Source organism: Spea bombifrons, chromosome 2 (genome assembly GCF_027358695.1).
Source record: "Spea bombifrons isolate aSpeBom1 chromosome 2, aSpeBom1.2.pri, whole genome shotgun sequence".
In the NCBI taxonomy this organism is placed as follows: Eukaryota; Metazoa; Chordata; class Amphibia; order Anura; family Pelobatidae; genus Spea; species Spea bombifrons.
In genome coordinates this window covers 57,251,556-57,323,644 of record NC_071088.1, presented here as the reverse complement: position 1 = coordinate 57,323,644, position 72,089 = coordinate 57,251,556, and the positions used below count along the sequence as shown (strand labels likewise).

At 40.3% G+C, this 72,089-nt stretch overlaps 1 protein-coding gene across 3 annotated transcripts; it reads right to left on the bottom strand.

Annotated features, from left to right (window-relative positions):
- Positions 1-16,206: 16,206 nt before the first annotated feature.
- On the bottom strand, positions 16,207-66,652 carry SLC6A17 (solute carrier family 6 member 17). 3 transcript variants are annotated; one of them, XM_053454293.1, is made up of 12 exons: positions 66,555-66,652; positions 55,168-55,550; positions 48,754-48,911; positions 47,693-47,819; positions 40,495-40,676; positions 37,187-37,297; positions 36,590-36,831; positions 34,571-34,763; positions 26,799-26,991; positions 23,685-23,844; positions 17,897-18,059; positions 16,207-16,823 (listed from the first exon to the last, which is right to left on the bottom strand). In XM_053454293.1, exons 2-12 carry the CDS (start codon positions 55,448-55,450, stop codon positions 16,455-16,457), a joined length of 2,181 nt encoding a protein of 726 aa, XP_053310268.1. In that variant the 5' UTR covers positions 55,451-55,550; positions 66,555-66,652; the 3' UTR covers positions 16,207-16,454. The 3 variants fall into 3 exon arrangements, with proteins under 3 accessions (XP_053310268.1, XP_053310267.1, XP_053310269.1); XM_053454292.1 differs by lacking the exon at positions 66,555-66,652 and adding an exon at positions 66,479-66,554; XM_053454294.1 differs by lacking the exon at positions 66,555-66,652 and adding an exon at positions 66,519-66,554.
- Between the last annotated feature and the right edge of the window lie 5,437 nt (positions 66,653-72,089).

The following is a 72,089-nucleotide window of genomic DNA, read 5'->3' as shown; positions in this document are numbered from 1 at the left end:
AGCACCCTTTTAGTTTGGTTCTTGTGATGGACCCTGTAGAGACGGATGGTCTCTGTCATCAAAAGTTCCATCGATCTCCTATGGTCCCCCCGGTATACTCAGGACTTCCAGTAACCAAGTAGTTACACTCTACGATAACTTGTCCCCAAATCACAGACACAGTCTTAGGCCTGAACAAGAATCTCCTTTATTGAACACCAAACACCAACTTTATACATGAGACCATCTTGATAAGAACAGGGTGAACAATACATAAATACATTAGCTTAAACACTTTAACTGGCACCAATCAGGAGAGGGCTAGAACAGGGAGCAACCAATAACAGTGCAGGGGGTGTGGTCAGGGGCGGCCCACGTCCCTTTAACATAGGGACGAATCAAAAGGGGAGCTACCCTCCCTACCATATATGGATATTCGGGGGGGTGTCTGTAGTGGCCAATAGGAAAGGGGCCTACCTAGCAGACCTCCTACAACCTTGCCACAGATGCTCCTGTGACAGTTCTATTTTAACATTTATTTTTAAAGATAAAATAGACATTAGTGGAATAGTAAAACAGTATTTTATCTAATGAACAGGAATACATGTATTTTAACATTTTTGGTAGCTATTATGCAGTTAGTTCTGCTTGTGACAGGATATGTTATATACAAACAGAAAATTGGAAAACCAATAGCCATTTTAAGGTCCCCCCTCAATTCATAATGCACTGCGGGCCGCTGGGTGCATTATGCACCCAGCGGCCATTATGCACCCAGCGGCCGTATGCGATGGCCGCCAAGTGATGGGAGCAGCGTGAGGGGTGAAAGCTCCGCCCCCTCGCACTCACCTTTCACCCCTCACGCTGCTCCCATCACTATGCGGCCATCAAATTGTTGGAAATCGAATCTAAACGGCCGCTGGGTCCTGATGCTGCCGGCCGGCGCTACTTTAATACTTTATTTATTTTTAATATGGCAAGCCGATCCGGCATATTAAATAAATAAAAAAAAGGATTAAAGTAGCTCCGGCCGGTGGCTTCAGCACCCAGTGGCCGTTTAGATAAGTTTTCCAGCAGTCTGATGGCCGCATAGTGATGGGAGCAGCGTGAGGGGTGAAAGGTGAGTGCGAGGGGGTGGAGCCACTTCACTTGACTTGCCCCCCAGGCCTTAGGCTGCCAGCCCTCCCCTGACTGGGGGGGACCTGGATCCTAACCTACTGCTTGCCCGCAGCAGGACTAAATGAAAAAGAGAAAAAAAAATACCTTCCCAATTATTTAAAAATCATATTGGTATTTCCAACCCATTTTTTTCACACCTTGTAATCCTGCCTTGTTTTCAGTTTGGGCCATCTTTGAAGCTGGCCAATTTAATTTACCCTTAACCAAACCTTATATTTTTGAAAACTAGGGTATATTAAATGCTAGTATTACCAGCCTTTCCAAAAGCTTGTGATAATAATGTTTTTTGATGTTTTTATTTTCATTTATTTCTTAAACTTTTTTTATTTGGTTTCATTTATTTTACTAAGTAATACAAGGAAACATGGTGAAAATGAAAGAAAAACAACTAGGAAATACATATTTAAATTCCACATAATGCAAGGAAAAAACTCCTAAATATAATACCCATTCAGAATTGAGGCTTACATATATCTAAATAAAAACTCTCTCTGACTAGATTTGTGTATTAATTCAATATGCTGACAGAAGAATGCCTTGACACCCTCTTTATGTGTCAGAAAATGTTTGCCCGCTGGGGACAGTGTATGTGCATGACATATAGTGTTCAATTGTTATAGTTTACACTTATAGCTAGCGACCTTTGATATAAGTTCCTCTGAGGAAGCCATGTTGGCGAAACGGGTCGAGGAATTTTTGATCATTTATACTTAAGGAACTTTGTACACACCATTTTTTATATTGGAACTTTCCTGAGAGTTTTTACATATTTAGTTATTACAAAAGATTTATTTATGTATTTATTCTGGGTATAAATTATCCCTGAGAAAAGAAAAACATAAAAAAAAATATATATAGGGCTATGTCCCACAATACATTTTGTTTTTATTAAACTCCTAGGTAATATGGACCCGTTATTATAAGGAGCTCGACCATTAACATTTTACCTGCATCACTGTAACACTCCCATATAATGGGAAGTGTCCCCTCCTAAACATCGGTGAAGTCACCTGGGGACCTTGAGAAGCCAGACCAGAAAACGGAGGATATCCCTAAAAGGAAAACCCTGGATACACACTGGACGGTGCCAGAGCCGGCCTTAGGTGTTCCGGCGCCCTGTGCGAACTACTCCTCTTGCGCCCCCCCTCACTACCCCCCCTCTGCCCCTTCAAACTACCCCCCCTGTGCCTTCAAACTACCCCCCCTGCCCCTTCAAACTACCCCCCTATGCCCCTTCAAACTACTCCCCTCTGCCCCTTCAAACTACCCCCCTTCAAACTACCCCCCTCTGCCCCTTCAAACTACTCCCCCCTCTGCCCCTTCAAACTACCCCCCTCTGCCCCTTCAAACTACCCACCCTCTGCCCCTTCAAACTACCCACCCTCTGCCCCTTCAAACTACCCCCCCCCTCTGCCCCTTCAAACTACCCCCCTCTGCCCCTTCAAACTACCCCCCTCTGCCTCTTCCTTCAAACTATCCCCCTGCTCTCCCTACTTCTCCTTATCCTAACTTACCTTGAGGAGTCCTGCCGGCATTTCATGTTGAGCGCCGGCACCGCGACGGAGTCACGGAGAGTAAGGGGCGTCGAGCGGTTGCTGAGAACTTCACGAGCAACCGCTCGGCGCCCCTGCCCGGGACATAAATGAAAACGTTGGTTTTTTTTGTTGTTGGTTTTTTTAACTTTATTTAACATCCTCCATGTTAAATAAAGTTAAAAAAAACTTTATTTAACATGGAGGTTGTTAAATAAAGTTAAAAAAACCAACAACAACAAAAAACAACAATGTTTTCATTTAGGTGCAGAGGGGGCGGCGGAGACGGAGGACCCCGCGGCGGCGGAGGACCCCGTGGCGGCAGCAGCGGCGGCGGGGGAGGACCCGGCGGCGGCGCCCCCTGGAGTGTGGCGCCCTGTGCGGTCGCACAGGTCGCACACCCCAAAGGCCGGCCCTGGACGGTGCTAACCCCTGGAGACAGATCTGAGTGGCAAACGTTCATAGTATGCCTGCCTAAGTGTAAGTGCAATAACCCTTTTCTGATTATTATCTTCTAGGGAATACCATCCCATGTTTTTTTTGTGTTTTCTCCTTATGTGATTCACACGTAGACCCCAAGGAGACTTTTGAAGGCTTGAATACCACATATATATTGTGAGTGCAATAATTGGAATTTAAATAGGCATTTTTGGTTTTGTTCTTTCTACACTATCACCATTATTTTTTGTGTATTTTTTATTTTTATGATCGGTCCATACGAGCGCCCCTAGGTCTAATTTGTTTTGATAGAAATTCACAAGGAATTTGTAGGTTTAAGGCCAAAATGACTAGGAGATAATGCATTACTTAAGGTTTTAGCTCTCCTACTTAAAAATCTTACACTCTTTTCTGCCAAAGGATTCAATATAGGATCTGAAAACAGGATAGGTAAACATGTATGTACAATATTACAAATCTGTGAGAAATCTTGAATATATGTAGTGACAAAAGATACTGGATATGAAGCCAGACACTTGACATGTGACTTTTGTGAACCCATATTTTATAAAAGAGAATTCCTATCCATTTTATTAACTAAGTGCTTGATGGTTGCCTTATGGTCATACCTGGGAACTTCTGGGCTCCGGCTACCCGGAGCCTACCCTTGCGGGAAGCAGCCGGGATTGCCTACTGACGTTGGTTGGTGGCCTTGGTGACGTTGGTGGTTGGCCCCGCTGACATCATGGGATAAATGAAAATCTAAGGTTCAACTAATCAGAATTTTAAAACATTAACAAACTCAGAAATTAAATCATTTTGTCCCTGCCAAATACGTATAAGATCATCAATATAGCGATAATACAGAAAAATATAAGAACCGAAGATGTTTGTATCTCCAAAAATGTGGGAGGCTTCCCACCAACCTAAATATAGGTTGGTGTATGAGGGAGCAAATTTAGCCCCCCATAGCTTATCCACATTTTTTGAGATAGAACATATCCTCTGTCATGGAGAGCCTGTATTGTGTAAGGGTTTGGCATTGGAAGGGTAAACAAAGCCAGATGTGTTTTACAGCCTACAGCTGACCCTCTTAAGCCACACAAACTGACCCACACCTTCTACATACCAGAGCTCTGCCATACATTAATGAGGGTTCAGCCTCAGTGACCATTAGTGATATGGAATTTAGGATGATGGTGTTCTATGCTGGGTTTGGGTCATCTTGAGGACACGATGGGATATTTTCTGCCAGTTTAAACAGATGTATGTTAAAAGTACATGTTTGATAGTAAGTGCTAGTCCTTTGTGACAATGGAGGGGCGGAACATCTCACTGGGGGATAAAATTCGTCTTTTTAAGAGAACCTCTCCTGGAATTTTCTATGGCCAATTATAAAACACTGTATGAGCAAGTATGCATGATTAAGGGAATGAGTATATGAATGAGTGAATTAATGTTTGTGAATGAGTGTGTGTGTGATAGCATGGCATAGGGAGCCTGTAATCTTGTGCCCAGGTTCTAGCATGTACTGGCTGCCTGGGCGTGATAGGAGCGGATAGCTGTTAGCAATTATATATATATATATATATATATATAGATGTCCAATTTTGGTGTGTTAATTATACTTTTATTAAAAGTAAGTAACACACCAAAATTGGACAGAAGAATTCAATAACAATATTAATATATATATATATATATATATATATATATATATATATATATATAATTGTTAACAGCAATCACACTCCTATCATACCCAGGCAACCAGTACATGCTAGAACCTGGGCATGATAGGAGTGTGATTGCTGTTAGACTCAGCATTAAAGATATAGATGCAAAACTCTAAATTACAGGTAAGATCACAGGCCAGCCCTGGGTTCCACATTGCCCACATAGAACCAGATCAGCACCCAGATTACACAGATAGGACTTGCCATCTTCGTCCCCAAACGGCCTAGCCTGAGCCATCTTTGTCTCCAAACAAAGCTTTGCCTTTGCCTAAATCACTTATACATCTATGATACATACAAACACCTCTACAATCCATCACTCACTCTCATTCACACAATCATTAATTCTCCCATTCATTCAGAAATTCATCCACACAATTAATTCACACAATTCATCCACACATTTATTCATTCATTCTCTTACTCATCCACACATTTCATCCACACATAAATTCATTCTCTCACTCATTCACACACGTCATTTACGTCATTTATCAATCAACGCGTTCTGGCAAATTATTCAAGCAATTCATCCAGACATTAATTCATTATCTCACTAATTCACAACACACAATTCATCCACATGATTCATTCATTCTCTCGCTCATTCACACAATTCATCCATACATTAATTCATTCTCTCGCTAATTCACAGCACACGATCATCCATACGTTAATTAATTTATTTCACATAATTTAGCCACACATTTATTAATTAATTATCTTACTCATTCATATTTTCCCACCCTTCTCCAGAGGGTCTTCACTCCCTTACCTCGCCAGTCAACTGCAGCTTTCGTTGTGCCGCTCCCACGCCTTCTGCGTTCCTGCGTCCCCTGGCCAAGAAAATGGAGGTTGCACACACACTGTGCCTGTGGCAGCTGCCCCTTTCGCCACACATTAAAGACGGCCTTGATGATGGATGATCGGCCGCACAGCTCGCACACCCCAAAGGCTCGCCCTGAGAGCTTCCAGCCGAAAAGCCTCTCTCTTTTGAACCACCATCATACCCCCTTCTCTGATTTTGTAATAACTGTCCTGATTATTTGAAAGGGAACATAAGGTCTTTCTTTATTTGTTAAACTAGGTTTAAACATCATGATTAACCAATTAATTATTGCTTACATCTTGGGATACTGCATAATTGGTATTAAATATAGAAAAATCTTGATATAATTCATGATTTACAGTAGACATTAAAGACATGTTTTTTAACTGAGAAAAGTTTCACAATTTTTTTTAAATCCACAACAGTCTTAAATAAATCAAATTGCACTGCAGGTGAAAAGCCCACTACTTGAGTAATAGAATCTCAGATTCTGATAGATGATAATGTGATACGTTAATAACATTAAACTGAGTAACCCTGAAGTCTTGCTTTTGCGTTCCAATTGATGGCTTCGTTTTTTAAACCACCTTTTAATCGTTTGTTGGCCAAAACAGTAGGAGCCTCTGCTGAATCTCCCAAGATGCGGTCACTTTCTACATTCAGATGTGCCTCTCCCGAAAGGAGGTTAGTAGTGATTAGTAAGCAGGGCTCCAGTAAGTTGCAGTATCTGTATTCAGCCTGCAGGGGAGAGCTCAGAGTTCTCAGGAGGGTCTGAAAAGACCCTCTTGGGAACTTGTTTATTTTTTAATGGGTGCCACCATCTTGTGAGAAACAAAATCTTTTGCATATAGTCCTGGAGATCCTTTCCTGAAAGTATATTAACTGACTTCTTACTAAGAAGGGCTTCTTAAATGGCATTGTTTCCAGGATGAAAATAAACTGTAATAACTAAAGGATTTTAAAAGAAGCAACTTGGATAAAATTGGAAGAGGACATAAAAATGCTAGAACAAACAGCCAGATCCTACAGTGAGGACACAAGTGAGCATATATGATATAGACATAAGGGTAACTTAAATATTAAAACAGACAGAATGTAAAGTAAAGCTTGATGTTTGACAAAAAGTAAAAAAATGGGCTGAACATTTCTTACTTTTTATTTATGGTATGTAGACAGCCCAAAAGAGCTTGAGTAAAAAAAAATGTTATGTAGTATAGAGGTGGCTGCTCCTTTGTTGACCAGCAGCAGGCCTGCTCGGCTTAATGCTCAATGATAAATGAACCGGCATTGTCTGAATTCCTGATTGTACTTGAATAATCAGATACACAATCATGCATGCACACATTGAAATATGTGTCCTCTCTCTTGCCATACTCCCTTCCACAGCCATTTTTTATTTTAGATGGATATAAGTGAAGCACGAATGCATATACAGTGCCAGTGCAAGGATTTTTTCCACCCTAGGCAAAACCTTGTTTTAATGTCCCTTAGCCCCACCCCTTTGTGCCCTGCCCAAGGGGGCGGAGCCACACGAGCACATACAATAACCTTCTGAGACACGTATACACCCAGACAAAGACACATATTCACACACCGACATATCAACATACACACATATGTGCACACCCAGACAGACAGACACACAAACATACTCAGATAGACACCCCTGATGCCGATCACGGCGTTACCGAATGCCTCGACATCGAGGCATTACAGCAACGCCATTTCAGCGAAGAAAGTTTAATGACGGTTCAGGATCGTCAAAGGTCGTTAAGTGACCATTTTTGCGTGACAGTCCTGAACCGGCAAAGGTCATTAAGGGGATAATATTATACCCTGCAGCCAAAATACATAAATATTAGCCCCTGCTGCCAATATATATAAATATTAGCCCCTGCAGCCAATATATATATTAATATTAGCCCCTGCAGCCGATATATATTAATATTAGACTCTGCTGCCGATATATATTAATATTAGACTCTGCTGCCGATATATATTAATATTAGCCCCTGCTGACAATATATATTAATATTAGCCCTTGCAGCCAATATATATAAATATTATACCCTGCTGCCAATATATATTAATATTAGCCCCTGCTGCCAATATATATATATATATATATATATATATATATATATATATATATTAACCCCTGCTGCCAATATATATATATATATATATATATTTGCCCCTGTTGCCAATATATTTTATAATGAAAAAACTGGACCCTACCCAAGCATTTCCTTGGGCCCCGCTCCACTCTCCCTAGCATGCAATCACTCCCTCGGCAGTCTTCCCTCCTTCTGACTGCACAGTGACTTTGAGAGGCGCTCTCTCCCATAATCATCCCCAGAGTCCCTTTGTCCCCTCATTCACTAAACCATACCTCTCTTTTACTTACCCTGTAGTTCAGGTATAGATCAAATTAACAACACATGGAAACAGCACATGCAACTGAATAAGACATACAAACCCTGTATTTGCAGGTATACATAAATAATGTATGGAAACAAAGCATTGCAGGTATAGATCAATAGAACACACAAACGCAGCATTGCAGGTATAGATCAACTGGAAATCACATGTAAACTCAGCACTGAAGGTATAGATCAAATAAACAACACATGGAAACAGCACTCCAGGTATTGATCAACTGAATAAGACATACAAATCCTGTATTTGCAGGTAAACATAAATAATTTAGGGAAACACAGCATAGCAGATATAGATCCACAGAATAACACAAAAACCCATTTTTGCAGGTATAGATTGGAATTCACATAAAAACTCAGCATTAAAGGTATAGATAAAACCCCCTACAGGCATAGATCACAGGTTGCACACCCCAAAGTCAGCCTTGGCGTACACATTGCCCACATAGAACCTGAGCAGCACCCAAATTACACACATATAGGACGTGCCACTGTTGTCCCCAAACAGCCGAGCATATGCCATCTTTGTCCCATAAACACGCTACCTGTGCCATCTTTTTCCCATAAACACCCTGCATGTGGCATCTTGGTCCCCAATACTTAAACACACTGCTTATACCATCTTTGTGTGAATCACAGGTGTATAATTGATTTGTCAAAAAGGCAAACACTTTTAGCCACTCACTAATTCACTTTCATTTACACAATTAATTCACATAATCATTTATTCTTTCACACAAATTATTTACACATATTCATTAATGCATTCTCACAAATTCATTAATTTTCTCACACAATGTATCCACATTAATCCATTCATTCTCTCTCTCATTGTGACTCTTTATTTCAATATTTTCTCACCCTCCTTTCTCACTATTTACCCCCTCCCTCCTTTCTCCCTATCTACCGCTTCTCACTGCATCCTGCCCTATTTATCCCTTATCACTCCCTTTTGCCCTATCTACCCCTTCTCACTCCCTTCTCCCTATCTACTCCTTTCTCCCTCCCTTCCACCTATCTACTCCCTATCTACCGCCTCTCCCCCGTCTCACTCCCTTCTCCCTATCTACCCCTCCTCACTATCTACCCTCTCTCCCCCCGTCTTACTATCTACCCTCCCCCTTTGAAGTTCACTCACCTTGTAGAATATGGCATTATATTCTGGCGCTCAGCATGAAATTCTGACACCGCGACCAAGACAGAGGCCTCGCGGAGGAGAGTAAGAGGTGCCGAATGGTTCAAAAGTTATTCTTGAGCGACCGATCGCCGCCTCTCTCTCTCCTCTGCGTCTATCATGGTTGCACACAAAAAAAGATGCCGTTTCAATTGGGGGGGCACAGCATGATGTAAGGGGGGGCATAGGAAAAGCTCTGAAAAGGAACAGAATCCTGGACACAATGTTTCTTTTGACTGCATATGTGACCCAGCCAGGATATATGGAATTTGATTCTTGAAAGCTTTGATAAGAGGGTTGTAATTAGCTGCATATATTTTATAGTAATCAGAGGTTTGACAAGTCCCCAAATATTAGTTTGAGTGAGGGGAAAATGTTGGCGCTTTCATTGACATTCTCTCCCTGATTAAAGGATCACCGCAAGTGTCACTATTTCGCCGATAGTTATGCCTGCAGAGATGCAGAGGAAGAAAGAAGATACCTGATTGAGAAGAAGAGATGAATACAAAGAAGATGTGCATAAAAATGTGGAATTAGTCTGCATAGTAGGGAAACAGAGAGCATAAGAGAATGAACAAGAATGCGAAAGTGAGTGAGAGAGTGAGTAAGAGTGAATGTGGGCACTGGGCAAAGAATTTTGTTCCTGAATTAAAAATTCCTCCGAATTTTCAGTTGAACTGAATGGGCAATCTGATTATACACAAAGGGTAAAAATATGTGGAGTATGGTTAATGACTATAGGATATCATCAGCGAACAGCCAACTCATACTCTGAGTCTCCAAGCCCGAGACCCCAGATGTCTGCATGGATTCTATTGGATGCTACAAGGGGCTTCAGACATCCCTAATAGATGCCATTTGAGATGGGGAAGGTATTTGATTATTGGTCCTCAAGAGCAATGGTGGCAGAGGGACTCTGATATAGTTATTGTATACTCGCTAGGAAGGATCCCAGAATAACATATACAGACAGCACATGCCACAAGGAGCCGTGTGAAAAAGAAAGTACGCCCTCTTTGAATTCTATGGTTTTACATATCAGAACATCAATATAATGCGAAGAATAGCACATGACATATTTCATTGTGTCGCGATTTATTCAACACAAAAAGGCCAAAATGGAGAAACCATGTGTGAAAAACGAAATACTATAGCTTCTAGAACACCTTTAGCAGCTATAAGTGAAGTAATCATTAGTCTCTCACATCGTTGTGGAGGAATTTTGGCCACTCTTCTTCTGTTTGTTCTGGCCTAACATCTCCCCTTTGATCTTGTCTGTCCAAAGGACATTCTTTTAGAAGTCTTGTGGTTTGTTCAGATGCAACTTTGCAAACCTAAACCGTGCTGCTATGTTCTTTTTTGAGAGAATAGGCTTTCTCATGGCAACCCTTTAATATAATACTTGTTCAGTCTTTTTCTAATTGTACTGTCATGGACTTTAACATGCAACATGCTAACTTAGGCCTATGGAGTCTAAGATGTAACGCTTGTGTGTTTCTGCAGTTTCTCTGGACATTGCATGGTCTGACCTTGGGGTGAATTTGCTGGGATGTCCACTCCTGGGAAGACTGACAGCTCTTGAATGTTTTCCACTTTTAAATAATCTTTCTCACTGTAGAATGACTTTAAATTGTCTGGAAATGACTGTATAACCCTTCCTAGATTATGAGCTGCAACAATTGCTTCTCTCAAATCATTTTTGGTGTCTGTCCTCTTTGGCATAGTGTTAACACATACCTGATGCTACAGACCAGCAAACTGATAAAACATTGGCTTTTATAGAGGTAGTCACACTTGCTGATGATCGATTGTTCAAGGGCATTTGATTAGCAGCTGCTGTCTGTATCTTATTTCCTAGGGAAGCAGTAAGGATGTATTTAGTTTTTCACACATGGCTTCTCCATTTTGGCTTTATGGTTGTTGAATAAATCATGACAGTGTTATATGTCATAATAGAAAAAGGCTCCAGGCACTCAAGGGTTCCATCAGGCAGATTTATTGAAGGAGACGGACAACAACGTTTCGACCTCACGATGATGTCTTTATCAAGTTGGGTTGGGTGTTATATGTCATGTGTTGTTGTTCATCTGAGCTGAACAGATGATTATTATGTCCTGATATGTAAAACTATAGAATTCAAACAAGTTGTACTTTTTTCACACGACTGTATATCGCCAGTTGTCCAGGTTGAAGGCTTTTTCAGCAACCAAGGCCACTAGAATGGATGATATACTTACATTTTTGGCTGCTTCATGATATGACTGTTGTCCAGAGCGTCTCTGTTGTGAACCCCACCTGATCTGGATGGATGAGTGTTTCCCTCACGTTATTTAAACACAGTCATCCACATATTTTAATAGAAATGTAAGAAATCATGTGTCTTGTTCTGCATCTCACAGCAGTGAATGGGTTAATGTGTGTTCTGGGTTGTTGTGCCCCTGCATGTCATTGGGTGCAGTAAAGTATTATCATACAGATTTATTTGTAATGCCCTGTAGTTTTAAAGATAGAGAGATTATATTGCATCAAATTCCATATTCAAATGAAATTATTATTTTTTTAAACTTAGAAAATGAATAAGGTAGAAATGAAAAAATGTCCGAATTGATTTTGGTCACCATGTATGTCCAATATGCAGTATTGATTATTGCTCACAAGTGAAAATATTAGGCACATTCAGTGATAACAATCAACATACAGTATAAACACATTTTAGATGAGATTCTAGAGGATTTTATACAACACTAAATTACTCATTTTATTCAAGAAACAGGAATGATACACACACCACTGCTAGAGTTATATTACAAATGTTCTTTGACCATGGTATGTATTCTATCTCTTCTATTGAACATAGAAATGAAATTATAACTGTTTCTGCTAGCATGCAGTCCGTTAGTGACTAGAGAGAGAGAAGGCAATAAAACAAAACAGTAAAACATATTTTTATTCATATATTTTTAATGTTTTGTAAATGAATGGTTCCAAGTGGGGGATATCCTGGATGCAATTATTACTTAATGTATTTGAGTACTGTTCAATTAGTTATACACCATTGTTTTCTAAACTACAACAAAGCACAGAGTGGAGAGAAATCTTAAGATGACAGAAATTGTCACACAAAATAAGCAAGATATTGTAACTGAGGGCAGATAAAAACAAATTGCCACATCATTAAATGATACTGCAGCATTTAAGACGACTGTGTAGCATGCCTCACCGGCATTTAGATTTTACACAAAGCCATGTTAATAATTTTGCAGGAGATCACAAATTTATTGTATTTTCCCTTTAGGTGACACACAACCAAACCACTACAATCCTCAGTTACTGAACTGACAAATGTTACTTTCTCCTATTGGGTAACTTGACTGTTCACAGTCATGATGGCTATACTATTACACATAGATGTAATATATATACATAACAATAAAACAGAATATCGTAGGGAATAATATATATATATATATATATATATATATATATGTGTGTGTGTGTGTGTGTGTGTTAATGGTGCTTTTTTAACTTTTCTACAGTAAAGTATATTTTAGATACACACTAACAAAAAGAAAATTCTTCTTGTGCTTATTGTTCACTTCAGGGCATTCTATTAGCCTAATTATGAAGCACAATTTGTGACATTATTGCTAAAATGCTTCTTAGTTCTAACTGCTTTATCTAGGGATGTTAGATTAATAGTTGTGTTATTGCTGTCTCATTCATTATGTTGCATGACTAATCCTTTCATGAGACTGGACAATGCACTTGTGCTTTGAGCCAGGGATAGTAGAGCATGTCTAGTTGTCAGTGTGCTTTTCAGCTTGTGAAAACATCTCACCCAGTTTCCTTTTGTGCTTTTCATGTGCTGTTGTATGTATTATTTTAAGCCTTTTATTGGGCAGATTTAATATGGGTTGAAATCCCCTTGGAGACAGATGAGTCTGTGTGCTGAAAAAATGAGAAGTCTAATTAGCCCATTAGATTGCTTGGCTTTGGTCCAGGCCATCAATTTCATGTGTCTGAATTCTATCAGGTAACACAGATGTGGTTAAACCCTCTTGAAGCAGGCTTTTGCCTTGCTATGAGCACATTAATTCTCCTGTTCCCACTGAGAAATATACACCAAATGACTTAGAAAATTGGTGGATGGTCACACAGATTAACCTAACCTTAACACACAGTGTTAACTAACCCTAACAGAAACTGCATATGTAATAGAAAGTGATGAGCAGAGCTAATTCCGCAAATCAACAATTAGCACTTCAGCTCCTAAACGCTGGATTGTACAGTCACTTCTCACTAGAAAGTTATATTTTACAGTATACATTGCAAAATTATATTTACAAAATAACAAGAAGCATAGTTAACTTATTACTGGAAGGACATCATTTACACAGACATATACAATTAAATATACATTATCCACAACAGTATAACAATATATAGGTATACATACAGTATATTATCTCTAGCATTAGACCTTTTTTAAGGTGTCAATGTTTTAAACTGAATTATGAAAATAACCTCTCACGATTTAGTTTTGGGTACTAATTCCAGTAGATGAGGACTTGAGTATCAGCCTTTAATGCAAAAAGTTGCAGTGGAACATGCCACAGTTTCTGCAATGGCAAAGAAAAGCAGAATATTCCTATAAAAAAGCAACAAATGATTCCAAAGTACTTCCTAGTGACTGGCAGACTGATAAGAAGCAAAAAAGCAAAAGTAAACTGCAAATCCTGATATCAAACATAAGAATCTTACCTTCAACAGTATATATATGCCTTTATGGGTAACAAACATAACATATTAACCCTGAGTTGTAATATATATTTCCACTAAAGTGCATGGCTTATTTAAAATATATAATAATGATAAGCATCAAAGGTTAGTATTGTTTAAGTTGGATATAAATGTATTGACTTGTGTGACTAGTGTGATACACCTTTAGTGCTTTGCATGTCCATATATTAGATTTATCTAAATAACACTTGGTGGCATGTGGGCAAGCCATAAATATGCTTGTGCTACCCCTACCAACCTTAAGTCTCAGTAGATTATAGAAGGCCTAAAACAGTAACAAGATGGCATGCATCTGAATTTTCTCCATTAACTCCAAAAGATATGTGATGGTTTTAGGGAAGGTGACAATACAGTATAGCTTGCTAGCTAGGCTTCAGTAAGATACAGAGCTATAGGTTCAAGGTAGGGGTGCTTGTGCTTCAGAATTAAACAAACAATTGCTTGATCAGCAATGGAATTGTCATTACATACACAATGCCTAGGGTTGAGGTTAGTGTGGATTACATAGGAAAGGATGAGCTTTATTGGCCTCTTTGCATAAATTGGTTTCCCTCCCAATCCCATCTCCCTTTTTCTTTGTTTCAAATCAAGCCATGGCAGGGAGTGCTCGAGTGCTGGCATTAGTGTAGAATTTAGTTTTTTGATGTATGTATAATTCGGATGGCACTAGCCCTAGTAGCTAAGTGCAGGACTCACTGTGGATTTGGTGTGCGGCAAGCCGTGTGTCCACCATACACAGAATATTACACCAGTGCTACTCCTGTGTCAGTACACCCAAGGACCCCAGGAAATCATCAATATCACCTTTGTGACCAATGACACAAATGAGTTACCAAAACCAGTGCTCTGTTCTCTGCTTTTCTCGTTCTCACTGTGACAGTAAGAAACAGACACACTAAGTAAAAGTGATATCCCTGGATACCAGGACCTAGGTATATATATATTTATATTTCTACCAGAAGCTAAAGGTTTATTTTTTATATATGTCATTTTTAATATATATTGGATAGTTACTGTGTTGGGAATATATACCAGAATTGATGTTTTTTAATCCCTTTTTTAAAAATAAAAATCATCAAAAATAATGTATTACAAAAAAAAGCCCTACTTGTCCAAAAAAAATATAACTTGTGTTGGTACATTAAATGATTTTAAGTTATTTCTTTCTCCATATGTTTATGTGCCCCCTTTTGGTGAGGTACACTAAATGAGAAATAATGGGAAATAACGGTTAAAGAAAGACATTACCAAGTATGAAACGTGCTGTAGTTCTATAGCATTAAAAAGGCCCTGGTCCTTAAGGGGTTAGGCAAAAAAATTTGATAAGTTGCTTGATATATTTTATTACAGATGTGGCATTTGTCACATGTATAGAGAATAGAGATAAAAACATATGGGATAGAGAGATATTCTGAAGAGATGTGCTTTTACATAATATGTGCACCTGTAACCTACATTACAATAGAACATATTGTAAGTTCGTGCTGCAATTAACCCATAATGAAATAATGTGTCACGATTGTTCTCTTTCTTCTCTAGACCCCAAATGAGTCAAAACTGCTTTAAAGATTAAAAAACAAAGCTTCTAAAATGAATATACTCTTAAGTACACCTGATGGATCACAAAGTAAATGTGAATTCCTATGTTTATGATGTTAGAAGTAGCCTTGCCATGATGAATAATAACAGGAAAATAATTAAAAGTTGAATTAATGTGTCATGTCTCTCCAAGAATTCTTATAGTCTATTAGAACCTTCCCACGTTCTGTGTTCAGAGCAAGATTTTTGGGCATGCCTTTATTAAAATATATATACTACTATATATATATATATATATATATATATATATATATATATATAGTAATATATATATACTATATATTACTAATCTGAAATGAATCAACACTGTAAAACTAAATGAAAATGTCTTAATTACCCTGTATGATGAATGCCTAAAACTTGTAAGGACAGTGGTTTACAAAACATATATTTTTCTGTGTATTAAAGCTTAATATAATATGAAATCCATTTGTAATAATGACATAGATACTTAGTGAATGTAAATTTACAATAAACATTATAAATACAAGCATCTTAACCAAAGTCCACAAGTATTCAGAATTCTACAAATTGACTCAGCACAGGCTGCCATTTCTGTAGAGCTCAGGAAAGCACTCATTGTCCAGAACAATGGGTTTGTTGTCAGAAACAAAATCCTAACATTATGGAAACAATTATTTTAGATTTATAATCAGACTTTTCATGAAAATGTTTTCATGAAGCTTAATTTTTACAAATAAATAATCTAAATTGCAATTGACAATGTTGTGAGATGACAATAGGGAAAAATCACAGTTCCGACTCAGGGGTTGTTGCAAGGATGTAGCCACTTCCGTAGCGTCCATTAGCTGCTCCTCCTAAATCCAAAGGAGAGGCGTTTTCAGGGCCCAGGTATGTGCGATGAGTAGGCATTGGGGATGGGGTCTCACTGGGCACTTTACTTAAAATAAAGCGGGTTTCATCATTATCCTCCAAGTTGGAAATATCTTTCATCATGCGACCTTTTTTGTAGGAAACAGATAGTCTATTTGAGCCATCTGGTATCAGTTGAAATTGCCACAGAAGGAAGATAATAGGGAATGGAAGCAGGGCTAGAATTATAAGGCAAATGAGTAGTGAAAGTGCCCAGGGTGGATATAACAAATACTGCTCTGTGGCCTGAAAAAGAAAAAGGAATATATTCCTGATGACAAGGGTAAACTTGGGAAATAACTTTTAATTTGAATTGTAGATTAAACCTAAACACATCAGCTGTTGTTTTGTTAAGAAAAGGTCTAGTCTGAAAACTGCACATAAAAAAATGAAAATAACATTTAAAAGAAAACAACTTCCCTTATCCTACAAATCCTTTTTGGTATTTTTCGCTTTTGGCTTGTTTCTTATTTTCTTATTTTGGCTAAGTTTCTTATTACAGATGTGAATGCATTTGAAGCTGGATAGACAAACTGCAAAAGTTTTCTTAAAAACTGTGAATTAAGACAGCCTTGGCCCATAAGATGAGAGGGACCTAGATGAGGGCTTGTATATTGGTTCAAGATGTAAAAATGCAAATTGAATACAGTATCCCCATTGATATTGATAAAGAGGGCTACATTGGTTACAAAATGTACTAAAACATATCCATGCTGTTTGATGGTATTTATTAAGGTTATGATATAGAAACATTTGATAATAGTTTAATAATCATATTCTCCTCTAACCAGGAGGTCGACTACACTCATTTTTCTCCTTATGTGTCTACCAAATAAGTGGCTGCTTTTAATTTTACTTATTGTCTTATGTGATATTCTATAAATATTTAAAAGAAAACTCCTACTGTTGTTTTATTAAAGTATCAGATTCAAAATAAGTAGTAAACATATTGGGCTGTTTTGAAGTGGTTTGCGTTGTTAATCCAGCTGGACATTCTGACTAATGAAACTCAATCCAGGAACAGACTCCCTAGCATTGCCACAAAGAATTAACTTGGTGTAGCGATTGTGCAGGGAAAGTTATCCAAAATCACATGACCGACAATAATAGTAGCCTCTTGGTCCGCAGATAAAGGAAACTTATTGGAACAAAATTGGAACAAAATGAGATAAACAGGTTTTTGTCAATGCTTACCTATAATATTGTAGCACTATATTTCATGCTCATGTCAAAAATATTTATTCCCCTAGGACTTCTCTATTAATATATAATAACACAATACATACATTTCAGACCCTGTCTAGGAAGATCACACTCACCAGTTCCCTAATCCATGCACTGTAACCTGGAGGACTGATCCCAAGTTGGATAACACTAGCAGTCAGCAGAAGAGCCATGAAGATAGGTGAAATATATTTCCATGTATAAAAGTAGTAGGCATAGGGGCGGAATCCTAGCATATCTGTGAGTTCCTGCATAAACCTGCATAGGTAGAAAAAATCTGCTCTGTACATGGAACAAACATGACATCAACAAGCAGTGATTCTAGAACAAAATTGCTAAATGTTCATCCCACCATAGCAACGGATGGAATGGTTCAGTAAGTAGGATCATGACATTGGTGATAGGACAGATCTTATGATAAGGTACTCAGAGTTTTAAGAAGGGTAGGAGTCACTTTACGCATGACAGGTCCAGTAATATTAACAACAGAAATACATCTGGCTCATCTAAACTAATACAAGGAAAAACATATCTAAAACCAAAAGACCTGCTAACTCAGCCCGCAAGGTTGCCATAGATCAAGTGGGATGAGACTTAAGTCTGACAGGAGGAAGAGAACCTTCAAACACATATGTCTCCTGAATAGTCTGTATTATACATCTGCTAAAGGACCTCTGTCAATCCTAAATCCTTTCCCACAAAAGAAACAGGTTGGTAACTCTGCAGAACTCTCCTCACATCTAAGGAATGCAACTCAGACTCTTTCACATTCTTAAATGTTGGGCAAAAAGATGACAAAAATTATGTATTGATTCATATGAAAGATAGAGAGTTTCTTGGGAATAAATTCTGGTAGTAAGTGAAGTATCACGCCATCTTCCAAGAAAAGGTGGACAAGAGGACAGGGCTTGTTGTTCATAGATGTGATTGCTACCAGAAACACTAAATTCAATGGTGAGAGGGTAAAGGGAGGTCTTAGTGCCATCATTAGGAGTTTTGGACTGAGATCGTAATCTGGAGAGTGTCATTAAAAAAGGGTCCAGACCCAGAGATGAGGCGCCAAATCAAAGTCCCAAAAGATATTCAGTACAGCAACATGAGCTCTAATAGTGGCTAGAGACAATGCTTTTGAGAAGCCTGAGCAGAGGAAAATGAGATAAATTCCTAAGAAAGTACCATTATTAGAAGATCTTCCAAATGGTGGATATATTAGACGTTCCAAAAGGATGTTTATTACTCTATAAAAAATCTGCATTTGAGTACAAGAGTGCACTCAATCTCTAGGCCCTCAGCTGAAGTAGTGTTGAAGATGGGTGAAGCACAGGACCTTGAGAAAGCAGGTCTAGATGGTCCGGAAGATGGAGGAGTGGATTTAAGGACATCAACAAAAGATCTGTATACCATATTCTCCTCTGCAAATTTGGGGCAACCAGGGTGACATCTTCCCTGTCTGTCCTTATCTTCCTGATTACTCTGGACAGAAGTGGAAACAGATGGAATATGTATCCTAGACTGCCTGGTCAATTTTGGGTAAAAGCATTAAATGCCAGGGGACCTCCTTCAGAAGAAAAAGGGCTTCTGTATTTCTGCTTGTTATAAAAGCCATCAAGTCTATGTATGGTAGGCTAAAACAAATTATAGTTCAAATTTGAAGGCTTCATCCCCCAAGTGAATAGGATACCTGCTTAAATAGTCCGCTTGAAGATTCAGAGAACACTGAATGCGGACTGCTGCCAGAAGAGATTGTCTTCTGCCCAGACAAAAATGCATGCTGCTAGGTGCACTTGAGCAAAAGAAAAAACCTGCCTGTTCAGATAACCACCACAGTATTGTTGTCTGACTGAAGCAGCACCTATTTTTTTAAATAGGTCACTAACAGGCCTGTAAGGGTTTCCAAACGGCCAACACATAAATAACTGATGTGGAGAGAAGCTTACAAAGTTGACCAGGTTATCTGAATGGAGAGACTTCCTAGGCATTCTCCCCAGCTGTGTAGACTCGTGTCTCTTGAAATCACCATCTAGAGAGGGGCCTTCCAGAACAGATCTCTAGAAACATGACTTATCTTTACCCATCACTAAAGAGAAACTCTGATGTGGCTTGGGAGATAAACCATTCAGGTGAAAGAAGACCTGGAACAGTCACCTAATCTGGGTAGAAAAGTCTATGAAGGACAAGGAGTCTGGCCAAGGCCCAATAAACGGTGTATCTTTTCTAATGGAAGAAAATCTGTAAAGTGGCATCCACCATTGTCTCCAAATATATTAGTCTCTGAGAAGGAAATAGGTGTGACTTTTGAAAGTTCACACTTTCAACAGTCACAGCAGCGTTGTTGAAGAACTTGAATTGAACTGTTAACCTGCAAATGTAGAGTGGTGGGAGACAGGGTTGCCAGAAACAAGTTATCCAGATGGATGACTACCTTAACTCCCAGAACACTTGGAATCTTAGAACGTTGAATGGAATCTCACAAATCTCTGGGGGGGGGGGGAGTCGAGAGAACTCGCTAACATAGCCCGGTTAAATTCAACGTTCTTGTAATGATCTTCCGTGCTGGACTAAAAAGGAGAACCCTCCCCTACACAGGATGCCTAGTAATAGGACACAGAGGGTGCTGGTTGAACCCTTTTTGCTTTATTTTTAAGAAAGGGACCTTTGTGCACACAAGGCTTCTCCCTGTAGGATCTGGAACATCTACATATTTCCTGGTCTTTAGAAGGATGAAAGGAGCTAGACTTCAATCCAGGGGAACTTTTACACTGAGGTAGCCAGTATTTCTCTCCCAACAGGAACAGAATTCTGCATAGCTTATTCTTAGACACTGAGCCTGCAACCCAAGACTTGAGCCTATAAGGCTCTCTGTGTCACCAAGCAATTCCCTTTCCTCTTCAGAAGATAATGCCTCAAGTGATACTTTTGGGTTCAGAAGAAGAGCCAAGATCCATTCTTTCCTGCTTAGAAACTGAAAGGCCAAAGGAAGATGGCACAACTGATGTTGACGGAGGAAGGTGAGGCTTGAAGTTCAGACCAGAACCAGAATTGCCTACATTCTCTCTCTGGGTCTCGAACACGTGGCACAAATTTTGTATTTGGAATCACTTAGGAGCTTCTTGCAAGAAGAGATGCTACTTGTTTGGACCTAGAGGAGACCTTCCTAGGAGCTTCCTTTCTCAGTCTGTTTTTAAGTTATGGTAGTGATAAAACACAACTGCCAGCAACTGGCATCTGTCCATTTAATTATGGTACCTTTGGCCTAGCAAACATGCTCTGCATTTGAAAGACCATACGAGGCAAAATTAAATTTAAGGGCAAGCACGTCTGATGTAACAAGCCTGCATGCATTTGCCCAGAAGACCAGAGCCTACCTCCCCTTCCTACCGAAGGAAAAAAAGTAGCCAGCCCAATGACCCTCCTTAGGTGTAGTGGAAGCAGCCAGGGACCTGAGTAAATCCTTCACCTACGAAACATACCATGGGAGGGGAAATGCCTAAAGCAATGAATGAGAGAAGTTAATATAAATGGAGGTGTATAAAAGTATAGAAAAAATTCTTGCCTCTTTTTTTCTCTATTTTTGGACTGTTTGAATTTTTTGTAGTATATGGTATAAGTATATTTAATTTGTATAAGTATATTTAATTTTTTTTAATTTTTATTTTTTTGTATACTTTTATAAGTTTGTGCACCTCAGTTTATATTAATTATTGAGACTGTTGCATTTAATATTAAGTATTTTTCTGCTTTAGTTGAGTGCCTCTCTATACTTTTGTAGGGCCCCCCTTCTGACTGACTGGCTTTACTTCCCCAATTACTAGAGCATGCAGGGAGCAGGGAAATCGGTTCTCCCATGAACTTAACAACACAAAGAAGTGGTTAAGAGATACAGCTCGTACCTAGAGTAGGGCAGGAAAACAATGAAGGGGCAATTGGGAAGGGGATGTTGTTATTGGTTTTCATGCCCTATCTGAGGGAGGAACCACATCTCATATTAAATGCTGCAGGTAGGTTGTTACAGAGCTTCTAGCTCTGTGGACTTAGGCAACCACAGTTGCTTTTCTCTCTTCATGTAATCTCAGACAGACTCAATGATTTTAAGATCAAGGCTCTGTGGGGGGCATACGATCACTTCCCAGACTTCTTGTTCACTTTTATGCTTAAGATAGTTCTTAATGACTTTGGCTGTATGTTGTTGTTGCCATGCAGCAGAATAAAGTTGGGGCCAAACAGATGCCTCCCTGATGGTATTGCATGATGGATAATTATCTGCATGTGCTTCTCAGCGTCCAAGAGAAATGCAGCTCCAACCTTGCAAGGAACCTCCACCATGCTTCACTGGTTCCTGCACATACTCATTCTTGTACTGTTCTCAAGCTCTTCAGCAAAGAGACTTCCTTCTGCTACAGACAAATATTTAAAGTTTTGACTCATTAATCCAAAGCACCTGCTGACATTTTTGTACACCCCAGTACCTGTGATGCTGGCTTCTGCTGTCAGGAGGGAATCCAGGCTGTCAAACAAAAGCCTGATCTCCCGCGCAGCGGCAGGGATGTTTCCCTGCCGCTGCAAGAAGGGCAGGACGTAGCGGTACATAGAGGATTCTTTGAATGCATTTTTTGGACGTACCGTTACGTCCATAGGGGACTGAATGGGTTAAAGAAAGCTACAATAAAATATGTTTTACTTTTATTCTGTTGGTGTTTGGAGTTTCTTGTTCACTCTCATTCTAGAAACATAGGTAAATGAACACACACTCAAACATACAGTTACATACTTATGTTAACACACACACATTTACACATATACACTCATGGTAATACACACATACATGGTGCAGAAAAATGGCAGCGGGTGCTTTGGAATGATGATACAAAATTTGAAACATTTTGCTGTAGGAGAAGGCAGTAAGTTCACAGAAGGACTGGAAAGCGGTACAAGAATTAATGTTTGTAGGCTACAATGAAACATGTTGGAGGTTCCTTGCAACTTTGGGGCTCCATTCTTGCAAATTAAGTAGGAGATTTTGTCAGTGGTCTTCTCAATGCTGAGAAGTACAGGCAGATATTTATTCATCAAGCCATACCATCAGGCAGGGATGTGATTGGCCCCAAATGTATTATGTAGCATCACAACAACCCCAGACATACAGGCAAAATCATTAAGAACTATATTCAGTGTAAAAAAGAACAAGAAGTCCTGGAAGACTGCAAAACTGTGTGCAAGTGTATCTAGAAGAACTGATGCTGTTTTGGTCACACCAAATATTGACTTGATTTAGGTTTTTCTACTGTCAATGATAAAAATAAACTATTAAAATGCCTATTTTGTAGTACTCTTACAGCACATCATTTTTTCACACCTGCCTAAACTTTTACACAATACTGTAAATGTAATATAAGTGTTCAGGACCTCAGATCCCTTCTTGAGATTGAATCTGAAAAAGAAACCTTTGAGGTCCAAAGACGTTACACATTTTTCTGTGTTGGCCCCATAACAAAGTACTAGATTCCACTATAGACTTCATCTTCTTTTGGACCAATACAGTCATATCTTGTTAATGTATAGTTCACAGTTCTGGTTTTTTAAATCATTGTGGAGGATCATAGAGGTTCAACATTCTACTACTGTTGTATAAGATGTATATAGCAATCTATTTTAAAAAGTAACACAATATCCATGGCCAATGTTCCCTCTAAAGTAAACAAGATATAAAACTTAACAGTGACAAGTTAAACTATGCCTTCTATTGATACAGTATATGTTATACATGTAAATGCTGTTCTAGGCTTAAAGGTAAATTGTTAAAGTGCCTCCCACCTTCAACAAAATATGAGTTAGAAAAGTCAAGGTTTAAGGTGACTGACAGACATGGTGTAGTTTGATTCTTACTTCTTTGTGCCATAAACCCAAGCTACTGCAATGTTTTCCAGGATGACGACAATGGTGAGTGGTAGTGTGGCAGAGTAATCATCAAACATGTTGACGAAATAATTTCCCGAACGCTGAACAAAGATCAAGCCCAGCAGGAAGGCAAGGATGCAACAGCTGACTACAATTATTAGCAGAAAGAAAAATTATATGGTGAAATTATGTGTGGTGCACAAGTGTAACAGTACACACATGCAAATTATCCAGGCAACGTGCAGCAGACCGAGACAAAAAACAAATCTCATCCCAAATCATTTTTGAAAATTTGTACATAACATATAACATAGCTGTAGAGTGTAAGAGTTTGAATGTTTTACTTATGTGCTAAGCCGTAAATCTGCATTCCACAGATTTGTAGGAAGGCTGTATTAAAGGAAACTACTTATGTCACACTTACCCAACCTACAATATCTTTTTTTATTATTAGTTTTAGAGAGTGTGCAAAAGCAAAGTGTTGTGAAGGAATTGGTTTCATTCATCCAACTCTCATGAAAATGATGGTTACATTTCAACCCATTTTCTTGCTGGCTTAGATGTAATGTGCTAAGCCATTTAAGTCACAAACAAGTTTGAAAGTCTGTGTACTTTGTGGCCATGTAGGTGATTAAATCACAATAGCCAACTCTGCAGATGGCTAGTAAACTACAATCAATTCTTACAATATTTTATTAGCCTAATATCAGGAAAAGGTTTATGTACAGCTACTAGTATTTTTATAAGCATTTATGTTTTGAACTCTCATCTTATATATAAAAAATTCACACAAAAACACTTGAATAGATAACAGTTCTTGACCGTACCTCCAAAAAAGTGGAAAAGAAAAGAATAAATGTGAAGGGAGAGTGAATGGAATTAACAGAGGGTTGGAACTGAGGGGGAGTGAAATGTAATAGAGAAAAAAGAAAACATGGCTCGTCCCATAGGGTGTGTTGACAGCGACATAACAAAAAATACCACTGCCCCACTGGAAGAGGATGGGGCCCCAAGCTCCTCCTACACACACATACACAGTAATTGACTTAGACACCGACACACAGTGACATACTCTCTCTCACACACATAGTAACATACACACAGTCATATACTTGCACACACACTAACAAACACACACACTAACATACTCTCTATCACACACATACATACATAGTAACATACACACAGTAAGACACACACGCATACTCACACACAGACTTGCACACAATAACATAATTACAAATGCTCACACATACACACATGGTAACTATCATGAAACTAGGGCTGCAGAAGACTATTTACCCTGTTTGTAGTTGTAGTTGTTTCTTCAATTTCCAGGAGTATAATCATGCCCTGATGTTAAAAACCCAGTGGATCATCATTTCCTGTGCCCTGCGCCTGCCCGGCCTGCTAGGACCCCCGGCGATGCCTGCCGACAATTGAGACTGTGTCCCTACGGATGCCCGTTGTCCCACCACGTCGCTTTCTTGGGTTTATTCTGTGTTTGTGGTGGGCAATAATCGGAGGTGGTTACGGAGAGGGAGCTTGTTTGGGAACCCCAGTTTTATCACTAATCTTTAGGATTGGGGTTTACCCAGCCGCGGCTATGGAATGTGCAGAGTATTCCCAGGGAATGTTCCCGACGCTGTCGCTTAGGGTCCCAATGTCAGATCACGTCGCTCTTTGGAACATAACATCCTCAGACCCTAAGATTTCTATTGACTCTTTGTCCTGTGGGTATTGTTGGCCATAGAAATACATGGGGGCGCCGGGCTGTCTGGGCAGGGTATTGTTTTATTGATGTGATGCTCCTCACACAATATCATATTTACACACATACAGTAAGATATTTTAACACACACAGTTACAACATTTCACACACATACACAGAGACAGTAACATAATTACAGACACATGCTCACACACACAAACACAATACCAGATTTACACACACACAATAAGCTATTTTAACACACATACACACAATAACATATTAACAAACACAGTTACAAAATTACACACACATACTCACACACAGAGTGACATACTTACTGGGGAGGGGGAAATCCACTGGCTGGCAGCTCTTCCACTCCCTTGTGGTCCTCACACACTGCATGTGAGCACCGGGAAATTATGTAATATCGGATAGTGCTGGGACTGAGGGAGCAAAGCCCGCAAGTTTGGCTTGGGGTAAGGGGCTTGGCTGTGCTGGCATTGTGGGCCTCCACTGGACAGGGAGGGCCCGCAATGAGTTCTGTGGGGACTTCCATTTTATCGGTGTGTGTGTTGAGCGTAAAATAGGTCGAACTGAGCTTCATATTGTTACCAACTACATTTTGGTAGTTTTCATACATGTGAGAACTTTGAATCTCTGTCTAGATAAGGATCATGTAAAGCATTGACTCTTCAATAAAGATTGCATTCAAAATGTTTGCATTGGTCAATAAAAGCTGCCATGACAGAAGTTATATATAATAAAAAGTTATTCTGTTACAGTGTTTGCTACAGAACATAGATGTTCATGGCATTCCATTTTCCAATGCTTTAAACTAAATATTTGTGGTTTAAATTACCATTATACGTTGTGTCTGATTTGAAAATTTCTCATTTTTTGAGGTTCATTTGAACCCAAAGCTTAATTGCTAATCTGGATTTAAGCAATAGCGACTCCATTCAGGATTGGTACTCCCAATACCAAGCTACTTGAGAGTCCCTGTTGCCTAACTATTTATTTGTTGGGAGGTGAGAATGAAGAGACAAAATTGAAAAAGAGATGGTTCAGAAATGTGCTGCCTTAGAAAGGGAAAAAATGGTGGAATGTGAAGATGGACACAGGAATGTGGGGAGTAAAAGAGTAATTGTTCAGCATCAACAACTTCAATTATATATCTATCCACAGATTTGATTTCATAATATGTGCATTAATTGACTAAAAATGTGATTGGAAGCCCTATGAATGTTCTGTAGCCCACATGAACAAGTGAATACTTGGGCATATCATCAATATGGCACGGTTCTGCTTTGGAAATAATTTGTAGTAATTTAAATTTCTAATTAATGAAGCCAAGAATACCTATTTTAGGGTTTTTTAGAGCAACTTACCTGTCAAAACTTCTTTTCGTACTTTAAATGTGTCTACAATGGGTGTTATTATACCGGACATTGTGCCAATCATGCTTCCTAGACCAAGGTTAATCAACATGAAGAAAAACATAACAGACCAGAAGGGAGAAGCTGGAAAATGGGTCATGGCTTCGGTGAATGCAATAAAAGCCAATCCTGTTCCTTGCACTGCCTGTAGAAACAGCAGGAAAAAAAGAAAAGAATATTGTATATTATATCCAATCAATTAATAGTAAATATAAAAACGTTTTTTATTTTTATCATTTTTTTTTAAAAAAAGGCTAAAATTATAACAACTAAAAAGGCTACATCTCCTATAACCTTTATCATGATTCCGGTTGAGGGAGATGAGAGCTGTAGTGCATGGGGAGCTCATGAGGAAGATTTCTGTTTCCTGTGACTGCTTTATAGCGGTATCATAAAATAAAAGAGAAAGTCCCATGGCAAAAAAATTACAATGCAATGTTATATACAGTATTGTACTTTAATACAATTAGTTTAATTCAATTTTGATCCAATAAAACTTAGTTCATTTGCAGACCTGGAAGCTGTAATTATTGTCATTTCATTACTCAAATACCACTGGGGTATCTAGTTTTTAAAAATATATGGTTGTATTAAGCACACTGAATTGGCCAAGCTCAAAGATGTACCAGATAGAGCATAGGCACAGGATCACCAAATGTCAAAGATCAACTTTAAAAAATGCTATTGCCCCAAATGTGGCCCATTTGCCCCCAGACAGCCAGGCAAACCCATGCATGGGCGGTATAACTGTACTCAAAAGATGGTGCTGAACACATATTGGGGTGTTGTGTGACATTGACATATACCAGGACCTGTAAATTCATACTATGAAAGAAGAAAATTACAGCTATTTACAGCTAAACACGAGCACCGCAGAAATGTTAAAACAGCCATTGTCATGAAGGGTACAAAAAATAAAATCAGCCATGTCATGAAGATGTTAATCAATGTGTCAGTGCTTGGGTGTCAAGGTCCAAAGTAGAGACCCAGACGAAGCTACTCAACTGAGTACCCGCTAACTGCGGAAAAATTTTAGCACTTGCTCAAAATAATAAACTTTATTTTTTTATTTTATTTTTTTTAATACTTTTTTTTATATTTTTTTACACATTTTGCTGGTACTGGATGGTTTATCTAGTGACATCACTGCATAATTATTTTTAAAATGTTTTATATATTTTTGTTTCCATTTTTTTTTTTTTTATTATTTTTTGAATATTTTACTAATCACATTGTGATTAGAAAGCTGGGCTCCATTGACTTGCATGGTTGAATGCAGTACCTGTATTCAACCTGCAAGTGGAGCCAGAGTATTCTAGAGGGTCTGGAGACCATCTAGTGAACTCTTTCATCTTTATTGTTTTTTTTTCCCGGGCCGCCGCCATCTTGCTGATGGATCACCGGGAGCTGCGGCTGTGACCGCTCTGACGCCCCGGGGAGGGGCCAGACATGCCTCGACATCGAGGCATTACAGTAACACCGTTTAAGCGAAGAAAGTGATCGTTGATCACTTTCTAAGCTTATTTAATTTTTTGACGGTTCAGGACCGTCAAAGGTCATTAAGTGACCGTTTTTCCGTGACGGTCCTGAACCGGCAAAGGTCGTTAAGGGGTTAATCTAGTATTCTATTTATTAGCCTGTTTATTTGCTGTAAACTCTCCAGCTGTTTCTCACTTTTATTTGAAAAATGATCTACAAAAAGCTAATCAAAGATATGCTAACTAGATTCTAATATTTGTCCTGAGTTTAGAAATACCCAATGTTTTTGGGGGTTCTGCAAGTTATAGGGCAATAAGTACAAGTAGCATTTTGCTATTTCAAAACAATTTTTTTCAAATCTGGTAATCTTGTCTTCATATCCTATTTGGATTCAGTTTACCCAATCAAAGCATAGATTCTTTGAAAACTAGACACCCCAGAGTATTTGAGATGCTGGTATTTTAACGTTTTCCTTGCACTAATTCTATTACCAGACTTTGTCAAAGTTATATATTATGCAGGGTTTTTTTCCACACAAATTGTACTTCATCATAAATTTAAAGCTCATGGTATATGTCATTTCAAAACAAGAACCCAATATGTGTGTAGCAACATCTCCTGTGTACAGTGATATCACCCATACACAAATTTGTCAGGTCATTTTGGGCTAAAAGGTTAGATTTGGGATATGTGCAATTCAGTTTTTTAACTTGGAATTTTGACATGCTATCCTTCTGCCCCATGTCCTATTTTGGATGTCTTTAAAGCTGCTGTAAGTTAAAGTTGAGTCCAGAAGATGTTAGGGTGTCACGTCTCGTCCGGAGCACGCCACCAGGGTGCCCGAGGCGTCGCGCTCCCGTCCGAAGCGTGGCGCCTGAGTACCAGCTGCATCGCGGTCCCGTCCGGAGCGCGTCGCCCAAGTACCCGCGGCGTTGCGGTCTTGTCCGGGGCGTGTCACCCGAGTACTCGCGGCGTCGCGCTCCCGTCCGTCACCCGAGTAACTGCGTACCATCCGTCCACGTCGGGCAGAGTCTTAGCAGTGCCACTGCGTCCTCATACACGGCGGTTCACAAGAACGAACCGCCGCTAAGTGAAGGACGTATACAACGTGTGACAAACCCTGTAGCATGAGGGCCATACATGTCACATTTAGGGGTGCTAAGCACAGTCCTCTAGGGCAATCAGAGTCGGGAACACCAGCTTGTAAGAAAACAGCGCTTTATTTTAACTGCTCAAACCCCAAAACCAAATCATAAAAACAAAACCTAGCTCCCAATTGGAGCCCTCTCTACCTAAACTATGCTGGTCCAGACTGACCAGCCTAATCACCCACTAACTTGACCTCCCAGACAGACCCAGCTACGCCAGGCTCTGGAAAACCTCCCCAGACAGCACACAAAATGTCCAGGCAGGTATTGCCTCACTTGGCTCAGGGATGGTCTTCTTGTTCAGGGCCTCTCTTTGCCCTAGGAGGGCAGGGAACTTCCTCTTCCCCCAACAGCCTCCCTCAGTATCAAGCTCCAGGGGTTTTTAATGCCCACCACCTGTGCCTGATGCCGGCCCTATAGGAATCCCGGACCGGATCCTGCAGATTTCTTGCCTCCTGGAAAACCCGGCATGGAATTTAGACAGAATGGGGAAACGGAGCATTGGCCCACCCTGCTCAACAATTGCTCCAACCCAGGGACCCATATGTATAATCTGCATAGCAGCTGTACCCAGATGCCATGCTAATCATCTCCCTGGGGTTCACAGTGTCACAAACGCTACACGCCACACCCCCTTCCTCTCCCACACCCCCATGGAGGAGACAAAACGTCTATTGGACGTCGTCAAGGTTGGGGGCGGGATCTAGAAGGGCGGCTGATTTAAAATACTTGTTCAGTGCTCAGTTGTTCTAATGACTGCGCTGTATACTTACCTGCTTAACAGTGTTCTCTGCTGGATTTCTGTTGCCGACCATTGCATGTATTTTGACCTCGGTGACCTCTCTGCTCCTGACCCGGATTGCCTGACCATTCTCTGTCTGATACCCGGTACCGACCCTTGCTTGTATTTTGACCTCTTGACCTCTCTGCTCCTGACCCGGATTGACTGACCATTCTCTGCCTTTTCCCCGGACAATACTATCTGTTGCACTGTGCTGTCTACTCCGCTCCTACCCAGGAGTCGTCCATACCTTTTGATAACACTAAAGAGACTGATACCTCATTCCCTGCATCCTGGTTTCCTCCCCTGTTCAAACGTAATATAACAACTGGGCCCTTATAGAAACTGCAGGGTTAGCTGAAGCTGTGACTGCCCTTGCCCAGCAGATGGTGACATTCACTCAGTCCTTACATGAAGTCCAAACAGGACAGAATCAACTGCAACAACAGATAGTACAAATGCAAGGTGCTCTCAATGTTCCCGGTGAACCTCCTCCGTTACCCCCTGGGATGCCAGAGCCACCGGTACTACAAAGAGCGACTGCACCAGAACCGCAGGTGCCCTTGCCAGAACGATACACCGGAGACCGCATGAAATACAAGACTTTCATAACCTCGTGTCAGATCTTGTTCGGCCTCAAATCGAGAAACTATACCACAGATTATATCAAGATCCACACGGTTATCTCGATATTGTCTGAGGAACCACAACTCTGGGCCCATCACCTGCTCTGCAGCAACAGCCCTGTACTGGAAACGTGGACTGGAAATGTGGACTTCCTTCCGACAGGCCATGGATGCCCTATACGATGAACCTTTCAGGACCACTTCCGCTACAAGTGCCTTAAGGGCCCTTTGTCAAGGCAAAAGACCGTTAGAAGACTACATAGCAGAATTCCGGTGTGTCTCCCTAGAGACAACATGGAATGAATCAGCACTGCATGACCAGTTACGGTTGGGTCTGTCGGATTCTATACGTGATGAACGACTGTCAATTCCTGCCACCCACGGTGTTTCTCCACCTTCACCCCATCATGTGTCTCTCTCCATTTCATTGCAGTGGAAGGGGGATTCCGTCGCTCTCTCAACGATGATTGACTCTGGAGCCAGCAGTAACATACTCGACACCAGCTTCACCCGTCCAGAAGAAGACGACACCTTCACTCTCAAGGACTATATCGACGAGAACCTAGCCAAAGGCTTCATCAGACATTCCACATCCCCTGCTGGAGCAGGGATATTCTTCATTCCCAAGAAGGACGGCAGGTTACGTCCTTGCGTTGACTACAGGGAGCTGAATAATGTGATGATAAAAAATTGATACCCTCTACCGTTGATCCCAGAACTCATGGAACGTGTTGGCACCGCCTCTTTCTTCACCAAAATAGACCTGAGAGAAGCGTACAATCTGGTGAGGATAAAAGAGGGACATGAATGGAGGACAGCTTTCAGATCCTGATACGGACATTTTGAGTACCTAGTCATGAATGATGTGTTCCGAGACATGTTGGATCAGTTCGTTGTTGTTTATCTGGACGACATACCGATTTACTCTCCGTCGCTGTTAGAACACAGAGACAACGAACTATACGCTAAACCCAAGAAGTGCGCGTTTGAAACACAGTCAGTAGAGTTTTTGGGCTTCATATTAACCCCTACACGGGTGGAGATGGATCCAAAAAAGGTCAACGCCATCCTTCAGTGGCCTTCCCCGATGGACAGGAAGGGTGTTCAGAGGTTCGTCGGTTTTGCAAACTTTTATCGGAAGTTCATCTGGAACTTCTCCAAAGTCAATCAACCGATCACCGCTCTGACTTTCGTCAAACGAAAGTTCTGCTGGACCGAGGATGCTCAAAGAGCTTTTTTTTCCCTGAAGGAGCGGTTCACGTCAGCCCCATATTGATCCATCCGGTACATCAAAGACCTTACACGCTGGAGGTTGATGACTCAGACACCACTGTCGGTGCTGTTTTCTCGCAAAGGGCTGATGCCGGAGACTCGCAAGGTGGTCCTTGTTCTTCACCAGGTTTCAACTCCACATTACCTACAGACCAGGTGCACAGAACACCAAAGCGGACTCGCTATCCTGAATGTGCGACGTACCCTTGTCTCGTCATCAAGACGAGGAGACTGTGTTACGACCCGGGCATTTCTTGGCTTGTACCCGCTCTTTCGGCAGATGAGACAGCCACTCTTTTTATTCACAATATTTTTCATTTACATGGATTACCGGAGACCATCGTGACCGATAGGGGGACTCAGTTTACTTCGCCAGTGTGGAAGGCCTTTTGTGATATCCTACACATCCACCACTATATGTCCACGTCATTCCATCCACAAAGCAACGGCCAAACCGAGCATACCAATCAGATGCTGGAACAATACCCCCGTTGCTTCACCACCCATCTCCAGGATGACTGGTATCAATTGCTAACTATCGCCGAATTTGCATACAACAATCATATCCACTCCTCCACGCGTCTGTCCCCCTTCTTTTCCACATATGGATTGCATCCATCCATGCTCCCTGGTTCCCCGATCCCCAGTGTCGTTCCTTCAATGACAGAACGGATAACGAATATAATCGAGACGCACAAGATGTTACGCAACACCCTCACCAGGGCACAAGAATGATACAAAGCACAAGCAGACAGATGTTGTTCCGCTGCCCCCATCTACAAACCAGGCGACAAGGTTTGGCTGTCAACCATCCATGTCAAGATGTGCTGTCCCACAAAGAAGATGGGACCCCGATACATAGGCCCGTACTTCGTGATACGTACACCTTCATCCGTGACAGTCGAATTGCAATTGCCTGCAACGACGAAGATCCATCTAATCTTTCATGTCTCGTTACTGAAACCCTGGCACGATAACCCTTTCCCGGGACGACCTCTTGATCCTCCTGCTCCAGTTACCATAGACAATACGGAGGAATATGAAACAGCACGTATAATGTATTCCAGACGATACCAGGGACGCCTTCAATACCTTATTTGGTGGAAGGGATATGACATTAGCGACAATTCATTGGAAGACGCCCCGGGATCTACATGTAGAGGACCCGATACGTGCTTTTCACTCCGGCCATCCCAGTAAACCAGGCCCCTTGAGGAGCCGGAGGCCCCTCCTCAGGGGGGAGCCTGTCATGGTCCCATCCGGAGCGCGACGCCAGGGTGCCCGCAGCGTCGCGCTCCCGTCCGGAACGCGTTGCCCAAGTACCCGTAATGTTGTGGTCCCGTCCGGGGCGCGTCGCCCGAGTACTTGCGGCATTGCGCTCCCGTTCGTCATCCGAGTAACCGCCGATAAGTGAAGGACATATACAACGCTGCACGCCACGCCACCCTTCCTCTCCCAGACCCCCATGGAGGAGACAAAATGTCTATTGGACATCGTCACAGTTGGGGACGGGATCTAGAAGGGCGGCTGATTTAAAAAGTGAGCACCGATACTTGTTCACGACTAACGACTGCGCTGTATACTTCCTGCTTAACAGGATTTCTGTTGTCGACCATTGCATGTATTTTGACCTCGTGACCTCTCTGCTCCTGACCCGGATTGCCTGACCATTCTCTGCCTGATACCCGGTACCGACCCAAGCTTGCATTTTGACCTCGTTGACCTCTCTGCTCCTGACCCGGATTGCCTGACCATTCTCTTCCTGATACCTGGACAATACTATCTGTTGCACTGTGCTGTCTACTCCGTTCCTACCCAGGAGTCGTCCATACCTTTTGAGCACACTAAAGAGACTGATACCTCATTCCCTGCATCCTGGTTTCCTCACCTGTTCAAACATAATATAGGGACATCCCTTTTGGTAACACCCCCTGAATGTCATTCCCCAATCAAAAAATGTCCCCAAATTTTGTCTGATTCAAACAGCCGGTTAACAAAGTTTGTTGCCCTAATACAAACACGTCAAAAACAAAACAGAAATTATATCAGAATCAATTCTGCTTGCCGTGCACAAGTCTAATACTAATACACTCTCATTCTCCTCCCCACTCTTCCTCTCACAGATCTGCCCCTCTCACAGTTCTCACAACTCTTCACAACTCTTTGGCTCATTACACTCTCTGTCTCAATTTAGGGAATAAGTGGTTCTCTACCTCTGTACTAGGGTATACTATGCTTACTCTTAGCCAAGAGGATAACTCCTCAAAATGTACCTTTTGTTTTGGGCTGTGGCTAGTGGACAGGGGTTTACTAGTTATTTTTGTGAGTTAATGAAAGATTTTTCTTAAAAATGGGAAGACAAAGAAAAAAAAGATTGTACCTTCCTTCAACCGATGTGTTATGGTATATCATAGTTACCTTGTTAAGTTCATCCTCTAATAAGCAGGCTTCAAGATGCAAGTTTTGGAAATTATCTTCTTTAACAGTTTTGATGACTTGATACATTTCCGCATAGTCAGCTGTTGTCAGGTGAGAAAAATTTACATGCGATGGAATAAGATCATAGCTTAAAATGTGAGAGTTGAGATAGCCAAGAATTTTTTCTGCATTACTGGAAGATAATATAAAACAAGTGTTAAAATCTGAAAAAAGGACCCAAATAAGTAATCCTTTAGAGAGAACAAATACAAAGTTGTATATATCAAATATAATTTGGTCTTACATGAAAGAGTGTGTTATAAAATTTACAGGACATGATAATATATTATTTCACAAAATATATTTAAAGTTATTTTTTTTGTTTTAAGCAGGGTTGTGTAGGAAGTTTACATTTTTTGGCTACTACAGAAAGAGGCCAAGTTTAGAAAGGCCAGTTTTAAACAAATATGGATATTTTAAGGAAAATTCATTCATAGCCAGGTCATTCATTCATTGCTGGAGTGGCATTGTGTTGAGTGGCAAGAAATTCACAGAACCAAGTGCTATTTTAAGCCAAATAATGTGCTCTACTGGCACTTTTTTTACTTTCAGATTTCAACAAGGTGCCAGGAATCATCCAGGATATAGTATACATAGTATAAAGATCTGTATCTGGCATCTCTCCCCTGAATGGATACTATAGTATGCTGTGAATTTTTTATGTAGCCATTTCGGCAGGTACACTGTATGATCAAAAGTATGTGCTCACCAGACTATCACACCTATATGAGGTTGTTGGACATCCAATTCCAAAACTTTGGGCAATAATATGTAGTTCAACCCTTTGTAGCTATAACAGCCTCCACAAGATTTTGGAGTATGTCTATGGGAATTTATACCCATTCAGCTGATAGAGCATGTGTGATGTTGGATGTAAAGGCCTGGCTCACAATCAGCATTCCAATTCACCCTGAAGGTGCTCAACTGGGTTATTGTCATTTGTGTTCCTCCTCATCAAACTCATCAAACCATGTTTTTATAGGCCTTGCTTTGTGCACAGAGTCACAGGAAAGCTGGAACTGAACATGCCATATGATTGGGAAATTAGGTGTTTGCCTTATTCTTCAATAATATTTAACATTTAATGTCAGCCATGTACTTTCCAGTAACTGGGATCAGTACGTATTTTTTTATTATTTTTTAAATACTTTTTTTAGAAGCACCATATTGGTAAGTCTACTGCTATTAGTCCCTGAGGACAAAATATGTTTGCAAGAGCCCCATGGTTGATGAATGTCCTCATTCCATTATCAGTTTATCATTTTCACTCATATGCTATATGACCAAAAGTATGTGGACACTTGACCATCACACCTATCCGAGTTTGCTGGGTATGCAATTCCAAAACCATGGGCATTAACACTAAAGAATGAATGGGAAAGGGCAGCTGCTCTTCATCGGTTGATGCCAGACGAGCCCCCTGCCGGCGACCAATAGAGTCGCTCTTACGGACCTTTAAATCCTGGCGCCAAAGCCAGGTTTCCTGCTTAGTGATTCCTCACCCTTATAAAGCCAAAAATGAGCATCGGGTTAGAGTGTTAGGGATTTATTTTTCTCACATTATTCGTTTTTGTTTTTGGTCAGAGTGTTAGGGATCTATTTTTCTCACACCATTAGCTTTTATCCCTTGTGGATTCTTGTATTAACCCCTGCTATACTACAGAATACTTAAAATAGGCTAGTGGCAGCGACCTGAATGGGGGGGCTGGAAAATGAGCTAGAAGATATTTAAGGATTTTGTCTTAACTAATAGGCTAGCCTAGTGTATATACGAACACGAAGCAACGAAGATTCTTTGCCTTATTCGTCTTGGTCTTTGTGTACATTTATTTGTTTGTTTGTTTCACAAATGAAAATGCAACAGTCCTGTTAAGTTTTTATGTTCTCCCGTATATGAATGCAGAAGTCTAATATATACCCACAAAATGTATTGTTGAGCACCTGCCTATGTGTACTTACTGAACCACACATTTTTCATTCATCACATTGGCTTTGAACCCAAGCACAGCAAACACAACAAGGGTCGCCAAGACGGACGTGAAGAAGTTGATAAAAGAGACCAGAGCTGCATCAAATTGGCAGTTATTGTCTTGCTTGTTGTAGCTGGAAAATGCAATGACCCCACCAAATCCTAGTCCAAGAGCAAAAAACACTTGTGTGGCTGCCTCTCTCCAAACCTGAGGGTCTAGCATCTTCTCAACCTGAAGTATGAAATGGGGTAAGAAGCAAAAAACTAATAAATAACCCTCTGCATTCTTATTATTATTATAAAATACATTGTTAATAAACTATCCAAAAATATATATATTTTTAAAATTAATATTAAAACCATTATCATTCGCTCCCCTTTACATCCTCTATAAACAGTGAGCTGATAATTACTTAAAAAATGAGCAAGATACATTTTGCCTTTTCTACAAGGGATTTATTCTTAGCAGTCCATTAAATACACCTGAAAAAAAATAGTATTAAGGCTCTGTGTGGGATGTAGTGTCAACCACGATAATGTTGTGTGCTAATATCAGCCAAATACTTAAAATAAAAATAACACTTTACCTTTGGGGTCAACATGTGAAGAATGCCATCAACAGACCCCCGTAACAACAACACACGGACCAGAAAACAAATCAGGACTACGTATGGAAAGAGAGAGCTGAAGTACATTACCTAAAGAAATAACAAATAGTGAGTAAGTAGGAAGGCAACGTATTAAAACACCAGGGTAAGGAAGCAGAGTGATTGCCATAGCTGGGACCTCTGGTTTTGACCTAGACCATGCCTATCCCCCCCATTAAGACTGTCTGGGGCTAGTCCCACCCCATGTGGCACTAGCCCTGCCCCACATATGACTAGTCCCACCTACAATGGTGACTAGCCATGTCCCCTGTGAAGACACTCTCCCAGAAGAGGGAGAGCTCTAGCTAGCCATTTTTAGGAAGTTACCAGGTATCAGAATGGGTTTCATAGCTAGGGGCTCTAGTAGCCTAAAGAAGAAGGTAGTTTTGCCATTATGCATTTCTTTGGATGTATCTCAAATTGAGTATTATGTACAGTACCAGAGTCCCCTTCTCCAGAAGAAATTAGTGTTCAGAAAAAGACTATTAATATGGTGAATACCAATTTTATAATTATGATTATAAGATTATTAAACGACCCCCCAAAATCTGAATATTACCGTATTTGCTCGATTATAAGACGACCCTGATTATAAGACGACCCCCCAAAATCTAAATATTAATTTAGGAAAAAAACAAAAAGCCTGAATATAAGACTACCCTATAGGAAAAAAAGTTTTACTGGTAAATATTAATTCATGTAAACAATTTTTTCATATTTAATAAAAGCTATGATTGAGAAAAAAATATATTTTTTTATTTCCTTTTATTTGCCAACCTGCCCCCCCCAGTTATGCACATGAGTTGCCACTCTGCCCCCAGAAATGCCTTAATCCCCCTTTATTTGCCACTCTGCCCCATGATGTGCCTTTTAACCCTCTATATGCCACTCTGCCTCCAGAAATGTCTTATGCCCTCCTATATGCCACTCTGCCCCATGATATGCCTTTTAACCCCCTATATGCCAGAGTGGCATATAGGGGGTTAAAAGGCATTTCTGGAGGTATATATATATATATAACTGCTAACAGCAATCAAACTCCTATCAAGCCAAGGCAGCCAGTACATGCTGGAACCTGGGGATGATAGGAGTTTGAGTACAGCCTCCCTATGCCATGCTACCACCCCCCCTTATACATCCATGCTATCACACACACACTCATTCACAAACATTTAAATACTCATTCATTCCATTAATCACACATACACACACGCTCAAACCCCCCACCCCCTTACCTGAACTGCAGATCTCCCACTCGCAGACTTCTGCAGGGGCCCGGCTTTGCGAGCAACTTCTCTGGCCCCGCCCCCAGAGGAAGGAGGGGGAGGCAGAATTATGTGACACTCTGCTAGCTTCCTGCTGCTAATAGAAGAGACGCTGCTCGGGACCAAAGCACCGGTAAGCAGCCTGGCCCCAGCAGACAGTTTTTTGAGGTCTAATTAGAAGACGACCTCGATTATAAGACGAGGGGTATTTTTCAGAGCATTTGCTCTGAAAAAAACCTCGTCTTATAATCGAGCAAATACGGTAATCTATGAAAAAAAGAAAAAGCCTGAATGTAAAACGACCCTATAGGAAAAAAGTTTACCAAGAAAATGTTAATTCATGTAAACTATGTTAACAATTTTTTTTTAATAAAAGCTATGATTGAGAAAAATATTTTGTTTTTATTATATTTTTTTTTCAACCTGTCCCCCCCAATTATGCACATCTGCCTCCAGAATTGCCTTATGCCCCCCATTTAACACTCCCCCCCTCCCTCCTCCAAACTTACCGGAGCTTCTGAGTCCCCGGTGCGTAGTCCGGGCAGCGTGTAGAGCTCTACTCGATTTGCGTACACAACTTCCGCTGCAGCTGGGAGGAGGTGCAGTAAGCAGTGGGGGTTGTCTGCGTCCATCGCGCAGACCTTCCCTGGTTGTCAGAGATCACGGGGAACTCTGATTTCTGACAGCTATCATTTATTAATATATAGCATTCTAGAAGAGGTGGTAGAGGTTAATATAGTGAGGAAATTTAAACATGCACGAGATGGGCAAGGTCAAGGACCAAAGTCTGAGGTTTGCACAGGAGATAAAGATTGGCAGACTAGGTGAATGTTTCTTATCTGCTTTCAAATTACCGCATTTGCTCGATTATAAGACGAGGTTTTTTTTCAGAACAAATGCTCTGAAAAATACCCCTCATCTTATAATCGGGGTTGTCTTATAATCAGACCTCAAATGAGGTCTGACTATGGGACTAAGATCCAGATCCCTCGCAGCGTTGCAGGGAACCTGGATCCTCCTGTCTTATGCACCCCATTTAACACCCCCCCAAACTTAGCGGTGCTTCTGACTCCCTGGTGTGTAGTCAGGGTAGCGGGTAGACATCTACGCGATTCGCGTAGGCAACGTCCGCTGCAGCCAGAAGGAGGTGCGATCTGTTAAATGGGGGGCATAAGGCATTTCTGTAGGCAGAGTACTCTATGATATGCCTTTTAACCCCCGTAATGCCACTCTGCCTCCAGATATGCGTTTTAACCCTCTTGATGCAACTCTGGCTCCAGAAATGCCTTTTTACCTTCTATACGCCATTCTGCCCCCTGAAATGCCTTATACCTCCCTATTTGCCACTCTGCCCCATAATATGCCTTTTAACCCCCTAAATGCCAGAGTGGCATATAGGGGTATAAGGCATTTCTGGACGCAGAGTGGCACATAGGTGGTCAAAAGGCATATCATGGGGCATAGTGGCATATAGAGGGTTAAAAGGCATATAATGGGGCACAGTGGCATATAGGGGGTATAAGGCATTTCTGGGGCAGAGTGGCAAGCCTAGGGGCAGATGTGCATAACTGGGAGGCAGGTTGTAAAATAAGATAAAAACAAAAAAATATGTTTCTCAATCATAATTTTTTTATCTTTTATTAAAAAAAAACAGTTTACATAGTTTACATGAATTAACATTTACTAGTAAAACGTTTTCCCTATAGGGTCATCTTATATTCAGGCTTTTTCTTTTTTTCCTAAATTAATATTCAGATTTTGGGAGGTCGTATTATAATCGAGCAAATACGGTACATATTTTTGTTTCTGTGTTTGATTATGAATCCTTCAAAACCAACTTACCCCTGTCACAGACAAATATGCTGACATGAAATGTTTCACCATTTAACAAAGCATAAGTAACTTAGACATAAACCATTCTCATGGTTATACAAACTGAGAATGGTTAATACATTTACTTTAAAAATATAAGCTCCCTCTTACTTTGCCAGATGATTGGATGCCTTTGATCATGGCCATTCCAACAATGCTCCACGCACACAGTAGACACAGTGTCATTTTCCAGTTAAGATTGCCTCCTTCTGAAATATTATCTGAGATATCTAGAGCTTCCCTATACCAGAAATATGTTGTGGCTGAGCTTTTATCACATTCTGGTTCCACCCCTAAAACAAAAAAAATACAATACATTTTGAACAATTAAAATATTATTTTCTTAGTCAATATAAATCAATAGATTGGGTTCTATGTACAGTGGGGCAAAAAAGTATTTAGTCAGCCACCAATTGTGCAAGTTCTCCCACTTAAAAAGATGAGAGAGGTCTGTAATTTTCACCATAGGTACACTTCAACTATGAGAGACAGAATGGGGGGAAAGAATACAGGAAATCACATTGTAGTATTTCTAATGAATTCATTGGTAAATTCCTTGGTAAAATAAGTATTTGGTCACCTACAAACAAGCAAGATATCTGTCTCTCACAGACCTGTAACATCTTCTTTAAGAGTCTCCTCTGTCCTCCACTCGTTACCTGTATTAATGGCACCTGTTTGAACTTGTTATCAGTATAAAAGACACCTGTCCACAACCTCAAACAGTCACACGCCAAACCCCACTATGGCCAAGACCAAAGAGCTGTCGAAGGACACTACAAAATTGTAGACCTGCACCAGGCTGGGAACACTGAATCTGCAATAGGCAAGCAGCTTGGTGTGAAGAAATCAACTGTGGGAGTAATTACTCGAAAATGGAAGACATACAGGACCACTGATAATCTCCCTCAATCTGGGGCTCCACGCAAGATCTCACCCCGTGGTGTCAAAATGATCACAGGAACGGTGAGAAAAAAATCCCAGAACCACACGGGGGGACCTAGTGAATGACCTGCAGGGAGCTGGGACCAAAGTAACAAAGGCTGCCTTCAGTAACACACTACGACTCCAGGGACTCAAATCATGCAGTGCCAGACGTGTCCCCCTGCTAAAGCCAGTACATGTCCCGTCTGAAGTTTGCTAGAGAGCATTTGGATGATCCAGAAGAGGATTGGGCAAATGTCATATGGTCAGATGAAACCAAGGTAGAACTTTTTGGTAGAAACTCAACTCGTCGTGTTTGGAGGAGAAAGAATGCTGAGTTGCATTTAAAGAGCACCATACCTACGGTGAAGCATGGGGGTGGAAACATCATGCTTTGGGGCTGTTTTTCGGCAAAGGGACAAGGACGACTGATCCCTGTAAAGGAAAGAATGAATGGGGCCATGTATCGTGAGATTTTGAGTGAAAACCTTCTTCCATCAGCAAGGGCATTGAAGATGAAACGTGGCTGGGTCTTTCAGCATGACAATGATCCCAAGCACACCGCCCGGGCAACGAAGTTGTGGCTTTGTAAGAAGCATTTCAAGGTCCTGGAGTGGCCTAGCCAGTCTCCAGATCTCAACCCCATAGAAAACTTTTAGAGGGAGTTGAAAGTCCGTGTTGCCCAGTGACAGCCCCAAAACATCACTGCCCTAGAGGAGATCTGCATGGAGGAATGGTCCAAAATACCAGCGACAGTGTGTGAAAACCTTGTGAAGACCTACAGAAAACGTTTGACCTCTATCATTGCCAACAAAGGGTATATAACAAAAGTATTGATTTGAACTTTTGTTATTGACCAAATACTTATTTTCCACCATAATTTGCAAATACATTCTTTAAAAATCAGACAATGTGATTTATGGACTTTGTTGTCTCATTCTGTCTCTCATAGTTGAAGTGTACCTATGGTGAAAATTAAAGGCCTCTCTCATCTTTGTAAGTGGGAGAACTTGCACAATTGGTGGCTGACTAAATACTTTTTTGCCCCACTGTATATTATAATTATTGTTATCATTAATTATGCATTCTATTCCATTCCCTTTTTAGCTAATACTTATACCTGTATATGCACAGTGTCCACAGTCAGGACCAGCACTGACCAACAGATACTCCAAACCAAGTTTTAATTTATATGCTGAACATAAAACTGACCAGTATTCTCGAGGGGTTAGGTAATTTTATAGTCAATACACATTTATATATCATTAAACTCTGTTTCTTTTACCCCCAGCCAAGTGCTTGTGTAGAAATTAAATGAGCTATCATTCTGCTGTTTGTGGGGAATGTAGAAGGTATCATAACACTTTTAAATACAGTAAGGACAAGTGTTTTGCCATGTGAAAAGTACAATTAATGAAGCTGTCATTCTGATTAAATGAACAATTCCATATACATGTGTCATACACCTCATGGATACACTGTAAAATTTTTAGTTTTAAGTGTCAACTCTCCGTAATGTGGAAACCATAGTAAAGTATGTTATGGGTACTTCAATATGCATTCTTTAAAAAAAGGGAAAAATAAAGTACCTACCTTAGGGAGAAGCTACAGAGCTGCAGCCACCTTTTCAATAACTCTTGCTTTTGATTGTCTGCTTATGCAACTGATCAGTGGCAGAAAAGTGCTTGTATAGAAATCATAGGTTTTTAGACAGGATGTCAAATATCAAAAAGGCAATGTTTAAGGAGTGCTTGCCTACTACTGATTTTTTTTTACCCTGAAGAGTTAATATTTTTTAACCTTAAGGGTCAATTTTGACCCTTAAGAATCATTTTTAATTCATTATATTTTATTACTTTTAAAGCATATTACTTGGAGGTTATTAGGGGATTTACGTTGTCATAACATTTGTAACTTGGGGTTACCTCGCAAGAAATGTTAGTGTTAAGGTTACTGAGTAGGGAATTTTAACTGGGTTTCTGTAGTTGCATTGGGAGTCATAGTTTTGTGTAATACAAAATGCCTATATTCTAGGGATGGTAAGGGTTAAAAAGGCATCTTGAATAAATACCGAAAGTATTTTCTCTGGGTCATATCCTGCCAGACCCATCATAGAACCAGTGGAGCATACAAGCAGGGTATCTTCAAATGATTCCAGATATCCTGTCCTAGGTGCCATAAAATCTTTCAAGGGACCAGGCACTGGGGTTACACAGGGGACGTAGCATCAGCATAACATTCAGAATTATGATTTAAGAAATATGGTTAAGTTTCCATAGTAGAATCATGACATAAAGATGTTCTGTATGCTGAGAATGTGCCCTCCAGAATAATAGGAAATATGGCAGGAGGGGTCCAGGAAATAACACCTCACAAACAGGTAGATGGGGAATGTTTGACACCTGTACGTTTATAATAACATGGGGGACATGATCAACCAAGAGTCATTAATGCACAAGTTACCAAATACGCCAAATATGGCATTTTAAAGTATGAAGCTAGAGTATGCTTGACCTAATTAAACTTAAGAGTATCTTAAAGTGCCTGTCTGGGCTACATATTTTCCTCCCACAGGGACATAGAAATATGATTCCTATGAACGGGAATCTGAGGGAAACTGAATTTCCTTGAATTATTTTTCTATATGGGACTTCAACATCACGCAGCTTATTTTCTGTCTTTTATCAGTGTTCATTTTAATACTGTTTTGTATTCTCTTTTTAGTTTGTCTGTGACCATTTTATTCAGATTTAATATAAATTAATCAGTTCTGTCTTTGCACTCTAATATCGAATTTGAAGCTTTCAGAGCTATCACGTTACTGTTTCTAATTTGGATAGTATAACTTTTTTGATCAAATTGAATTTTTATATAATTTGAGTAGTTCAAAACCCAATTAACCATAACTGCCCCTAAATTAACCCTAAAGACCCCATCAACCATAACTGCCCCTAAATGATCCCTAAACACCCCATCAACCATACCTGCCTCTAAATTAACCCTAAAGACCCCATCAACCATAACTGCCCCTAAATTAATCCTAAAGACCCAATTAACCATAACTGCCCCTAAATTAACCCTAAAGACCCCATCAACCATAACTGCCCCTAAATTATCCCTAAACACCCCATTAACATTACCTGTCCCCTAAATTAACCCTAAAGACCACATTAACCTTAACTGCCCCTAAATTAACCCTAACGACCTCATCAATCATAACTGCCCCTGAATTAACCCTAACAACCCCGTTAATCATAGCTGCCCCTAAATTAACCCTAAACACCCCATCAACCATAGCTGCCCCTAAATTAACCCTAAACACCCCATCAACCATAACTGCCCCTAAATTAACCCTAAACACCACATTAACCATAACTCCCAACTACTTCATCTTCCCGGTACACCATTTGAAGGGGAAGACATTTAAGATTTCCGATTTGGAGTAATCTTGAGGCTTGACAGCTCACCAGAGGAGCGGAATTCCTCAAGAATGTTGGGCAGTGAGATCTCGGGACGATCCACGAGAAAGTGTAGATTGTCCGCGTAATCAGCCACCTTATGATGTCCCTCTCCGTCTTGAAACCCCAGGATGTCATGTTTCAATCGAATAGCCTCCAAAAAGTGTTCCAGGTAGAGCCGTGTGCGGGACGGCTTTTTTAATCCCGCTCCCGCTGATTTTTTGCCCACTCCCGCAATGTGGGTGTTCCACTCCTGCCCCCTCCCGCCACATTTTTGCCCAATCACGTCCATCTCCTTACCTGAACTGCAGAGTTCCCGCGCAGTCCCGCAAGGCTGCCTTCTCGCTGCTCCCTCACAGCGTCTCTTCTCTTGTTCCAGGGACAGCACAAATAAAAAAGGGGAAAGAGGGCAACCCTGCCTAGTGCCAACTGCCCCTAAATAAACCCACCACCTCCCCTAACTTTCAGCAGCCCAAATATTAATTTTATACTTACCGTTAGATAAGTTGCTGAGCAGAGTGGACACTATAATGAAAGGGGCTGGGCCAATCGTCAGTGTGACTGTAAGGAGGGACTGGGAGACTGGGAATCTGTCACAAGCTTTAAATAGCGGTATTCTTGCAGCCAGACTAACCGGAGGCTTACTCCTTCACTGAAACAGCAGCTAAGACCCCATCTGTATAAAATATAGTTTCTGAGTGCTTCTGAGACGTTGACATTTGCTGTTTTGGCCATTTCCACTGATACGCTTGTGCCAAAGCCACACCCCTGTGCCTGAATCAATGCATTAGTTTTAACCCCTTCATGTCTGGTGACATACCATGTACCTCATGCCCAAGTGGGCTCATTGGTTCTGTAAAAAAAAATGTTCCCACGGATCTGATCATTATGGTTTAGGCCACTGATTATTGTATTGACTTACATGTGATCTGATTTTAACCTAAGAAATGTACTGAAATACTGTGTTTGGCTAGAATGGGTTTGTTAAAAATGAAAAACATTAAATTTTACTGCAATTTTCAGGACTGATCGGCACTAAAATGGTTAAATAAAAAGTGTTAACATGTCCCTAGTAAAATACTTTGGGATGTCAACTTTCAAAAAAAATATATATATATATTTTTTTTTTTTGGCCACATTTAAAAAAAAATCTTGTTTAAAAACAGCGATGTGCTACATCCTGTAAGTGCCAAAATAAATGTAAATGCCAGGCATATGAAGTGTTTCCAAAAACAGGACGAATACCTAAATACATTTTGGAGGTTTTTTTTCCCAATTTGGACTGGTTAAATATATAGTTTTATTCTTGGTGAAACTGAAAATTTTGCCTTTTGTTCCTAATTTTCACCACAGGTTTTTTCACACTAAGGCTAGGTTTCCACTTGGGTTTTTGTCCTGCGTTTTTTTCTTGATGAAAAACGCCAGGAAAAACGCCAAGAAAACTGCCACTACATTTACCTGCGTTTTGGCGTTTTTTCTGGAGTTTTTTCTGGCGTTTTAGCCTTTCTGTGGAAATTGCTTTTTTTGACCTTAGGCAGTTTTTCCAGCCTTTACAAGTTAGAAGTTTCACCCAGCTAAAAGGGATTAGGATAAATGGCAAGTATCTGCCCTCTCCTGATGTCATTTACTTGGTAGACCCTTTTGTCTCTTTTCTGTGGTTTGTAAGGCATGCTTTATTCCGAATGTCTGCTCCTCTGGGAAGATTGGCCCCAAATGATGGTGCAAATTGTTCCAAATGGTGTAAAATTCAATATGAACCAGTCCAGGACTTTGTTTTGTGTGAAACTGTTTGTTTTCAGCCTATTTCTCGTAGGACACACAGATACTGGGTCCATCCTCTGCATTGTAACTGTGGAAAAAACGCCATAAAAAACGCCAAGGCAATAAACCCACATGGCTTTTTCATGGCGTTTTTTCTCTCCCATAGACTTCTATTGGAGAAAAAAAGCCAAGATTTCTTGCAAAAAACGCCAGAGTGTCAACATGCTGCGATTTTGAAAAACTGCCACAGAGCCCAAAAAAGCAGAAAAACGCCAAAGAGGACTGAAAAAACGCCAGACAGAAAAACGCCAAGTGGAAATGGCATTTTGCGATTTCCTATTGAATTACAGCTAACATCTGGCTGCAGCCGTTTTTCACAAAAAAACGCCAGGTGGCGCTATTGGCGTTTTTATAGGCGTTTTTAGCAAAAAAACCCAAATGGAAACCAAGCCAAATGATGCTTTCTATATAATTATTATTTCAAACGAAAATACTATATATTTTGTGGGGTATACTAAATGAGTAAGTGGGCAATTTAATAAAGCACATAGCAAAAATAAACTGCTCTGGTCATTTTGTGCAAACATTGTAAAAATGCCATGCATCATGTCTTAGCTCACTGTATTAGCCTCTACCACTTCTGCTGGGAGGCTGTTCTATTTATTTACAGCCCTCTCAGTAAAGTAAAACTTCTTTAACCCCTTCAGGACCAGTTTGTTTTTACAATGTTTGCGCAATGTTCTGTTCACAATGTTCTGCTGGGAGGCTGTTCCATTTATTTATAGCCCTCTCAGTAAAGTAAAACCTCTGTAACCCCTTCAGGACCAGGTTTTTTTTTACAATGTTTGCACAAAATGACCAGAGCTGTTTTTTTTTATAGAATAGTTTTTTTTTATAGACACTATCCTGAATCTAAGACGAGACCAAAGAGTGATTAAGGGCTGCCTCTTTATATGATGAAAAATGGGATAAACATGCCATAAAATTCTATGTTTCTATTAATCACAATTACAAAATGTGACCACCCACCTGCTGTTTATCAAGGTATGATTGAATGCTGCCATTTTATAACATATTTACATACTGCCATTTATTTTGAAGCCACTAAATTAAATTTTAGTGTACATGCTGTTAAATTCACATTATATTTTGTTATGTATACTCACTTGTTGCAGTTTGATTTTTTACAGTGGGACATTCACTCCAAGGCAGAGGGTATTGAAAAGACTGAAAAAAGTAAAATATGCTCCATCCGATGATAACATTATAGTAAAGGCCAACAAAGAAGCATACCTAAGGGAAACATGAAGATGAATCACAAGATAATCTAGACCAAGGTTCTAATTCTAATTACATTTTCTCCAATTCATATGCAGTTAGTAAATTCATCTACTTGATACATGATTAAACTGATTCATGTTAGACAAGCAATTAAGGGTAAGAAATTAATATTATGTGAAGAGTATTAAACTCACTGTTCAACAAATAGTTAGTTTCTAACCTAGCACACCCTAAAGGTCCAAACAAATTAAGCAGAAACTGGGGAAAAAATATTTTTTCCTTTTAGTGAAACTGAATGGCTATTTGCTGTGAAGGCTGCCATTCATTTTTCTTCAATAATGCAGTATTGGTGCAATACCATATTAAAGGTGTAAACCATTTACATTAAATGGGCAAATGAATCATAACCAGTATATTCACATTGCATTAGCAATGAGTGCTTGGTCACCCTGACTCATGAAATAAATTGTATTTTCTCATGGCACTCACACCAGAGGCACCCCAAATTTAGTATGAAGACATGTACGTATATTTATAGTAATGTAATTACCATCTGGTAATTAATATCTTAGTTTTCCAAGATGTTTGTGAATTGTTAATTGCAACAGGAAGCGGGCTCATAAAGTTTTCAGGCCAGTCTATTATGGTTATTTGATATGTAGGAACATTAATTTTACTTCCCACTAAAGGCACTGTTACATCCACTGTCACATAATTTATCATGTTTCTAATACTGTCGAAACCTGTTCTAGCAATAATCATGTAACATTTTGCACCACATATTTCTAGAGAATGTTTAATCGTGACATAAACTCAGATACAGGTTGCTGCCACAGAAACTTTCAGAGAAAAAAATACAATTATAGATGTACTGAATTGTATTTAGTGTTTTGTAAGCATTTTAGTACAGCTAATCTGCACATAGCATAAAAACAGTTATACATACAACACAGCTTGCATAGCCTATTCCTCCCAGTCGAGGGCAAATATAATTCCACACTCCAATGCTGCCTCTGCGAATTCTTTGACCCACAGCCAATTCAAGGAAGAAGAGAGGGATGCCAATTAAAATAAGTAAAATCAGGTAGGGGACCATATAGGCACCTGTAAATACAGATAATAAACTCAGAAGAGCAAAAAATCCAACGGAAAATCAAATTAAACACACATATGTAGATACACTGTATATGCTATTAATTTTTTTTATGTATACATACCTCCCAACATTTCAAAATGTGAAAGAGGGACACTTTTTTATTTTTTTTATTTATTTACATCTCGTGGAACTCACCGATTCAAGCAATTGTACTTTACAATGTCGCGCTCTCATTGCCACTTAAAACACACGTCGTTTTTGTCAGTAGTCATGAATATTAAAAATAACCAACACATTGAGTTGAATTCCCATGAGGCTCAGCCAGACATACTACTTCCATGATGCTGCCTGACAGGGGAGGGCTGGCAGCCTAAGGCCTGGGGGGCAAGTCAAGTGAAGTGGCTCCGCCCCCTCGCACTCACCTTTCACCCCTCACGCTGCTCCCATCACTATGCATCTGTACCCAGCGGCCGTTTAGATTCGATTTCCAACAATCTGACGGCCGCATAGTGACGGGAGCAGCATGAGGGGTGAAAGGTGAGTGCGAGGGGGTGGAGCTTTCACCCCTCACGCTGCTCCCATCACTTGGCGGCCATCGCATACGGCCGCTGGGTGCTTTAATACTATTTTTTTTTCATTTAATAGCCGATCCGGCTTGCCATATTAAATTTTAAAAAAAAGTATTAAAGTAGCGCCGGCCGGCGGCATCAGCACCGAGCAGCCGTTTAGATTAGATTTCGGGCGGCCTGGGGGGCAATTGCCCCCCTGCCCAGCCCGCCCCTGCTGCCTGAGCAGCAACAGTAAAGCTGCAGATGCTAGCTGTGAACAAAAATTCCCATGTTTCTCAGCCAGCCAGGTGTCCACCATAATGCTGGGATTTTTTTAAATGAAAAAAGGCTAATGTTAGCCTCCCTCCCAGGACCCTTACAGACACCTGCCCATAAACACACATAACACATACACTGCCTTTACACACACACATATACACATACACTGCCCTTACACACACACACATATACACATACACTGACCTCAGACACACACATATACATGTGCACTGCCCTTACACACACATATACATGCACACTGCCCTTACACACACACATACATGTACACTGCCCTTACACACACACATACATGTACACTGCCCTTACACACATACACATACATGTAACACACATACACATACATGACACACACATACACGTACACTGCCCTTACACACACACATATACACGTACACTGCCCTTACACACACACATATACACGTACACTGCCCTTACACACACACATACATGAACACTGCCCTTACACACATACACATACATGTACACTGCCCTTACACACACACATATACATGTACACTGCCCTTACCAGGGCCGGCCCTATAATGGGGCAGACTGGGGCAATTGCCCATAATTGTATACACATACACTGCCCTTACACACACACACATATACACATACACTGACCTCAGACACACACATATACATGTGCACTGCCCTTACACACACATATACATGCACACTGCCCTTACACACACATGTACACTGCCCTGACACACACATACACGTACACTGCCCTTACACACACACATATACACGTACACTGCCCTTACACACACACATATACATGTACACTGCCCTTACACACACACATATACATGTACACTGCCCTTACCAGGGCCGGCCCTATAATGGGGCAGACTGGGGCAATTGCCCATAATTGTATACACATACACTGCCCTTACACACACACACATATACACATACACTGACCTCAGACACACACATATACATGTGCACTGCCCTTACACACACATATACATGCACACTGCCCTTACACACACATGTACACTGCCCTGACACACACATACACGTACACTGCCCTTACACACACACATATACACGTACACTGCCCTTACACACACACATATACACGTACACTGCCCTTACACACACACATACATGTACACTGCCCTTACACACATACACATACATGTACACTGCCCTTACACACACACATATACATGTACACTGCCCTTACCAGGGCCGGCCCTATAATGGGCACTCCCTAATGTTGAGCCGACTAGAGGGGGATTGTGATCTCCCAGCTAGTCTGCAGGCTGCCGCTGCTAACACCCCCTGCAGCTGCACCTGAGGTGAGTATCGCTCTCGCCTCACCCTTCCTCTGCCCCTGCAAAGCAGGACAGAGGAAGGGATAGGCGGGACAGCGAGACAGAGACCCAAAATCGGGACTGTCCCGTGTAAATCGGGACAGTTGGGGGGCATGTGTATATTTCACAATTTTGTAAGCAGTTACATGAGATAATTTATTTAAAGGAAAATAAAAAAGGCATAAGGCCTTAAAGCTTTTTACCATAAGATTTACATGATTATTCTTTTTTGTTCATTTGAGTACAATAACCCCAGAAAAAAAAAAAAAACAAGGCCCAATTTCAGGACATGACTGACTGCTAGTAGGGTTGCCACCCCACCCGTACTTTACTGGCACAGCTGGTAATTAACAGCCGGCATAAGTAAAATACCAGCAATGCAAAAGCCAGTATTTTTTGTGCAGTGGAGACTCAAGGGAGTCTCAAGTTATCTCTCACACATTTTCTGGGAGGGTTGCCAGTAATTACAACACGGGTCAGACAGGCTTAAACAAGTTGTGATTAGCATTTCACTCCCCCCCACAGTAAATTAAGCCTTCCATACATTAAGTACTGTAGAACTTTAATACATATAAGTATATATAAAAGTATAAAAGTATAAAATCTCAGGGGAGCATAATTAAAATGCAAAAGACCATTTTTACGATTTCAGTGCATGTAAAAAAAAGCTGTGCATTAATTTACGTCTACAGACAAGCAAGGGTTATATTATAATTAAGGGCAGCTTCTATTACATACACTGAGTACTCTACACCCCCTCCCCTGTCATTGTTTTCTCTGCAGCAGGACATTGTCTCACATACTGAGCCCCCTCTCCCTCTCTCCTTACTCCCTTCTCTCACCTCAGAGAAAGATCAGAGGAGAACAGAAAACAGCTGGAGAAGGTAAGTGAGCAGGTAAGGGGCAGATACAAAGCAGGATGAGAGTGCAGAGGTCACAGACAGGACTGAGGGATGGAGGGAGAGAGGCATTTGGCATTCAGGCAGGAAACGGAATTCATTATCCAAAAATGAATGAGCCAAAAATGAAAAATGAGTCGAAATACATAATATACACCCGTATGCATACTTTTACCTGTTCCATACTGTGTCCCTGAATGGCAGAAATAAAAAGTAGTCACCCTAGCCCTTACTGGTAGAGGCAGTGCTAGGTCCCGCAACGCCTACATGACATCTGTGCCCCCAAACAGCTTGTCTGTGCCATATTTGCACCCAAACTGCTTGCCTGAGCCATCTTTGCCATCAAAAAAGATGAGTAGAAGAGAAAGTACTTGTGGTGCAGAGGTGGTTATCAGACCATTTTTTTTTGTAAGGGACCCCAAAGCTACTGATGGCGGCCCTGGGGAGCGGCAAGATGGGAGAATATGCAAATGCATATTCAGATGATGCGCTGTGCACAGGTATGCCGCCGTCAAAGAAGGAAAGCATGGGCTCAATCTCCAGAAGTGTGAATGTCAGTGTCACAGGCGATCAGACATTGCTCCAGTCTTCCAAGTAAACCTTCACTTCTGATGCATTGTATTATGGCTCCAACTTTTGTGGCTTGCCTTTTTGTAGCGCCGCCCTCACCGATCACTATGGTTGGTATTTTTTTAAGAAAGGGGTGGCAACTCTAACTTCTGGAAACTGCATTTTAATTCATAACTTACAGCTATATTATGTTGTTCAATGCATTTTTTAATTACATTTGCACTTTAACCTCATTGACAACAATTGACTTTCAACCCCCTGACAGGCACAGGCACCTCAATTGTCATTAAGAGGTTGCATTTCTGTAACGTGCCTGACACATCAGGGGGTTAAATGAGTGTAGACAGCAATCAACGATTGCTTTCTTTGCTCAGCTGGTGTTGCAGCAATGTCTCAACATCGAGGCATCCACCAACACCAAAAAAAATGTAAGGTCCCTGTACGATCACTCCTAGGAGCAGTCATATTCACTGTATTGAAAGGCTACATGATTTTCATTTATGGCTGTCCCCGGTGACATGTAAAAATTTAATGGAATTTTATATATAAGGGGAATAATTCAGTTCAAAGAATATATGTACAGAAAAAAATGTATTATTATGAACAAGTACTAAAATTGGTGCTCCAAAAAAATTCTGGCATGGAAAGAGTTAAAAGAAAACCCAGCATTTAAAATACAGTGGGGTGTCTAGTTTTCAAAAAGATATGGTTTGATGGGGTAAATTGAATTGGCTGGTTTTAAATATGTCCCAAATAGGTCATAGACTGGATGTCAAATTTTTCAAAAAATTAAAGATTAAGCACCACCCAAATGTGACCTTTTTCCCCCAAACAACGAAGCATGGGTGGTATCACCGTACTCAGGAGGTGTTGTTGAACACTTATTGAGGTGTTTATTGACAGTGAGGTATAACAGGAATTGTAAATTCATGCCTGTATTAAAATGTGTGTGAAAAAAACACAAATTATTACCACAAAGTTTGACAAAGGCTGGTGGTAGAATTAGTGCATGGAAAGGGTTAAAATGCTGGCATTTAAAATACCCTGGGGTCTGTAGTGTTCCGACATATATGGTTTGATGGGGCAATTTAAACTGACTGGCTTCAAATATGCCCCAAATAAGACATAGGGGCAGTATCACCAGATTTGAAAAAAATAGTTTTGAAATAGCAATACGCTACTTATTGCACTATAACTTATAAACCCCATAAACAATGGGTACTTGGGAATCTACTTAGCAGGTTTTTTTTTATTAGCTTTTGTACATGAGTAAAATATGTTTCAAGTAAAAGTCATATCTTATATCATCATATTTTATACTTCTATAGTATATTATATGATATCAGAATAATGGTGTCTAACCAAAGCCGTTCTTGTTCTGAAAAACAGTAAATGAGAATTTTTTAAACAGCCATTGTAATGAAGGGTACAAAAGAGGTAGTTTCTTTTGAATCTAATGTCAGTCAGCTTGCCTGATTGCAATCATAGCGCATACAGCTGATCTAAGATTTCAACTGAAAGAGTGCATTTATGGGAGTTGTCTAGCTGATTACTCTTTAGTACAGTAAAGTCCCGAATAAAGTCCATGCATGAATATAGACGGCACCCCTAAAGTTTTATGTAAATTTAGTGAAAATTTAGTTTTAAAAAAATACTAGAAAGCTATTTCTCTCACACTCTCTTACATCCTGCTTTCCCCTGTGTGTCCAGTCTTGATTCCCAGTGCACTTCTGCTAAAGAGCGGAACTTTCGGCCACACCTGCTCTCATGATTAAAGGAAAGGGGGAGAGGCTGTTCCTGTGAATCCACTTTTTTGCAAAAGCACCCTAAGAAGCCTCAATATTGCAGACAGATTTGCATAGAAGGGGGTGCAAAGCATGGAATCAGCAAAATTTGATCATATATTGCTAAGCTTCTCTATCACAACAAAGTACCCTATATGGGGTTTAATCATCTGCCCAACTGTTTAATTTTCCACAGTGTATCATGCTACAGAACAGGCAACAACCTGTCAAGAATTGTATGTGACACACATAAATGTCTTTCCCTGTAACTCAACTAGAAATCTGTTTTGTGCCCCTCGAAACCTTTGTGCACTTGGAATTTCTAAGCCTAATCAATGCCGAATGATGGTGCAAAGCAAAGTGACCTGACACTGTTTTAAAAATCGGATCATCTAAAAATGTGGCAATGAAAGCACACACCCATTAGGAAAACACAAGGACATAGTGACTATAGTAAGTAAATCCTGATTTCTCAGTAAGTCCTGAGTTCTTGCTAAGTTGCTAACCTTAGTTAGACTAATGTGTAAGAAAGGTATAACACACACACTAAAATCAATGGGATTTATTCAAATACTTTCCTAATGCATTATTTAGGGTCAACTCCGCAAACTACAACAATGCACTTGTGAGGACTGAAGTAAAACATTGCAAGAGAGCAGTAGTTTTAAAATGTCAAATTCACCATGTATTGAGTCAATCTCTCACAATGTTAGTCTAAATCAATACAGACATAAAAAGAAAATGACAGAGTAATTTAGGGGCGAGTCCCATGCTACGAGGCCACCAAACAAAATGGATAAAGATAATATAAATTGAATATGTTGTCATTATTTACCTCCTCCATTTTTTTGACAGAGGTATGGGAATCGCCATACATTGCCCAGTCCCACTGAGTATCCTATTTGGGCAAGTATATACTGTAATTTGTTGTTCCAAGCAGGCCTGTCTTCTTGTTCTATATTATTTTCCAGTTGCTTGTCTCGGGTGTCTTCTCCTGATACATTCAAAGCACTTGTCTTATGATCTACAGGTTCTTCGTGGGCCAGTAAGTCAGCAACTGACTCTGTAACATGCTGGTTGCCGTGCTCTCTCTGAGTAACTTTACTATTTTTAGGCATTTGGAAATGCGGATGCAGACAGGTTTAGGCAGTGTGAGAATGGCCGGCGTATCCCAGGACTTTTGGTCTACTTAACACCAGCCTCCACAATCACAGGAATCTGAAACACAAAGTTGATATTATGATCTATAGATATTTCCATGGAGAATGAAAGCAAAACAATTGATAATGACTACCAGAACTTTAACTTCTTAAATAGATTTCTTGATCAATCAAATATAATTTATTAAAAAAGTTTTGTAAATATACTTTTCGTTCCCTATCAGCTTAAAAATGTAAAATGATACATTATTCATACTACATCTTGGACTGTATATATTAACCCCTTAAGGACCAGGCTGTGTTTTACCTTTTGTACCATTGGGACCGAGGCTGTTTTAAAACTTTTGCAGTGTTCGTGTTTAGATGAAATTATCTCCTCACTCATTTAGTAAGCCCACACAAATTATATGTTGTTTTTTTCAGGACAAGAAGGGTTTTCTTCAGATACCATTGTTTTAATCATATTATCTAATTTCCCATTAAAAAATAATAAAATATGATGAAAAATGTAAAAAAAACAACACATTTTCTGACTTTTACCCCAAAAATCTTTTACTCATCCAAAAAATCTAATGAAGAAACCTACTAAATATATTCTACTATTTGTCCTGAGTTTAGAAATACCCAATGTTTTTATGTTTTTTTGCTTTTTTCTGCACGTTATGGAGCATTAAGTACAAGTAGCGTTTTGCTATTTCAAAACCATTTTTTCCAAATCTGGTAATTCTTCCCCCCATGTGCCTTTTCGGGTATCTTTGAAGCCGGCCAATGCAATTTACCCCATCAAATCATATATTTTTGAAAACTAGACACCCCAAGGTATTTCAAATGCTAGAATTTTAACTCTTTCCATGCACTAATTCTACCACCAGTCTTTGTCAAACTTTGTGGTAGTAATTTATTTTGTGTTTTTTATTGCTAAAATTGCTCTTCAGGTATGGATTTACAGCTCCTGGTATACATCACTTTCAAAAAAACACCCCAATATGTGTTCAGCAACATCTCCCGAGTACAGTCATACCCCCCATGCATGGGTTTGTCGGGTTGTTTGGGAGGTAAAACGCCACATTTAAGAAGTGCACATTTTTTAACTTGGAACTTTTACATCTGGTCATTCTGCCCCCATGTCCTAATAGGACCATCTTTGAAGCCGGCTTATTCAATTTACCCCATCATACCATATATTTTTGAAAACTAGACACCCCAAGGTATTTCAAATGCTAGTATTTTAACCATTTCCATGCATGAGATTCTACCACCAGTTTTTGCCACACTTTGTGGTAGTATTTTTTTTGGTATTTTTTTTACACAAATTGTACTTTGGGTATAAATTTATAGCTCCAGGTATACGTCACTATCAAACAACACCCTAATATGTGTTCAACAACATCTCTCATGTACAGTGATACCACCCATGCATGAGTTTGACTGCTGTTTGGGGTTAAAAGGCCACATTTGGGAAGTGCGCTTTTTTTTCCCTATTTTGGTCAGTCTGTGCCTATGCCCTATCTTTGAGCCCGGCCACTATAATTTACCCCATCAAACCATATATTCTTGAAAACTAGACACCCCAGGGTACTTAAAATGGTAGTATTTAACCCTTTCCATGCATCAGATTCTACCACCAGCCTTTGCCACACTTTGTGGTAGTATTTTTTTTTGGTATTTTTTTCTGGTATTTTTTTCACACAAATTGTACTTTGGGTATAATTTATAGCTCCAGGTATATGTCACTATCAAACAACACCCTAATATGTGTTCAGGAACATCTCCCGAGTACAGTCATACCCCACATGTATGGGTTTGTCTGGTGTTTGGGGTTAAAATGCCACATTTTGGAAGTGCGCTTTTTTTCCCCCATTTCAGTCAGTCTGTGCCTATGCCCTATCTTTGAGTCCGGCCCCATCAAACCATTCATTTTTTTAAATTAGACACCCCTTGGGTATTTCAAATGCTTTTATTGAAATTTTTCCATGTCAGGATTTTTGGGAAGATACAGCGCTAATTTTAGCACTTGCTCATAATAATAAACTTTAATTTTTTATTTTATTTATTTTATTCTTTTTGGACTTTTTTTTACATTTTGCTGGAACTGGATAGTTCCTCTGATGCATAATAATTTTTAAATGTTACCATGTTTTTTTTAAGGTTTTTCTTTTTTTCCTTTTTTTATTTATTTATTTTAAATATTTACTAATCACATAGTGATTAGAAAGCTGGGCTCCATTGACTTGTATGGTTGAATGCAGTACCTGTATTCAACCTGCAAGTGGAGCCAGAGTTCTCTAGAGGGTCTGGAGACCTTCTAGCGAACTTTTTCAACTTTATTATTTTTTTTACCGGGCGGCCGCTATCTTGCGGATGGTGAAGATCACTGGCAGTGTTCCTGAGGTAAGTGTTTGGTGTCGCTGAATGCCTCCTGATCGAGGCATTCCAGCGACACCATTGAAGTTTAGGAGGTGATCGTTGATCGCCTCATAAACGTTTTTAAAACGGGCGTCCGCCGCCATACAATGTATGGCGGATGTTGACGCCCCGGGGAGGGGCCAGACATGGCCCATGATGCCGATCTCGGTGTTGCGGAATGCCTCGACATGATCACTTTCTAAGCTTGTTTAAGTCCCATGACGTGTCAGGCACGTCATAGGTCGTTAAGTGACCGTTTTGCATGACGTGCCTGACCCGGCAATGGACGTTAAGGGGTTAAAATGGTAATAACTTAAATCTTACTATTATTTGTACACTGAACACAAAAAGTTAAAGTTTGGTTACAATATATTCATAGTCATGAAAGGGTTGACGCAACCCTGCTCAAGGGTACCCTCTACTACAGGAAAACCAAAGGCCCTCTTTAAACAGGGATATTTATAAAATGTATTATTCTATCATCAAGCAGCCTTGACAAAGCAGTATTTGCCCAGGGCTAAAGGGGAAATCACCTGTTTGTAACATGTTCTGAAATATGCAGTTTCATATTTACTAAATTACATTTGATAGCTTTTGTCATGCCACGGCATGAGTAACTGGAGTTTGGCACTGAATGGGTTAAGGGATTTGACTGAGGCTAGGTCCAGTAACATTTGTTTACACCTTTCCTTTTGGAGCCAGAACCCAAAATAAAACTTGATTATCCCATGCTGGGTATTGTCACCTTGGACGGGAAGGGATTCCTGTGGAAGAGTGTAGGGCCAGACATCCTGGCTACATCTCCCTGGGGTGTGGAGACAGTGTATCAAGGGACACAGGGTAAAAGTATTCAATGCATAATGTCCAAAATATGAAGGGTGCATAACTTTTGGGCCCCCTCGTACATTGCATCCTTTTGCCTGCGATGTGCTGGTTTCAGGGAGACCAAACACGCCATGCAGGCATGACCATAACAAGTATTATGTGAACGTGTCCTTGTGCCAACTGATACAGGTGTGGAGTTTGGTAAGAAAATGATCACTAGGACCAGAGAATTATGATGATCCTGGTGTCATAATTATGCCAAGCTCGGCCGGCGTCATATTACATATTTTGTGATCCCATATTTTGTGTTTGAGCAGATATAACCCCGCCTTCAGAAGGTCATAGTTCTGAACCCCCTACTCTCATCCCCTTGCTCAGGTAACAGGAAAAGGGCGGTCTTGGGGGGATAAAAAGGTGGGCAATTGGTAATGAAAAAGAGCCTGTTTTTACAACATCAAGGCTCCAAGGAAGTATGGTATGATACTCTGTTTTATCCCTTTTATTTTACACTGGTTTTGTACTATTTAAGTCTATGTCTCTTTTTATATGCATTTTTGTGTAACAGCACTGTGACCCATTTCATACTCAGATTAAACATTTTTAATCAGTTCTGTCTTTGTTCTCTAATCGAATTCAGCCTAGAGATAGCCTTTTGTATACATATAGATATGTCACGTTACTAAGCGGTTAACTATATAGATATCAGTTTGGGGATTGTGTAGTTATCGCAGTCTGATTGTTTTTGGGTAACCAAAGACGCCCAGTTTTAAAGTTCTTGGTGGTGGCAGCGTGTTTTACATTGGGAGTTTTGGGGTAACTGGTTGGGGTTGGAGGTGGTTGCTTGGTGTCCTGCGGGGAAAGTGACCAAACGCGCCGGAAGTCTGGTTGGCGTTTGACCCTTGTTACTCGCGTACTCCCATGTCACGGCTCAGCCGATAGCCCTGGCCGTGACAGCTTTACCAAGCATAAATTGCTCATTATCTGATTTGGTAATAAATCCACATTTATTGGCAGATATGATTAACACCTTAAGGACTGGGCTGTTCTTTTAAATTTTAATCTTCGTGTTTACTAATCTTCCTGGTCCCTTCCCCATCTAGCCTACCTTATCTACGCAGCATCTCAGGGGTTAACGGGAGCGGAAATCTGTAGGTTCGCACGAGCGACTCTATTGGTTGCCTGCAGGGGGTCTCCTCTGGCATGAACCAATTGGTTGTTTGTCACTTTCCCTGCAGGGCACCAAGCAACCACCATCAACCCCGACAAGTCACCCCCAAAACTCCCAGTGTAAAACACGCTGCCACCACCAGGCATCTTAGGTTACCCAAAAATAATAGGACTGCGACATACACACAATCCTCTGACTAAGATATCTATATAGTTGACCCCTTTGTAAAGGTTTATATCAAAAAAGGCTATCTCTAGATTAAAAATGTTTAATCTGAGTATACAATAGGTCACATTGCTGTTATACAAAAATGCATATAAAAAGAGACATATACATGAAAGTACATGAACAGTTTAAAATAAAGTGAACAAAGTATCATACCATAATTCCTTGGAGACTTAGCGTTGTCTCTTTGATGGTAAAACAGGCTCTCACTCATTAACAATTGCTTACGCTGTTACCCCCCCCGGCCACCTTTTGTCACCAGACTAAGGGGATGCGAGTAGGGGTTCAGCAGATTGACATCCTGAAGACAGGGTCATATCTGTTCAACTTTTGTCCAAGAGAACAAAACACTCAATATGACGCCAGCCGAGCTTGGCATAATTATGACACCAGGATTATCATAATTCTTTGGTCCCAGTGATCATTTTCATACCAAACCTCACGCCTCTATCAGTTGGCAAAAGGGAACATTTGCATAACTCCTGTTATGGTCATGCCTGCATGGCTTGTTTGGTCGCCATGAAACCAGCACATCTCATACATGGAGTGTAATGGAGGATGGGGCTCAAAGTTATGCACCCATCATATTTTAGACATTATTACTTCAATAATTTTTGTCCATTGATACTCTGTCTCCACCTCCCAGGAAGATGTAGCCAGGATGTCTAGCCCTTCACCCTTCCACAGGTAACATCTTTCTGTCAAAGGTGACAATACCCAGCATGATTAATCAAGTTTTATATTGGGCTCTGTCTCCACAGTCAAATCCCTTAACCTATTCTGTGCCAAGCCCAAGTTAACTCATGCAGTGGCATGACAACTTGGGTGTCTAGTTTTCAAACATACATGGTTTGATGGCGTAAATTGGATTAACTGGCTTCAAAGATGTCCAAATTAGAACATGCGGGCCACATGTCAAAAATCCAAGTTGAAAAACTGAATTGTGCATGTCCCAAATGTCCTTTTACCTCCCAAACTACCTGACAAACCTATGCATGGGTAGTATCGCTGTACTCAGGAGATGTTGCTAAACATATATTGGGGTGTTGTTTGACATGTGGCATATACCAGGCAGTGGCGTCTCCAGCTTTCATATTTAGGGGGGCACATGGGGGGCCAGGGACCAAAGTAGGGGGGCCAATTATAAAACGGTACATATACACACACATATATATATATATATATATATATATATATATATATATATATACACACACACACACGCACGTTAGACGTGCATTTTTAACTACATAATATGCACTTATCTCTTTGAAGTTAGTCCCTGCTGACAATATATATAAATATTAGACCCTGCTGCCGATATATAGAAATATTACACCCTGCTTCTGATATATATTAATATTAACCCCTGCTGGGGATATATGTTGATATTAGCCCCTGCTGCGGATATATACTTATATTATACCCTGCTGCTGATATACATAAAAATTATACCCTGCTGCTGATATATATAAATATTTGACCCTGCTACCAGTATATATTAATATTAGCCCCTACTGCCAATATATATTATTAGTCCCTGCAGCCAATATATATAATTAGCCCCTGCAGCCAATATAGATTAATATTAACCCCTGCTGCCGATATATATATAAATACTAGGCCCTGCTGCCAATATGAATATAAATACTAGACCCTGCTGCCAATATATGTTAATATTAGCTCCTGCTGCCAATATATATTAGCTCCTGCTGCCGATATATATTAATATTAGCCCCTGCTGCTGGTATATATTAATATTGGACCCTGTTGCCGATATATATTAATATTAGACCCTGCTGCCGATATATATAGTATTGGTCCCTGCTTCCTATATATATTAATATTAGCCCCTGCAGCCAATATATATATTAATATTAGACCCTGTTGCCAATATATAAATATTAGCCCCTGCTGCCAAAACATATATAAATATTTGCCCCTGCTGCCAATATATTTTATAGTGAAAAAATTGGACCCTATCCAAGCATTTCCTTGGGCCCCGCTCAACGCTTCCTTGCATGCAATCACTCCCTCCACTACCACAACAAAAAAAAGAAATATTTCCCACACTGACTGCAGATCAGGGAAAGACCGTGAGAGTCAGTCCTGCACCGTGACATTGAGAGGTCCTCTCCCCTGTATTCATCCCCAGAGTCCCTTTATCCCCTCATTCACTAAACCATACCGCTCTTTTACTTACACCCTGTAGTTCAGGTATAGATCAAATAAACAACACATGGAAACAGCACATGCAACTAAATGAGATATAAAAAAAAACAACTTGTATTTGCAGGTATACATAAATAATGTATGGAAACATAGCATTGCAGTTATAAACCAACAGAACACACAAACCCAGCATTGCAGGTATAGATCAACTGGAAATCACATGTACACTCAGCACTGAAGGTATATTCAAATAAACAACACATGGAAACAGCACTCCAGGTATTGATCAACTGAATAAGACATAGAAATCCTATATTTGCAGGTAAACATAAATAATGTATGGAAATATAGCCGATACAGATGAACAGAATGACACAAAACCCAGCTTTGCAGGTATATATCAATTGGAAATTACATATAAATTCTGCATTAAAGGTATAGATAAAACAACCTAAATTACAGGCATAGATCACTGGTCACACACCCCAAAGCCAACCCTGGTGTCCACACTGCCCACATAAAACCCGACCAGCACCCAAATTACATATTGTGTCAACTTTGTCCCCAAACAGCTGAACGTACGCCAAGTTTGTCCCATAAACACCTCTCCCTCCTAATCTATCCTATCTACCCCCTCTCCCTCCCAATCTATCCTATCTACCCCCTCTCCCTCCCGATCTATCCTATCTACCCTCTCTCCCTCCCTATCTACCACCTCTGCCTCCCTATATACCTACTCTCCCTCCCAATCTATCCTATGTACCCCCTCTCCCTCCCAATCTATCCTATCTACCCCCTCTCCCTCCCAATCTATCCCATCTACCCCCTCTCCCTCCCTATCTATCCCATCTACCCCCTCTCCCTCCCAATCTATCCCATCTACCCCCATCTCCCTCCCTATCTATCATATCTATCCCATCTACCCCCTCTCCCTCCCAATCTATCCTATCTATCCCCTTTCCCTCCCAATCTATACCTATCTACCCCTTCTCACTTCCTATCTACCTCTTCTGACTCTCTAACCCCCTCCTAACTTTCTACCCCCCTTTGAAGTTCACTTACCTTGGGCTTGTCCAGCGGTGAGATCGCGAGGTCTCTGTATCCCTGGTTCTGCAGTGTGCGCGGCTTCACTGCCGGGCGCCGGATATGACGACATATACCGGCGCCCGGCTTGAAATGCCGGCACTGCGACCAAGGCAGAGGCCTCGCGGTCGCGGAGAAGAGTGAGAGGCGCCGAACGGTTGCTGAGAACTTAATCCTCAGTGACCGCTCGGCGCCTCTCTTTCTCTCCTCCGGGTCTATTAAAAAAAAAGCCGGCGTTTCAATTGGGGGGGCACACCGGGGGGCACAGCATGATGTTGGGGGGCCATGGCCCCCTCTGGCCCCCCCCCTGCCGACGCCACTGATACCAGGAGCTGTAAATTCACACCATGTATGTGGGAAAACACGCAAAACAAATGCTGCCACAAAGTTTGACAAAGGCTGGTAGTATAATTTCTGCATGGAAGCAGTTAAAATACTAGCATTTGAAGTACCCTGGGGTGTCTATTTTTCGAAAATATATGGTTTGACAGGGGAAATTGAGCTCACCAGCTTTAAAGATGTCCCAAATAGGACATGGGGGCAGAATGACCAGTTTCAATTTTTTTTTTTAAATAGCAATCCGCTATTTGTACTTATTGCAAAAAAAGCAAAAAACATAAAAAAGTTCTAAATATTAGAAATATTAGAATCTATGTAGCTTTTCATTAGCTTTAGTAGAAGTAACTGCATTTTTCACCATATTTTTATAATTTTTTTTATAGTAAATTACATGATATGATCAAAATGATGGTATCTAAAGAAAGCCCTTCTTGTCCTGATAAAAAATATAATTTGTGTGGATACACTAAATGGGAGGGAAGAAAATCACAACTTAACACAAGCAACACAGAAATGTTAAAACAGCCATTGTCACGAAGAGTACAACAAATAAAAAAAACAGCTCTTGTCCTTAAGGAATTAAGAAGAACCCTATCTGATAAAATGTAACGTATATTAAGATACAACTGAAATAGACATCGATACATGTTAATTGCATGAAAAAGACAATTTGTCCCTTCTTCATCTGGACAGGGCATAATTAACAATGCGTGTGTTTCATAGTTGTTATCCATACGGTATCATCAAGGAATTTCTCTGCACGCCACCTCACTGACTTTACTGCCACTCACACAATACACACACTCACTGTAACACCATACACTGTCACCCAACACCGTTTACACTAACACACACTTACTCTAACACCGCACACTAACATACAACATAGTTTAACACATTATATTCCTTTTAGGCCCAAAACAGTACAGGACATTAGACAGCAGAGGAAATACAGCCCGTGTGAAAACACAGGCAGTCTAAGAAACTGACATCAACTAACTGTAAACATTGGAATTACAGATCGCTCCTCTTTGTAAAATATGCATCATGCATGGCAGCAATAATCTCTGTTCTGGGAAGCAGGGACTTCCTTTACACCAGTGTCTGCACTACTGCAGGGTCACATAGTTCATGTTACGTGACCCCGCTGGGTGCTTCAGTTACTGTGAGGCCAAGCCCTCTGGTGACAGCCCTGTCTGCAGTACACATTTTTCATAAACATCCGAGATTAATGGGGAAAACCTGGACATTCTAAAATGGCTTTTGCTTGCAATTACACTTTTGGGTTGAAACACTTTCTTATCGGTTTGGTGTGTATTTGTATGATGTCAAGGTTTTATCACCAGTAATACTTTAAAGTCTTCCATCAATGCCTTTTTACAAAGCTTATAAAACAGGTGGATTCAAGGTCCAAAAGCAATATAACACAAATTAAAATATCAGAAGAACAAGCCCTTATTCTGTAATTTGTAATACCATACACTGTAAATCAAACATGTACAAGGCTATTATAGTTACCAGGCAACAGTTTAGGGATAACTTTATTGCTCACGTGAATTCACTACAAGATTGTCTTGCAGGCATATGGAACCAACTTAGCACTCTTCTGCCAAGGCACATTCCATTAAACTAAATAAGTGAGATTTTTCTTTAACAGCATTTTGGATAAATAATTATTTAGACTTTTACACACAACTGTGTAAACATCACTGACTCTGGTGACAAACAGAGAAGCATAAAACCACAGGTAATAGAAAACGTGGTTAGAGACTCAGAAAAAACAGAGTTATGCTGTCAGAGAAAGGTATACAGACACTGTACAGAGGCATGCAAAATAACCTTTATTAATCGATAGTTGTGGCAATATTTTATTCTACAAAAATATTTTTACTACAGACAAAGCAGATAGGTGACGCACCTCTCACGTTTTAAGGGTGAAAGGTATATCTCACCATAACCTTTGCTGGAGGTAGGGGATATTCAGTTTGGCATTTTATAAAGGATAAGGAGAGCATTACATCTTATTCACTTATTTATAAATAGCCCCAGCTGTCCTTACAATTCCAGTATTTGTAACTTTGTCCCTGGATGTTCTTTTTACGGACACAGACTTTAATGCATAAGGGACTGTTTTTTTTTTTCAACCAGGCTCGCTGCATCACTGCCTGAGGTGAGAACAACGACCTCACAAGGTGGCCACCAGCCAGGAGTATCTATGTAATTCAAATAATGGGGTATTAAATCAATTCACTTTCTCTGCATTAACTGACCTAAAATCATTCTAGGGCTCTTACAGTGAGGCTTCTGGAAAATAAGAACACATATCATCACACTCCGACCATTGGAATTAAATATTCATCATGTCTCAAAATGGAATTCAAGGTCAAACCCAGATCGCAGTAGCAGGGACAGCTGATCCGACGAACAAGCAGAGATGCTGGGAGGCTGGAGACGATGCATCTCTTCGGACAGTTGGTGTCTGATGTCTGAATGTTTCCTGCCCAGAGGTGCGCGTGCAGGTGTCCTCTTGGCCTTCAGGTGACATCCACACGTTCCCTATGAAGGTCCTACCCGGTTCGTTCTGGATCCACACCTGCGACCTCCCCTACGTTCATTGCCCTACAGTTCTTCTCACATTAGCCCTTGTGTGCTACTTCACGTAGGATCCTGCATGCTCTACTACATCTAGCATCATAAATGCCATCCTACTATTCAACGATAGCGCTACACAAGAATAAATTTGGACTCCATTGCTCACGTTATCTTACCCAAAATAAAAGCAGCACGCGCCAGAGGAAAAAAACGTACCCGCACTAAATGTGTCTAAATCACTGGCCGTCTTACCATCTGCATGTGATGCTGCGAGGATGGATGCGCTTGGATTAGTACAGGTAGGAGGGACTGTGCTCTGGCATCAGGGCTGGGAGGGGTTGGGGACCAAGGATCCATTCACCAGAAGCCAGCAGGATCTGCGCACGCAGGTTTGACGTCAGAGCTCAGGGGACACTCCCGTACCCTCTGCCTACTCATCACCCTTGACTCCCTATACCTACTCTGTATCTTGACTGCATAGCCAGCCCTTACCTGCTTGCAGCCCGACTGTCTCCTCCTTCATATACAAGATATGGTTCTGATGGATGTTGCTGACGCAAAAGTTGAGTCACCAGGAGATCCGTGTCAGATAAGAATGGAAAAGTGTGAAAAAAATAGTGGGGGAAGGAAAGTCAAGGAGGCTCAGGGCGCAGCCATCCAGATCTCCTGAGTGCACACCATGCATTTATATTTGACTAGGAATTTAGGGGGTGTATTGACTAAGGCATTTACATCGTTTATCTCAGACAGTCACTGTTTTTAATGTACGTATAGTGACAGTAACAGGTTTTAAAATACACATTTAAATCTCCAGCCAATGGGGCCTTAATGCAGACTTGGGGTGCTGCGTTTAGAACCATCACAGCCGTTCTTAGTTGCAAATGTGTGCTGTTGTAATCAACAAGTAGCTATCCAGGTGTTTGGGAGAAATAGCATGATGCTTAGGTGACCTTATCCTAATCTTAAGGCTTGCATCATCATCCTGCAGGTAGAGTTAGTAAAGCAGTATGGTCGATGTAGCCCCACAGCAGCTAAAGAGTTGGTACCCAGTCTGAAGAACATTGAGCATGATGATGGGTAGCCATATCATATGTTACAAAGAAGACATAACCTATGGTTCATAGTTATGTCACATTACCTGTAATATGAATTTAAACAATCCATTTTCTACACTTTATTTATTCCCCATTATATATTTTTGCATTTACTCTATCACAGGGTTGCCTCAAGAGGTAGATTTGCCAAGCATAGGTATATCAGTTGGTTGGAAAATCAATTGGCAGTTTGCTTAATTTAGGCTGGTTGGTTTGGGCAGCTATTCTCACTATATACTATCCTGTGAAATTATAAAATAGCACTGTTGGATTGGCAAACAAAATAATTACATTTCCTCAAATCCGTTATTAGACTGGATCCTTTTCTTCTGTATCAGTATGTTTTAACATGTTAAGATTAGAGTTGTTTTTAATGTTTTTATACTATCCCCAGTTTGTAAAAAGTGCTACAGAAATTAATATAATCCTAGTGATGTATTTTAATTGATGGGGGTGGATGTCAATCTTCATTATCAGAAACCCAGTTCTACTTTACGAGCATTTCCCTGCCCCACTCCTAAAAGTACAGAAGAAAAATCGCTGTAGAAATGTAATATTCTTCATTATATCTGATATATTCAACAGGTCTCTGGCAATCTGGGTGATATTTTGTAACATGTAAATTAATATATTGGTAAGCAAACGAATGTGTAAGGCCCACATTTTTAACAAATAACTAAATCTGGAAGAATTTAGCTGCAAGCTTTTTAGGGCTAATTAAATATATATTCGTTCATCAAAATCATATGCTGAAAAACTGATCTTGAAGTAAAAGGCTTACAACAAGAAACACCCTATAGCAGACTACTAGGCCCCAAGTAAGGTCAAAGAAGACATTTATAAAGACTGTCTAACTCATGTAACTAACCATGTACATCATAATTTGGTTGAGTATGAAAGAGAAATCAAGAGAGGTAATTTGTTGAAGACAATGTAGTGAATTAATCACATTTTCTCCAAGTAGAAATGATGGGATCTTCAACATTGAGGCTATAACATTGTGGTTGGCTTCACAACTTTCCAAAATGGATTTATAAGGATTTATACAAAACATGATATTTTGTAGCAATGGAGATGAATCAAGATTACTCTTGAGCGATCTAGAAACAGCAATATCATTATTAAATGCATTCTCTGTTTAGAATGTGTGGCAATAATTATTTCCTCACCACCATGAATGAATGAATAGGAATATGTTGACCTCCAATACTCCTGTTGCCACCCATCCAGGCTTTACTGGAAGAACCTAGCTCAGGTCCTAACTTTGTATTACCTGAAAAAACTGAGGGGCCAGGTTCAATGCAACATCACGTGACCCTGAACTACTAGTGAGTGTGCAAATGGTAAGTTTGTGTTATTTTGTTAACTGGCACTTTTATGGGTTTGTTTAGTTTTAATGTGTGTATTTTATTTAACCATGTTAATAAAACCATGTATTTTTTTAAATTATAATGTTAATAAAACAATCTTTTTTTTAAATGATAATGTACACCTCTCTTTGGATACTGCTATCATATCCTTAAATAAGTGCTTGCTTATTTTATAACAGTTACTTATTTCAAGGCTTCTACAATTACAGTATGTAGTTCATGTCATTTTAAGACAATTTTGATTATGGTAATGAGTAATACGCACAAGTATTTACAGTTTGTAGTAACATCTCCTTGCTTTTATTGATCATAGTTATAGCTATGTTTAATTATATATACAGTACAGTATTTGCTCGATTATAAGACGAGGTTTTTTTCCAGAGCAAATGCTCTGAAAAATACCCCTCGTCTTATAATCGGGGTCGTCTTATAATCGGGGTCGTCTTATAATCAGACCTCAACTAGGTCTGACTATGAGACTAAGATCCAGATCCCCCGCAGCGATGCTGGGGACCTGGATCCTCCTGTCTCCCCCTCCCTCCTCCAAACTTACCGGAGCTTATGAGTCCCTGGTGTGTAGTCCGTGCAGCGTGTAGAGCTCTACGCAATTCGCGTAGACAACTTCCGCTGCAGCCGGGAGGACGTGCGGTTAGCAGCGGGGGTTGTCTGCGTCCATCGCGCAGACCTTCCCCGGCTGTCAGAGATCAGCGTTCCCCGTGATCTCTGACAGCCGGGGAAGGTCTGCGCGTGGCACATAGGAGGTCAAAATAAAAACAAAATCGTTTTCTCTATCATAGCTTTTATTAAAAAAAAATAGTTCACATAGTTTACATGGTAAAACTTTTTTCCTATAGGGTCGTCTTATATTCAGGCTTTTTCTTTTTTTTTCATAAATAAATATTCAGATTTTGGGGGGTCGTCTTATAATCAGGGTCATCTTATAATCAAGCAAATACGGTATATCAAGTACACATTTGCATGACAAATTTCATTCAGTTTTGGCCTGTAAGCTGTCTCCATCCTGAACCGCATGATAGGCCTGTTGCCAGACAGTATTCTTGTCTGAGGTGGCATTTGGTCTAGGACTAGGCCTGTAGTTTGGATGAATTTGGTGTTATTAATAAGCCATGTACAGAACACAATGTCCAACAACCCATTCAATATAACATGTTTACCTTTATGTTGTAAACATTGTGGGTTTTTTTTATTTCAAACAAAATTATATATTCTTTAGTGCTAATTTGACATGTTAGTTGGACTAAGCTCCTGGTAAATTGCTGATTTAAAAATCCTGATATGGTATGAGCCTTTGACACTAGTATTTTGGCACCATTTTAGCTATCAGTGTCTGTGGCGCTGACATATTTATTTATGCTTGTTTTTCTAATTTGTGAGAAGCCCATGTACTTAGGTGTTAATGTGTTGTCCAAGGAAATGATAATAGGAACATCCTATGACATGTGTCCTCTGCAGACCTATTTCTGTAAGTGCCCCGTTGGCAGGCTATAAATAACTCAGAAAATTCAAACCCACTGACTGAGCATCTAGTACTGGGATCTATCACCATGGAAACCTGATCAGCATCTTGCAGATGCTCCTGCTTGTGACTGTGCGAATCACCAGCTGGCGAACGAGTGATCTAACAGGGAGCTTTCCATAACACACCAAACATGGCAAAATAGCATCCCTACAAAATATATCGGCTCTTAAGATTATCTGCAGTAGAAAGTCACATATGGGAGATTAAATGGATCAGCATGTGAATACTAAACACAGTGTTTAAAGCTGAGTTAGAAATATTTTTTATTTGCAAGGACAGTAGGCACATACATTATTTTTGTATTTATTTAACACTCAGGGCTTTAGAAATCTGCCTTGAGCTATAATGTTATAATGTTTTAAAAAGAATACATTTTCTAGTATTCCCAGCATTCAGAGAATACCGTAATTGTGATGCAACTGAGAACCCATGATTTGTTTCATATTAGGTGGAGCAGTTTGCTTAATGTCATAGTGACATGATTCATAGCAATAGATGCATATACAATGGCTAAATATTTCTTTGTGCAATTTTACTAAAAACAATAATAATACTGGCATATGTGTCTGTCGTTGAAATGACGTGACCCAAAATCTCTCTCCCCCTTCTCTCTTTCAACTCCTTATGTTGTTGCTTTCATTCTCCCTCCCCTTCATTTCCTTCCTTCCTTCTTTGTCCCTCAACTTATTCTCTTTTCCATCCTCTGAGCCTCTCTCTCTTCTTCCAGTGCTTCCAGTCTCTCACCCTCCTCACCTCAACTATGATTTCCTTACCTGCCTTCACCTCACCCATCCACTCCTCACCATCTCCTCACTTCTCATTTTACTTCACCTCACATTTTCTTACCTCACACTTTCTCTCCTTTCATCACTCCACTTGCCCTCTCCTCACCTGATCTCACATACAGCACATTTCCTTATCTACCCTAAGCAGGGATGAACCTAGGTTTAGTTGCATTTGGGTGTACTACTGCTCTACCATCATACACTCACATATACACGCATACTCTGGGCATTTAGATGATTCTCCAAGACCAGGGACTAACTCCAAGGGTACACACAGTTAGAACCAAACAAGTCTTGAGCTGGCAGTTGGCGTTCAGGAAAATCGTAAAACAAGCTGAGGTTAGGAAGCCGGATCACAGAGTAGTCTGGTAACAAGCCGTGGTCAGGGAACAGAGACACAATAGTACACGAAAACAGAAATGCACTGGGATAGATTACACTATGGCAAAACACATGCAAGACCATCAGAGGGCAAGGTATAATAGCCGGATGATGATTTTTATAGGGCTGGAGGGAGAAGTGGCATCAGATTCCTAATTTGGTGGGAAATTCAAATCGGAGTGACGTCACTCAGTTAGTTCCGTCAATTGCGTCTAATTTAACTGGAGGGAGTCAAAGGACCACGTGAGACAGATCCTGGTGCCAGCAGAGGACCTCCCTCCGGACTAGTGATGGGATCATTAAAGTGAATCGGATATTCATTCATTCATTGAAATGATCCGATTCATGATCCGAATCTTCGGATCATTCCGTGTGACTCACAGGAGTTACTGTTTCCCAGTCCCTCCCTGCAGTCACACTAATGATTGGTCCCACCCCCTTTCATTACAGTCATTAAACCCTCCTGCCTGCCTACTCTAGTGATATCACTGAAGGCAGAGAATAATTCAAAGATTCAAATCTTACAGGAATCCGAATCTTACAGGGATCCGAATCATTCAGAGAATATCACTGACACCATACTTTTATAAATAAATACATTAATAATCTTCACTGCC

Coding starts and splice junctions, on each gene's coding strand:
- SLC6A17 (XM_053454293.1), bottom strand. CDS start 55,450: ATGCCTAAAAATAGTAAAGTTACTCAGAGAGAGCACGGCAACCAGCAT. Junction 37,298..40,494: donor GCATCCAATCATCTGGCAAA/GTAAGAGGGAGC, acceptor TTATTTCTTTAG/GTAATGTACTTCAGCTCTCT. Junction 26,992..34,570: donor TAGAGGATGAACTTAACAAG/GTAACTATGATA, acceptor CTGTTTCTACAG/GCAGTGCAAGGAACAGGATT.